The following is a 60,948-nucleotide window of genomic DNA, read 5'->3' as shown; positions in this document are numbered from 1 at the left end:
AGTACAAAAAAATCGACTGGTTTGCTCATCAGTTCTACTTATTCGAAATTGATGTGTTCTTCACTTGGCAATTAACACTGTATTCCTGTGTACAGAATGTTCTGATTCGGATATTCTTGGGTTCGTGCTGAATCAGTGTCATAGTCATTAGTCGTAACTGTCCACTGGATTTTCAGATTAACATTAGGCTCAGGATCCTTGATAAGTAAACGTTTCCCCATTTCTAATTGCAACATAAATCTCTAATCCTTATACTCGCAATCATATTTAAATAAATTGTGAGTTACAGGAGCAAACATGATGAGAAGGTAATTTTGCAAGAAAGTAGTGCATTGACAAAGTACGAAATTGAAGAACATGTAAATATATAGTTGTTAGGGACAAAGCTATTATTATAGAGTACAATGCTCAACATTCCCATTCCATTAAAACATCCGAAAAGACATCAACTTAAAGAAAGGGAAAATAACAAAAAAGTGTTTTCAACAAGAAATAAAACATTGAGGTCTAACTACACTTGATCAACAAAATAATGCACAAACTTTCTTGATTTAAATTTTGTAGCCTGCAACATGATCAATCATTGATCATAGCCTTCTGGCTTGTAGGCAATGAAACTGATGCATTGCACTTGACGGAAGCTGTCGAATCCAATGATACGGATGAAGGCGTTGGGGTACGCCTTCTTGGCCTCCTCGAGCTCGTTCACAACCTGAGCTGGGTCAGTGCATCCGAACATAGGCAGCTTCCACATGGTCCAGTATCGGCCATCATAGTACCCTGGTGAGTTGTTGTGCTCACGGTACACAAATCCGTGCTATAACAACAGGTGAAAAACACATGATGAGTTACTGAAAATTCTACAATAGTCATCTTTAAAATGACTACCACTATACTTAATTTTCATTGACCGATTTAATAACATTTATTATCATATCATTTTTATATTAGTTTTGGTAAATAAAACAGATTTTATTGAACTAGCACCTCTTAATTAAAGATATAGGGCTTACCTCGGTCTCGAATTCTAAGCAAGGAACCCATCCCTTGTTAAGAAGGTATTGGACTTCACTGAGCAAAGACTCAGTGGTAAGTGGTGGAAGGTAAGACAAGGTCTCGAACTTCTTCTTGCCAACTGGTGGCCATACCTGCAATATATTCAACAATTCCAATTAATTTCATGAATTTGTAATTTCTTGTTATTACATTTATTTTTAATTATTTATAAATGAAAAAAGTCAAGGTATTTTAATGTGTTAGTCTTTTCACATAGTAATTTAATCCTATCATGATCTTTCGTCTCTAATTGCAATTCAAATGAATAACATTAATTTCATAATACTCCAATTTCACCTAATATCATAAATCATTTACAAAGTAACTTACTTTTATTTTTAAAATTATAGATCCCAAAAAAATAACTAATTTATACTTTGTACTCTATATCAAATAAACATAATGTCAAGAGAAAATATACACTGTAATCATAGGTAAGCGAATTTATCTTAAAATTGCCAATCTATATATCCAAATCAACTAATTTTCGAAATACTGATGTATGAAATAATGTATGGCAATTAAAATACCTAATACATTGTACGTGACTTATAACTTAGAATAAAAAAGTAATATAATGTTTCTAACAACTCCGTAATTTTTAACCCTAACAAAATAACAAACAATTTCTTAATCTATACTTTATATTAGTAGTAGTAGTATACCTGCATGCATTGGACTCTTCCACCGTTGCTAGCAAGGGAGGTAATGTCATCATTCTTCTTGGTGACGGGGAAGGCAACGGTTGACTTCAAGCCGTTGAATGGAGCCACCATGCTGGCTTGAGCCGGGGCACGGACGGCGGCGACTGCGGTGGATGAGATCACGGAGGAAGCCATTTTGTAACACTAATTCACTACTCTTTTACTTACTACTATTACAATGTTTTTTTCTTGTTACAATTTTCTATGTTACAACCTTACTATATATAAAGGTCTTAAACTTCTTTAATGTGTTATTTTTAACAAGTGGATATGATTTTAGGATGATTTAATCTTGACCGTTGATTCCGTTAGGTGTTGATATTACACTTTAGCTACCACATACAAGGGAGTAATTTCATTTCTTTTTTATTTTAATTTTTTGAATTTTGATTTTTAATTACTTGTTATTGATTACTAAGCACCATGGATTGATGCCACGTGGCAAACCCCAAATCTTATCTCATCTTTTCAAAAATAGATGATAAGAAAAAAAATGTGTGATGGTTGTGAATCCATGAGATCCTAACTCTATCTTTAATTTGTTGATATGTGGTATGATGACATAATATATGGTTTACTTCTACCCATTTTAGCAAGGGATTTTAGACCATACCTTTTTTCAGAAAATTTATTGGATTTTTCCTATGTGTAAACATCACCTTTTCCATTGATGTTTATGATGACTTTTGAAAAATTAATATGATTGGTTATTTATGCCTAATGTGGGACATTATTAATCATATCGATGCTAATTTGACGATTACTCAATGTTATTTTCAGTTATTTTAGAAAAATCAAGTTTGAATAAGGATTGATAAGATCCTATTTAAGAAAAACACTTTAGAAATTAAAATTTAGGACCATTAAAGTCTATTTACGACTAAAATAAATTTACATAAGTAAAAATTGAATGAATAAAGCACACTGCTATCATATGTTATGTATGCGGAATATACATGTTTTACTCAAGTGTATGCTACAATAACAAGAACTTATGAAAGCATCTTTGTCCAACAACTAATTACCGCGATCATTGTGAACCTTTTTATTTTGAGATTAACCTAAGTATTCTAGCTAAGACATTGTAATATTAACAATGTATGTATAGTAGCAAAACAAAAGGTGTCATATTAGTGTAGAGAAGTTAATTAACAATGTATAGTAGCAAAAAAAAAAAGGGGGGGGAGTAGAAGAGAAGAGTGAGCAAGTACTATAGTGACTAGTGAGTAGACTAGTCTGACTACATTAACAGTAAAGATTCAAGTTTTATGAAATTCAATTATGATAACAATCATTGGTTTGTCAGCAAAAAATTTTACTGTATGAATTTGTTCCATGGTACGGAAAGAATTTCTTGAATCCATTTCATTAATTAGCTTAATTTAGATTAATCTATAGAAAATTTTAGGTCATTTCTAATTTTTCTATAAATTTCGACTCTTGCTAATCCGTGTGATTTTAATCTAACTAATAATATGTCAAGCGAATTACATGTTGTACAGTGGTCTACTTGTTCCTTGTCCAAACTTGTATGATTTGTTAATTCGTTTCCTAATATTTGTTTTCTTTTTGTAAGTTGTATTTCATCAAAATTGTCCCATTATTATAGATGTCATGATCACTAATTATAAAAGATATTTAACATCTCCTCTACAATTACTTTTCTAAGTCCAATCAGCATAAAATCCTAATACGAGTATGAATTTTGATGTAAATTCGAAATTTTAAATGATAAGAATTTATTTGAGGCTAGAAAATAAAGAGGCTTAATAGCTACAAACGAAACAATTAAAGCAAAATATTTAAATTTCTCCTCATTCGCCCAAAAATAAAATATCTGTAATTCCTTTATGCAATAATAATTGACAAAACAAGAACAACGGTCCAATAAAAAAATCAAACAAATGAATAAATACAAGTCATTTTCTCCAACACCAACAAGTGTAAATTGGTGGTCTTACAATTGAAGAAAAGATGTGACCAGTATGTTTCAACATTGTACCAACTTACTAAGGGTCACATGCAATAAGAATTAAGAAGGAAGTTTCTTAAAGAGTCATTTGGGCTCATCAAGCCCAAAATGCAAAGGCCCAATTTATTGGAATATGCCTATTTCAAGAAAACCTTTATTGTGCTACTTTGGAATTTATATTTTGGTGGACTTATATCTTAGTTTTGGGCTTACCATCTACCAATCTACCATTATGTCACATTAGAGAAATCAAAAGAAACAACATACTGTATTACGGGTAAATGAAGTATTTTTGTTTTCAAATAATACTTTGGAGTAGACAATGTAATATGTTCAACGTTGCAAGGACAACATATGGAGTATACAATTAGACAAAGGATGAAGAACGTTGGATACAAGGACATTGCTTGAGGGATAACCTCGGGCTAGTCACCAATTCATTGACTTATACTACCTTCGTTTTATATTATTTGTAACGATTAGACATTTTTTCTCTCTACTTTATGTTAAATCGGTGTAACTAATATGAAACAGAGGTAGTATGTTGGTTGTGAGCCGGAGATGGGGAGGTGATGTCTCAATTCTAGGGGTGGAAAGTCACCAAGTGAAACTCAAACTACTACACCAAGTCCTTCTTAGTTTTATTATACAAGGAGAAGTACATAATATTTATAAGAACATTTACATTCAAATTACATGTGTACATGGATACCTTACACCTCAAAATGTCATCAAGATATTGAATACTATGATTGTAGGTTAAAAATTTCAACTCCCTTAAAATTAATATAACCACTTTGAAAAAAAGACAGATTTATAGTTCAATTCCAACGCATATAACTTGTAGCTTGTTAATATTGTAGTAAAGTCGTGATGAGAATTTAGTCTTGTTTTGTTAAAATAAGCTAGATATTTAATTAAGCTGAAGAAAAATGGTGATATTGACAATTGAGTATAATATGGTGATTTTTTATATTTCAAGTGTATTGCTACTATATGATCTTCCCTATTAGGCTATTACTCTATATTTCATGATAATCCTACGATATTCCACGATAATTTTATAAACTTAACTAAGGTTTGTTGTAATTAAATTTATAATCCATGTGTAATTGAAATATAGAATGAATTGATCGAGCAAGTTACCAACTTTTGTGGAACTACTATATTCAATCTATCATAACTACATAGAGTATTAACTATTAAATTTACTAGGATTGTAGGATAGATACTCCACGCGCCATGAAAGTGCGTGAAGATAGGATATCATAAATACTTGATATAATGGTATATGCGGCTGCTGAGAATTTGGAGAGACAACGAATTAGGTCTTTCCACTCAACCAAGAAGAGCCATATTTGCATTTGCTTCTTTATTTTAATCTTTCTTCCCTATTTATTTATACAAACAAAAAATAATAGTAATAACCTTTCAATCTTTGATTCTTTGATCCCTTTTCAAACTTTAATAATGAGTGAACTTTAATTATAACAAAGACATTTTTGTAAAGATGAAAGTAAAGACATATTGAACAATCGTGGAAATAATGAAATAATTAACTCAATCAAATTAAAATCAAAAACCTATTACAAAGTACAATACTTTAAATATCTGTTCATTCCGAGTTATAATTCAAAAACTCATAACATTAATTGATTAACGTGTGATCCTTTTCTCATACAATTCCATTTTATATTAAATTTTATTCTTAACAAAAACAAATGTATTTTAATTTCTGTATACAACCCTTATATTTTAAATTTTGTATACAACCCTTAGTACATATCATACTAAGCTAAGTTTGGTCTAGTGGTAAGGATTGTACCTTCCAACTCGAGGCACTTTGAGGGTGAGGATCCCTTACCCTTTCCCCCTCACTCTCAAAATGTCTGACCTGCAAATATCGAACCAAAAAACCTTGAGGGTTGAGGTTCGGTTAGGATCTTTTGCCTTACCGTAGTACATATCATAGTGTAGTGAATGTTGATAGGCTAATTAGCCAAATTGGTATAAAAGTTAGCACCCTTGTGACATGTTGGTATAAAAGTTATCGCCGGCGACATATTGGTATTAAAGTTAGCAAGTTGTGACAAATTGGTATTAAAGTTAGCTACCGGCGACATATTAGTATAAAAGTTAACAAATTGCGACAAATTGGTATAAAATTTAACAAGTTGTGACATTATTTCACCCTTTTTTTCTTGCCAAAGGAGTTTTTTTTTTAAATATTAATTTATTTGTTGTTAATTCTCATTTTATGCCAAATAATTCTCTCCTCCATGCTCATGCACCTAAGATAACGACAAAATAAATAAATAAATAAAATAAAAATTAAAAATTGTGAGTTAAAAAATAATCTCAAAAAAGTGAATGAAAAGAGAAAATTTCATGATTTAATGTCTCAAAAGTTAAAATTGGCATGTAATAAGTTGTAATAAATATTTAAGAAGTTAGGGAGCAAATATATTTATATAAAATTGAATATTGGGAAAAAAAAAAAGCTCGATACAATCTTGAAAATATTTAATCAAAGAGCTTGATCTTGTAATAATTCTTGATTAATTCTTATGTATAATCTTGAATATTTCTCTATATTTTTCTATTTTTCCCTTTTTTATTCTTTAACTTCTTTTGGACTTTTAATAGCGTCCAAGAAATTTACAATATATTTTTGAAGCAAAAAAAAAATAAAGAAAAAAATAAAGAAAAACAATAGATTTGAGCTACAAGAATAAGAATAATTATTTGTACAATATACACTTATTATTCTAACAAGAAAGAGGGTTAAATGTCATCACTAGCAAATTTTTATACCAATATGTCATCACATGGTAACTATTATACCAATATGTCGCCAGTGATTAACTTTTATACCAATATATCGCAACTTGCTAACTTTTATACCAATATGTCGCCGGTAATAACTTTTATACCAATATGTCACAAGGGTGCTAACTTTTATACCAAATTGGCTAATTGGCCAATGTTGATAGAGACATTGAACTATTTTTGCCATTCAATTAAGTGTCTGTATGGCCTTAAAGTTTTGGTATGGTATTTCCATATAATTTACTCATTCAATTAAGTCAAAAACTACGAGTTTCCAACAACCTAGCTAACTGCATGTCGATTATGCATAGCCAAGCCAACAGTCATAACTCATATGATCTCAATCTGTGGGTTTCATGCATATGCTACCTACTGTAATATATTTACTCATGTTTAGTTGTTTACATAAAGTATATCAATTCCTATTGAGCCGGAAATAATACAAGTAGAAAGTAAATGTGTAGTGTATGTGTATCGTTACATTTTCTCATGTTTTTATTATACATTTTCTTGTAAAAAAATATAATCATTAATTGTACCCCGTTGCATATTGTTCAAATTATATGTCGTGTTTTGTTTTTTTTGGGTGATGAGGTATGTAAGAATGAATTCTATCTCTTAACTTCTTTTCAGTTTTATTATAACTAATGATATTATTAGCTAAAGCTCAGTGTTGTTAAGTAGAGTATATAATTCTAATTACTACCACCATTACATATTATTTGCAACGATTTGACATAAAGTAGAGAAGGAAAATGTCTAATCATTGCAAATAATATATAACAGAGGTGATAACTAAGTTTAGCATTGTCGTAAAAGAAACGGAACGGAACGGAACGAAAATAATGTTACACGTATTGTAAAATTAAAATTAAAATACAATGGTTAGTGATAAGGTAATACCACTTGGACACTCAAAAAATGCGGAGGGTAGGGCTGTATAGAAGAATAAAATTAAAAAAAGTTTAGAGTAATGGCAAAATCTAACATGTCAAACCGAAATCCAAGGTGATGGAACCATTATTAGATCACATTATACCTATTTCTTTCACAAATTGATAAAGTTTGGATTATTTAAATACTCCCTTTACAAAACCAGGTATGTCTCCTTCTTAACCCAAAGTATTCATTAAATTAATTTTGAAACAATCAATTTGTTTCCTACAATAAAGTCAAGTTGATTTTATTTTATTTTATTATGGGTCCCAATCTTGTAGGATTAACTCATAATCACCAAATTTAGACGACCGCCCTACTAATTAAACAGAATATAATTAATCAAATTTAAATACCTCTAATTGGGCGCCCACAGTCCACACTCCTCTAAAACCAGAAACCAGAAACCGGAAACCAGTCGCCGGTTTTGTAAGGTTGGTTTACCAGAAATATTGGAAAATTTAATTTTATGGTTTCCCGAAAACCAGGAGCTAGAGATGTGGAATCGTGGGCCCTCACCAGTTTTCCCACCTTTATGTGGCGATTCGACCGCACTCTGACATTTACACGTGTTGTTCACGCGCTGTCTCGTGATTATTTGGATTTATTTGCATGGCTCGACTGCCATTTTACCAAATGGCTATTTCTTTCTTCTTTTGCTACGTGTCTTCCATGCCATTCCCATTTTTTTACCTTTTTCTGTTTCGTTTTGTATTTTTTAACATATACTTTAAAAAATACGAGAGTGAAGAATAGCTCAAGTGGTTAGAGCCCCCTCCCGATTTCAAGAGATTTTGGGATCGATTCTCACCGAAGTATGTAAAGTCTGTTCTAATTTACTAAACTGAGCTGAACTGAACTGAACTGAACAGAGTTGAAATGAATTGTTTGTAAGAGAAGGAAATTAGGATTTAAACTGAACTGAATTGATTGAAGTTGAAGTGAAATTAAGCTGAAGAGAACAGATCTGTAGTAATATTTTTTTTTTTGGTAAAGTTTTGGGTGAGACAGACTCACGTGAGTCCACTATCATGTTTTTGGTGTTGCGGGCCTTGCGATCGGGTTTAGTTAGCCCGCACCTTTTTATTGGACTTTTGTTATTGAGCCCGGTCTCACGTGAGTCCGGTGTCACACAAAACCTTTTGTTTTTTTTTTTTGGTAATCTAAGGATCGAGTACTTAGTAGTTGGAGGAAAGAATGATTCAGTGATAATTAGCGTGAATATAAATACTTTCTCTATTTTTTTATTGCAACGTTTGAGATTTTGTACTACTTTGCATTTTATTGAGGATATATTTAGGAAATATTAGATTATATTGTGTGACCATATTTTTGGCTAGAATATATTTTGGATATATTCTTGTTAGTTTCCTAATTCTATCCTATGTGGGTAATCTTGTATTATATATTGGCCATTAGTGTCATCAATGAGGATGAAGCTTTTTGAGGTTTTACACAATTTAACATGGTATCAAGAGCGGGTTGAATTCTCTTCGTTTTTTTTTTTTTTTTTTTTTTTCTGACAATTTTCGAATATGCCTGGAGAGGATGTTCCTCCGCCTCCCCTGCCACCACCACAAACTGAAATTAAACCCAATTCTCCTTTTTACCTTGGTTCTTGCAACTATTGCAAGAAACGAGGCCATATCGAGGCAAAGTGCTTTGATCTTCACGGCAGACCTCCCCCGAAGGATGGCAGTCAGGGGGGGAAATTTTCGAGTGGTCGAGGCCAAAGTTCAGTAAGGGCTAATGCTGTTTTAGGTTCCAATTCTTCTCAAGGTGGAGTGTTCTCTAGTGAACAATGGAAGGCTATCACGGGTTTGTTTGGTAACTCAAATATTCCTGAAAATCGCTTGAATGGTAAGTTTGATGTTTCTTCATGGATTATAGATACCGGAGCAACTCATCATGTTACTGGAGAAAAGTCTTGGTTGATTGATTCTAAAATTTTTGAATGTCCTGTTGGTTTACCTAATGGTGATAATGTCGTGGCTTCTTTAATTGGTTCGGTTCGTTTATCGAACAAAATTACTCTTAAGGGAGTTCTTTATGTTCCTCACTTAAGTTGTAATCTTATTTCTGTATCTCAACTTGCGGATGAGCTTAATTGTACTGTCCAATTTAATCCTTTTATGTGTGCTATTCAGGACCAAACGAAGGAGCTGATTGGAACGGGAGCTAGGAGAGACGGATTATATTATTTTAGCAATACGGATTTGGTGCATCATGTTGGCGTGGGAGAAGCAACCTCAACTTTGGAGTTGTGGCATCGTCGAATGGGGCACCCTTCCGAGAAAGTAGTTAAGTTACTTCCTCACGTTAGTAGTAATAAAGCTTGTCTAGATAAGGGGTGCGAAGTATGTATGCGTGCTAAACATCCTAGAGACAAATTTCCTTCTAGTAATAATCGAGCTTCTAGAATTTTTGAGAAAATACATTGTGATTTGTGGGGTCCATATCGACATGTTTCGTCGTGTGGAGCTCGTTATTTTTTGACTATAGTTGATGATTATTCTCGAGCTGTGTGGATTTATTTGTTGGTTGATAAAACTGAGGTTTTTCGAATGTTTTTGGCCTTTGTTGCTATGGTTGACAGACAATTTTCTCAAACCATTAAGATTGTGCAAAGTGATAATGGTACTGAGTTTAATTGTTTGCATGATTATTTTGTTGCTTCTGGAATAATTTTTCAAACTTCTTGTGTCGGAACTCCACAACAAAATGGGAGAGTTGAGCGAAAACATAAACACATTCTTAATGTTGGGAGAGCTTTGAGATTTCAAGCCCATCTACCGATTTATTTTTGGGGTGAGTGTGTCCTTGCAGCTGCTCATCTTATTAACCGTACACCCACACCCTTACTTCAAAATAAAACTCCCTTCGAAATACTTTTTAATAAACCTCCCTCCTTTGATGCTATTCGTACTTTTGGGTGCTTGTGTTTTGCCCATAATCAGAAAACTAATGGTGACAAGTTTGCGAGTCGGAGTAGGAAGTGTGTTTTTGTGGGATATCCTTTTGGGAAGAAGGGTTGGAGAGTGTATGACCTTGAGTCAAAAGTTTTTTTTGTCTCTCGTGATGTAAAATTTATTGAGGAAGTATTTCCTTTTGCAACCCCGGATGATGTTAATATTGTGTCGGCTTCATTTGATAATGGTGATATTCATGATGATTTTATGGAATGTGTGACATTCGATGAGAGTGAAGTGTGTAATCATGATGGTGGGGTTGATTTTGGTGATACTAGTAGTGTTGATGAAGTTGTGCAGCAATCACCGCAGAACGAAGCTCCTGGCAGCCCACACCATAGCACGACCATGGCTGCCAGCGAGCAGGAAGCTGCTGCCCAGTCACGGCTGCCTGCACAGCAGCAGCAGCGTGACCAGGCAGAGCACTCCGCAGGCTCCCCGCGGCAGTCTGCCACAGACCGCAGGGGGGCTGCGGAGGGGCCTGTTTTGAGGCCTCCGCCAGCAGCAACCACTGCCACCCCGCGGCACACTGCCACAGACCACGGGGGGGACGTGGCAGCCCCTGTTTTGCAGCAGCAGCAGCTGGAAACAGGGCAGAGTACAGAGCAACAGGCCATGGGTAAAGGGCATCGAGAAAAATATACTTCGGTTAAACTTCGTGACTACGTGACTCACTCCGTTTTTGCTAATAATCCGTCTCCGTCCTCTCCGTCATCCAACACTCCTTCAGGTACGCCTTATCCTTTAGCACACTATATAAATTGTGACATGTTTTCTGTAAATTATCGGAAATTTCTTGCAGCAGTGGTTCAGGACAAGGAACCAAAATCTTTTAAGGAGGCAATGAAATCAGAAGGTTGGCGATGTTCTATGCAAGAAGAGATACGGGCTTTGGAAGATAATGGGACTTGGACATTAGAGCGTCTTCCTCCTGGCAAGACAGCTTTAGGTAGTCAATGGGTGTACAAGACAAAATTTTTGGCTAACGGTGGAATTGAACGTCTCAAGTCTCGTTTGGTTGTCTATGGTAATCATCAACAAGAAGGTATCGATTATGGTGAGACTTTTGCTCCGGTGGCAAAAATGACTACAGTTCGTACTTTCCTTGCTATAGCAACTTCTAAGAATTGGGAAATTCAGCAGATGGATGTTCATAACGCGTTTCTTCATGGAGATCTAGATGAGGAGGTGTACATGAAACTACCTCCTGGTTTTGAGAGTTCTGATCCGAACTTGGTGTGTCGATTGAGAAAGGCTTTATATGGGTTGAAACAGGCTCCGAGGTGTTGGTTTGCAAAACTGACCACGGCTTTGAAAGGGTATGGTTTTCTTCAGTCCTACTCTGATTATTCTCTTTTCACATATACTAATGGCAATGTTCAGATTAATGTCTTAGTGTATGTTGATGACCTTATTATTTCTGGCAATGATTCCGCTGCGTTGGTCGTGTTCAAGGCTTATCTTTGTGATTGCTTCAAAATGAAGGATCTTGGTTCTTTGAAATATTTTTTGGGTATCGAAGTTGCTCGTAGCAAATCAGGTTTGTTTTTGTGTCAACGAAAATACACACTTGATATTATTTCTGAGGCAGGTTTATTGGGAGCAAAGCCAAGTGGTTTCCCGATTGAGCAAAATCACAAACTTAGTCTTGCTAGTGGTGAATTGCTTGCGAATCCTGAGTCTTATCGAAGACTTGTAGGAAGGTTGATTTATCTTACAGTGACAAGGCCAGATTTGGCATATTCGATCCATATTCTTTCCCAGTTTATGCATGAGCCTCGAATTGAGCACTGGGAAGCTGCTCTAAGGGTGGTTCGTTATTTAAAGGGTACCCCGGGACAGGGTATTTTGTTGAGTGCAGATAGTGACCTTACTTTGGAGGGTTGGTGTGATTCAGATTGGGCAGCATGTCCTATTACACGTCGTTCGCTGACAGGTTGGCTTGTGTTTCTTGGTAAATCCCCTATTTCTTGGAAGACTAAGAAACAACCTACTGTTTCTACTTCTTCTTCTGAGGCGGAGTATCGATCTATGGCTTTGACTACAAATGAGTTGAAATGGTTAAAGGCCTTACTTTTGAGTATGGGGATTGAACATCCAAAGGCCATCAAGTTGTTTTGTGATAATCAATCTGCGCTACATATTGCTAGAAATCCAGTTTTTCATGAACGCACGAAACACATTTATTGCTAGTTTCCTAATTCTATCCTATGTGGGTAATCTTGTATTATATATTGGCCATTAGTGTCATCAATGAGGATGAAGCTTTTTGAGGTTTTACACAATTTAACACATTTACATATACTTTTTTTAATCGTTTTCTGTGAATTATTTGTTCTAAAACATAACACCTGAGAACTTGTTAGATTTATTTCGATTTATAATTGCATAATATTAACTCAATTGATTATAGAGACATAACACCAGGGTATGGTTTTTATTCCCATCCCGCTCCACCACCCGCCAAATCAAAACCCAAATCCGCCACACTAATATTCCTAAGTACAGAGACAGAGTACTCCATATGTGCTAAGATGGAGATATGAAATGGATGCGGAGAAGTGGGGAATTGATTTTGGCACACCCTAAATTGATTTAGGCACAGCCCTATGTGAGAAGAGCATAGAAAACTGTGCTCTCACATAGGGGTGTGCCAAAATCACTTTAGGGTGTGCCAAAATCATTTCCCGAAGAAGTGGGGTATGAGTTTCCAAAGTTCCAGGCCAAGTATAGCTGGATGGATTGCAATCCGTTTAAAGTTTAGTGCATTTAGACTATGAAGGCTGCAGAAATTGGAACTGGTACCCCTTTTCCTATTTTCTATGTACTCTCTATTTTTGTTTTTGTACTCTTTGTTTAATTTAATTTGTTCAAAACTACTACGACAAATAATTCGAGTATATCTGATCTATATGTATTTACTCGTATATTGAATTTCAAAAAGATATGTCCAAGCTCCTACCTTCCAACCCTTATCTCGCTGAACAAGCATATATTATCCATAGTAGAATGTGCATGGAAGTTGTTTTGTAAGCAAGTTTTGCTAACTCTAATCGTTGATTAATCGTCGATAACACTTTCAATCAATTTAACATGAACAATTGCAATAGAATGAAAATCACATTTTTGTTACATAAAGAACTTAAAGATAATTAATATATAGGTTTTTTTTTTTTTTTAATTATTTACAATTTAGGTTACACGTCACGTGACACTTTCTTTATTTAATCGAGTTTTTTACTCTATATATTTATAACTATGTATCTTATACGAGTATATTATAAGAATTGAATTTAATTCAACGTCCTAGATCTTAAGTTAGTTCAATGTGGTTATGGAGGGCTCGCAATTCCAGCACCTACCTCTTTCTCACTTGGCTGTTGATCACTTTGGCAAATGGTAAGTACATGGGAGTAACATATGAAATATGAAGTACGCCGTATATAACCTTAACAAATGCATTTTTTCTATGTACAATGAGTAATAACATATACGACAACTTGTGAAAGGAGAATTTAATACTTTGTACCACATAATTGGAATACATTCTCTACCCTTGCGACAACATATAAATATTATTTATATCGTACTTCATAATTAAGAAACGTTTTTCATTTGAGTATAAAAATTCAGGGGTATGTACTAGTTAACAAAACCATTAAATCATTAAAGACTAATCTCCTAGCACTCAATTAATTAATCAAATAGTTTTCGCCCACAGCTTTGTAAGCCAACAGGCTTTTAAAAAATGACTAATTATAATTACAGTACAAACAATACACGCAAACGTAATTAATTAAAATTAAACTCCCCCAAAAGAGTTGGAATTTGGAAATAGGAAAGTGTATTTACTCTCTTTCTTTAGAGAGTGACACAAATTAATATCGTACCATTTTTTTTTATTTATATATTCGTATGACAAATATGACAAAATAGGTTCATCTCCCTTCTTCCCATTTTCTGGAAACTTTTAATTTTATTTTTTAAAAAATAATAATAAAATAATACTCCCCTAAAAAAGGCAAAGACCACACTCCCTCTATTTTACCAGTTTTTGGGAAACAGCTGCGCCTCCTGAACCCAGCAACTACTTTTTTCTATTTTCTCTCTCCTCTTTCCCTACATTTTTTATTTTCCTCTTCTTCTTCATTCATTTATATATCTTCATTCATTCTCCTCTCTTCCTCCCCTTCCCCCCCAAACAACACTTCTCAATCCATTCTCTCTTTTAATCTCTCTATTTCAAGTTGATCGATATCGTGCCATCGAACTGTATTTGTAAGTCTCGTGAAAATGCGGATGAGTTGTAACGGATGTCGAGTGCTGCGGAAAGGTTGCAGCGAGGATTGTAGCATTAGACCTTGTCTTCAGTGGATTAAGTCACCTGAGTCTCAAGCTAATGCCACTGTTTTTCTGGCTAAGTTTTATGGTCGTGCTGGTCTCATGAACCTCATCAACGCTGGTCCTGAACACCTTCGTCCTGGTTAGTAATCTTTAAGTCTTTTGTTTTAATTCTTTCGGAAAAAAGTCAAAGTAGGAACAACATTTAGAGACGAGGAAATATCATTATAAGATTGATGATTTTATTTTTATTATTCTTTATCAATGCATCATGCAATTAGTCATCTACCCATTGCATGTACTAATTGAATAGTTTATGATGTGTGTGATACAATTTCAAATTATTGGATTAGTTTTAATTAATTTGATTAATTAAAATGAATAGAACAAAAATATCTAGTGGTATTCTAATAGTGGAAAGTGGTATAGTCCCTAGATTTTAGGTGGATAGTTGGTTTTGGTTGCCACGTTTCTATTTTTGTTCAAGTGGGTCAAGCTGTTGTTGGAAGGATGTGCTTTAACTGATTAAACTTCTTTCTCAAGTTAATTCAATTATTAATCAATTAATTAATTTTTAATTAATTACTAATTAATTACCTATATGCTGATTAAATGTTTTGTTTATTTCAGCAATATTTAGGTCACTCTTATACGAAGCATGTGGTCGAATGGTGAACCCGATCTATGGTTCAGTTGGGTTACTTTGGTCAGGTCAATGGCAGCTTTGTCAAACAGCCATTGAAGCCGTTTTAAAAGGCGCGCCGATCACGCCGATTCCTACTGAAGCCGCGGCTAATTCCCCGCCTATCCAAGGGGCTTACGATATCCGCCACGTGTCGAAAGATGAGCATGCCCAATCCAACAACAGCTCGGCTGCGGCTGGGTTGCACCGAGTCAAGCCGACTCGGACTCGGTTCAAGCGTGTCGGCTCCAAGTCCAAGCCGGCTTCCAAAGCCGAGTCTGCAGCTCGTGGTGCTGCTACCTCGGCTCTTCAGATGATGGCGGTGGCTGCAGTGGCTGAGTCAACTCGGCCTGACTCGGCCGAGTTGAACGGGTCAAGCACGAGTCATGACTCCACCGTGAGCCACCCGGATGAGCCCGGGAGTACCACTCACACGAGCTTGGTATCGACCGATGTGACGGTCGATGCTGCCGAGGAGGTGGTGGTGGAGAGGGAGAGTGTCAGACGTGGTGGTGACGATAATGGTGAGGTGGAACTCGAGCTAACGCTCGGGTTCGGGTGTGACTCGGCTGTGAAAGCCGAGTCAATGAGTCGGAAGGTTAAAGATGATCAAATAGTATGTGGAATGGGATTAGGACTTGTTTAATTAAGGGTTAGATTAGATGTTAATTGAGGTTTTTGGAAATATTTTCCCTTGTTAACCGTTTTGGTTTTTGAATGTACAAAACAAAGTTGACTACATATTAAAAATTTAGCTAGTCAGAGATGGTACATGTGTTATATACAAAGTACTTTTGAAATGTGAATTTTGGGAAAATTGTATTCAATGGAGATTAGGAAAACAAAATCCTTTATTCTACAATAATGAATTAACGATTCTTAATTTCTGTTTATTGTGATACTTATTTTTACTGATTAAATTGGGAAGTCTTTGTGTTCAATAGTTTAGGAATGTCACTTTATTTATTTATTTTTTATTTTTTTTAACACAGGAATTTCACTTCATATAGTCAAAAGATATCTCTCGGAATGTTTTGTACGAAAATTATTAAATTGTGATACAGAATACTCGCAATTGAAACATAAATATTTGGAGGAATCTAACAAGATTTATACATTTTAAATTGTGTGAAAAGTTTACAAATTTAAAATGGAGTATTCAAACCGATTCTTAATTTTTATGTGATATTTGTATATGAAAATTATTGATTTATTGTAGTTAAAAAGTCAAGTATATAGAAAATGAGTTTAGAACGAAGTAAATTACTTGTACTTTGGAAGTGGTCGACAAACGTTTTGTTGGCACGAGAGCTTCACATGAATGTGCCCAAAAATGTGGTACTAGCCACATGATTAGATGGTTTTTATGGTTTCTTTTCACATGCAATTAAGAGGATTCGTGTGAACGGCCATCTAAAATTGTTAAGTTGGTCTATCCACTGGTACTGGTTTGGACTATTATTTTCATATTTTGGATGCTCAATTGGGCTTGGGACTAAGGTTTGAGTTAGAATGTTGTTTCGTGCTATTATATTACCATAATGGTGGAGCTCTCTTGATTTGTGCTATTTTTTTTTCTGAATGAAACTTGAAATTTTGGTAGATCGTAGTTGGAATTTGCTGTTGCGGTCTTTGGCCTTGTTCTTGCTTGTGGAGTCGAAGTCCTACAATAGGGTAGTTATGACTTATGATGAGGTTCTTGTTACATTTCGATTGATTATTTACATGACACATTTTATACTGTATGCATTATTTTCGTATGATAAACCCATAATACAATTAATTAATAGAGTACATTGATATTTTAATGATTAAGAGTTTAAGTCTAATTAAATTATAGCTCAATATAGCAGCAAACATGATGAAAATTTTGTTTGTACACCTTTATTTCAATTTTGCACCAGTGGCACATTATGGTATACTGGTTTTAATGAAATCATGAGGCCCTTGATCTTATAATGGTTAGTTAACCACTAACAAAAAAGAGTCACCTCTAAAATGCAACAACACATCTAGTACACCTTAGAAGGAAAAAAAGAAAAAAAATTCTAGAAGCTATTTTAGGCTTCTTGATAATGTATTTTTTTTTTTTATTGAAAATCACTTATTTGGTCCAGCTTTTATTTATTAAATTGAGAAACACTTTTGAAGCCAAAAACTACCTTACTATAATAATTCTTTCAAAGAACCATGGTTTAAGGATTGTCTACTTTGTATTATGTTTATTGCTCTTTGAAAAGAAAAAAAAAAATACATACGATACGCTATACTTAGCTCACCTTATATTTGCTTATGTGATCGATATGAAAGTATTTCTAATTCGATTTCTTAACTAGGAAATATCTATAAAGAAACAATGTATAAAATAAGGTCCTATGTATTAGAATTGCATATAAAATGAAGTGTATTTAGAACTTATTTTATCTAATCTGATCTGACATAAGTAACAAGATCGTGAATTAAAGACAAAGCCCTAGTTACCCAATTCATTTGTACACAAAGTAATAGATTTTTTTTTTTGGTGTTTAGAGAGCCACAAGGGCGGGGGTGAGAATCGATCCCAAGATCTCTTGGAACTGGAAGGGAAACTCTAACCACTTGAGCTATCCCTCACTCTCTACACAAGTAATAGATGGATGTACAGTAGCATGACAGCGGTGAGCAAAAGAGGGTGAATTATGCCTATGGGACAATGCGAGTTAAACTTCACCCAATCCGAACCCAATGAAAGGTCATCCTTCCTTAAGTGTAACCAGGTCGAAGGCCATTTACCAAGCCCATACTATTATTAGCCCTGTATATGAGTTTAACCCTTTCAAAGAAAAACGTACGGACTAAATAAATAAAGAAACAAGAAAACCAAATACAACGAAGAATTGAAGAAAATAAAGTAATTGCAGAAAAATTAAAGAAGGAAAGAAATAGGCTGAAAAATAAAGAGGAAGAAACGAAAAAGAGAAGAACCCTAATTTTCGTACCGAAGCGAAATTGGTTCGCATCGAATTCTTTGAAGATGAAGATCTTTTACGAGTAGCAGTTAATTGATTTAGGGATTCACTCAATCATTTCCCCCTTTATTCACACTTTCTCTCTCCTCAGCTTCTCACTCCGGTAACACTTTCTTCACCGCTTAAACCCTAATTTTCTATTTGTATTTTTTTGAATTATAATGTTCGTTTGTTTGGGTGAATTCATGCTTTATTGTGTTAATTACAAATGTTTGTTGATTCTGTGGGAAATTTTTTTGCTGGAATTTGTTTAATGTGATGATAGATTAGGGTTAAAATCAACAAATTGGAAGTAATTTTTTTGGTTGTGTGATTGCATTGATGCATTTGGGAGCTGGATGAAATTAGCTTCATGTTTAATTGAGGTGGATGAAATTGTTGTGATTTATATGTTATGGAAATCCTGTTGGAAGTAATGTACTTTGTGTTTGGTGATTTATGTGAAATTTGCAATTCTGTAGGGTTTTGTGACTAATTAGATTTTGGGTAGTCGGACGGATGGAAGGGGACAGAAAGGGTGCTCTTAAAGGACGGCAAGGCACCTCATTTAAGAAGAAAGGGGCGAATAAGAAAGGAAGATGGAATAATTCTAGGCCGGAACATATTGAGAATACTCAAGTTCCTAACCCTACTGACACTGTTTACCGGATTCTCTGCCCATCTAAAAAAATTGGGAGTGTTATTGGCAAAGGTGGTGGCATAATTAAAGTCTTGAGAGAAGAAACAAAGTCAAAAATAACTGTTTCTGACTCAATTCCTGGATCGGATGAGCGGGTGATAATGATTTATAGTCCTCCTGAAAAAAGCTCAAATAAAGAGGCGGATGAGGGGAATGAGATCATGCCATCACTTTGTCCTGCTCAAGAAGCTCTCATGCGAGTTCATGATAGGATTATTGAGGAAGACTTGTCAGCTGGGAAGGAAGGCGTTGAAGATGAGAACTGCATGGTCACTGCTCGTCTTCTTGTTCCGAATAACATGGTAGGATGCCTTATTGGCAAAGGTGGAGATGTTATTCAGAGATTGAGGAGTGAGACTGGTGCTAGCATTCGTGTGCTTCCATCTGAGCATCTTCCGTCATGTGCCCTAAGTACCGATGAACTTGTGCAGGTATTGCCTTTTTTTTTTATTTTGTTGTTGATGACATGAATCAACATCTTGACATTAAAGATCTTTGGGATCAATAAGGTGAAAATGGCTTAATTTTTACTAGTGTCTGGCTTCTTAACTGAAATATGTTGTTGATCAAGTTTAACATTATAGAACAGAGTGATTGTATTGGATTCACACATATATTGATCTATATTTTTTAATGCGTGTGGATGTGTGATGTCTTCTGAAGAAGTGTGGGCTCTTTGTTTCTGTTATAAACTAGCTAAGGTTAAATTTTTAGTATTATCATATTATTGGGAGTGTTTAGTACTAATTAGGCAGCAAATCTACTTGACATTGGCCTCTTTCTGGATTTTAATATCTTGAAGGCTTGTAGCCAACCAGGCATAAGCTTCCAGAACGCTTATGATTCTAAAGATACATTGTAACTCTCTCTGTTGTCTAGGGCTCTAGGCAAGACCCTGGCTATATCTCCTCAATTTCCGTTGCTTCATCTTGTGGGATGCTGAAAAATTAGATTACAACTGATCATATGAGATTTAATTTTCTTTCTTAATTAATTTAGTTTAATGTCATGTCCTTGTCTGGCTAGGAATTTATGATAAGCTCTTTCTTGGATTATCAACATGATTGGTGTTAGAATAATGCTGTAGATTCTTAAAGCCAACTAGGTACTTGAGAATCGGGCAATGTGTCCTTTATAATAAATTAGGAGTTCTGATCTCTTTATTCATGCAAGCAGCACAGATGTTTATTATTTATCGATGGTCTCCCAGTGACACTAACCTCACTAGAGCATGTGACAACAACTGCTATAACTATATTTAGTTATTAGATTTGATGGTTGTTTATTCTGCCGTGTTTTAGGAACTTTGAGATGATCCTTTTATGTGAAAAATTTGCTTGATTTTTTTTTTTTTTTAATAATAAATTTGGGTTGCGTTTTATCTCTATGTTATCTTTTTCCTACTCATAAGCCATAACTATTATCTGAAGTACTTATCTGATAAGACTCTAAACTTGAAATGTTTTATTTTTTTTTTGGTGCTATAGTTTGGAGTTAGTTGATTAAAAAATCTATGTAACTAAGGGAATAGAGGACAGTCAAAATTTTTTTTGCTGGATTTCCAGCCTCTCCACTAATAATCTTGGTTTCACTAATCACCCACATCTCAGTCTCCTTTAATACTCATAGTTTCAGGCCAGCCCTAGATTCTAATGTGAATAGATTTTGGTTGTGAACCTTTAGTCCGGTTTATATGGATCTTTTGCATGCACTTTTGTGGGTTGTTTCTTCCTTTTGCGTGCACTTTTTCCATATTGCTCCTTTTGCTCTATTATAATAAGTAATTAAAGGATCACTTCTAAAACGACTTTATATTCACTGTATCAAATGTACTATCTACTATATCCCTGGTTTCTTTGCATCATACTTCCTCCTTTGGGAAGCGAGAAACGAAATAAGTTTTGTTGATACTTAGGAGAGTTTCCTTTTCAAGCATTTATCATAAGCAAATTGGAGGGATTAGATTACATTGTAGATATATGGCCTTTTCTTTTTATCATCAAAAAAACAAGCAATAGATAAAGGGATATATTTTGAGATAAGAGGTTTATTAAGGTGAAAAGAATATAGGTGTCAGTGAACCTCTCAGGAATATAATTAAGATTGTGATAAATGGGATCTGTGAACCATGTTTTTTTTGGTCTACGGTGTTATATTATTGTTATTGCACATTTATATTATGTCAGCATTAGGAATAAGGGTGTAGCGGTAGATGTCTTTCTAGGTATGAATATACTTTCAGAGGTTAAAACTTATTTGTCAATCTATCATCAATTGTTGTTCATTCTCTTAATTTATGTATTTTTTGGCTTAAACAGATGCAAGGAAAACCATCTGTTCTGAAGAGAGCACTCTATGATGTTTCAACGTTGTTGCATCAGAACCCACGCAAAGAGAAAGCATTAAATTATTCCCTGCCGTCCCGTGGCCCTGGTTTTCAAGCTGTGGGTCCTCCTTTAACAAATTTGCCTCCACCTCGTGGAGGTGACCCAATGTGGTCTCCACGAGATCCTGCTCGACACATGCCACCACCACCATGGATGGAGGACTTTGGGCGCCATCCTGGACACAACCCTGGCGCTTTTGATGATGATTTGACCAGGCCTGGTGTTGAACCTTCAGGTGAATATTCCTTGAAAATTTTATGTTCAGTCAGCAAGATTGGAGGAGTGATTGGCAAAGGAGGCATGAATGTGCGACAGTTACAACAGGAAACTGGTACAAGTATTCATGTTGAAGATGCATCCACCCAGTCAGAGGAGCGTGTTATTCGTGTTTCGGCTTTTGAGGTAAATCTCTGTTCTTCTAACAGCTGCTGTTGTAAAGAATAACGTGTAGGCCACACTGTTATGCCATCTGATTATCCTTAATTTGGATGTGATCATTTCTAATTTTCTATCATAGCAACTTCTGCTGAAACTGAAATACTGGCTGCTATTCTGTACCATTGATAACTGTATTTGATTTGTTTCAGACTTTGCGAAACCAAAGATCACAGACAATTGATGCAATTCTCATGCTTCAAAATAAAGTAAGCGATGTTTCTGAGAAGGGTATAATTACTTCAAGGCTGCTGGTTCCCTCAAATAAGGTTGGGTGCCTCCTCGGACAAGGAGGCACAGTTATCAATGAAATGAGAAGGAGAACACAGGCAGACATTCGTGTTTATTCTAAGGATGAAAAGCCCGAGTGTGCTTCAGAAGATGAAGAGCTCGTGCAGGTAATAAGATTAATGGTTGATTTTGGTATGTTTTTATCAATGTAGTCCATGTACTGGTGATTTTTGGAATGTGCTCATGTCAATTGTAAATAATCTTTTCAGGTGTCCGGAAGTTTTGCAGTAGCCAAAGATGCTCTGGCAGAGATAGCATCAAGGCTAAGGGCTAGATGCTTGAGGGATGCTACTGCCACTGCAGAACCAGCTCCACCTCCACCTAGACCTGTTCATGGATATGGTCCCACTGGAGGTTATCCACGAGGAGGACCCTTGGGACCTGATCCAGCAAGAATGGGATCCGCTGGTAGCTACAATGCTGTCAAGGTAAATCCTCTCCTGCTAGAAAGTTGCTTGTTATTAAGACTTTCTTGGTGTTGCTCTTGTGGTCTGCATTGCAGAGGATAGCTCTTGTCCTCATGGTGTGAAGTGTACAGAAAGGAAAAAATAATGATTATGAATTTGCCTTAACCATCTACCTATAAATAAAGATGATGTTTTGTTTTACATGCCTCATCCATCTAACGATGCATTGTATTATATCAGCGGTGTCCTTTCTACAATTCATTTTTGTAAGGCTACCGTGTTATCTGGCATATTTGTGCCACCAAACTGCCACAATAATTGCAATTAGAAGTTTACGTCTGACATGATCACCACTTAATTAAATTAAAATAAAAGCCAAGGAGTTGGGCAAAACACCTAGTAATCAACAAACAGGTTTCTGCCGTCAAATTATAGTGGTTGAAATTGCAGTATCTTTTATGTGATTTCCTCTATCCCCTCCTCTCACCTCTGGCCTAACTGCTGAAATCACCTAAAAACAGACTACCAATGAGCTTAGTGATTAGTTAACCAATGGCATGTTTCTCTGGCTATTTGTTTGCAGCAACATTTGAAGTAGCTTTTTCGCTTCTTTCACTTACTCTGGTCACCATCCTTATATCCTCTGCCAATTCTACACCACAAGCAGGATTGTGACCTGTTGTCTGTCTCCTCATTTGGTCAAATTCTTTAAACCTCCTAGATTCTTGCTAAATGTTGATTTGTTGAGATGCTTGCCTCTGGATTCAAATCCAATTCTATCAGGTGGTGACAAGTATGAAAATCATCTTAAATGAGAGAGAAGTCAAGTTTGCAATGAAACCCAGGTATTTGTAATCCATCAATTTTGCATTGTGCTGGTGCTGGAAATAGGCATGCAATCACGTATTGAATGCTGATTTGGGAATGTTGTCTGAAAAGTAAACCAGTGTATGCAATGACGATCATGAAGGTGGCCTGGATGGTTGCAGCTGGATAGAGAGAAGGAGGGGGGTGGGGGGGGGGGGGGGGGGACAAGATAGGATGTAATGCATAAGAAACTAAAGCAGCATATGGAAAAAGGCTAATTCCAGGGACTGCCTAAGTGCCTATGGGGCACCTCATGACGTTATAGATTCAGAGGCACGAATCAGGATTTAAATTGTGAATGATCATTTGGTTTTCAGAAAATGATTATTGTGAACCTGTGATTTTTTTATACATTTTTTTTACATGAATACATGGTGCCTTACATGGTTACACCCTTAACATTGTGGTGTTTTTATATTTGTATAGCTTATCTTATAATTTGTGATTTTTATTGTTATTAGTCACGTCGACAAGATGACACTTTTGCATTTCACATTTTGTGTTTTGGTTAATGGACAATTGGTCCAAGCTTTGTTTTTTCAGATCAAATTTTCACTTTTGTTTCATACATTCTAATAGTACTCCCTGCTTTTTTCTTTTTCAGCTGTTTTGCTAATCTATGATCCAATGTTCAACTGATTTTTTTTTTTTTTTTTCTTTTTTTTATTTAATTTAATTTAATTTAATTTTTTTAAATTATTATTTAGCAAATAATTTTTGTATGCCCCCTGATTTAATGAGATCTAACCCTTTTATTTGCTTTTCCTTAGGGTGGAAAGCATGACTATGAGCCTCCTAGTTACCCAGTCCCGCCAAGTGCATCTAGGTACTGATAATTATGACTTATCCTTGTGCAAAATTATTAAACATTCATTCTCATTTGCCATCAAGCTGTTTTTGAATTTTTTTTAATTATTTGCGAAAATCATATTATTATAATCTTGTTAAATATTTTGTTGCTTCTATAGGTATCCAAATCCAAACAGTTCCATGGAGCCTCATAGGTACTCAAATCCTAACAGTTCCATGGAGTCTCATAGGTACTCGAATCCTAACAGTACCATGGAGTCTCACAGGTACTCGAATCCTAACAGTACCATGGAGTCTCACAGGTACTCAAATCCTAACAATTCTATGGAGTCTCACTACCTCAATAGTGGGATCAGTTCTGCTCCCGGAGCAGGAGGAAGCTTCTATGCCAAAACTCCTGAGGTACGTTCCCGCTATACCCCTTGTTACTTTATCTTCCTGCACTGTCAAAAGCGCTATATTCATCAACAAAACATGAACAGACGCAATGCCTGAGATTTCTGGTTTCTTCTTAAAAATTTGGAAGTTATGGGTCCCTGTAAATTTTAAAAATGTCTTGAAATTCGTGAATATTAATCTACATATGGGTATATGAGTCTTACTTTGATAATGGGAAGTTGGAATTCTCATGAATTTTGATTGACCGGGGTGGGGGGTGGGGGGGTGGGGGCTAGGTAATTTACTTCCTAATTTCCTACGAAGTATGTTTTGTGGGGAGTAGGAATTCCCATGATTTCCAACTTCCCCTATTTTTTGCTTTTTTGTGTCAACCAAACAACTACCCAAATTACAAAATCCCATGAATTTTCACTTCCCCCATTTTATTTTGTCAACCAAACAAGCCCTTAGAGTAAGGCTTTGTATGTGTGTAGAGATTTTGATTTTAGGACTTAGGTGCAGCAGCTGGAAATGAAGTTATTATTATCCCTCTTGTATTTATCTGAGGAGATCTGAATATACAAATGTGTTATTGTTGGTCAGTGTTGGGTTACAATGGCTACTATGCAATTGTAGGTGGGGTTGAGTGAGTTCTGGATGGATACAAGCTTATCTCTTCTTGAGAAGGGTTGGGTGATTTCTCTTGTGAGATTTGTGAACAAACTTAAAAAGAAATTAATAATGTGGAAAGTGCTAACAAGCATAGTGGAGATAAAAGGGTCTGTATTGCCTGGCACATAGGTACTAGGATAAAATCAATTACTGAGTTCTTTGCATACAACTGTCTACCATACTTATTTAAATTGGGCTAATCTCATGTAATAAGTAGTGGTTTACTTTTGAGGTCAGGAGTAATAAATCTGGATTGGGTAGGGGTACACTTTGGTTAGTTTGCACTCTGAGCCTTCTTTAATCAAACATTAAAGTAGAAATCTGAAACCAACTGGGTTTAGTGAAGCTCTGGCTTCTAATGACTGGAATGCTTTGTTAGAGTGTCTTTAGTTTCAGTCGTTACTCTCAGTTGACATGATGCAGCACAGTGGAAATGTGGACTGTAATTTGACCGTAGGATATCCAGTTTTATCCAACTGTGTGGCTGCATTGCATTTTGGCACTGCCAAGGGTTACCCTTGATTTGAATCCAAACAATCACTTGCTTTTACATGGTCTTTGTATGTGCTTTATCAGAGACGTGTAAAGAAAAAACTGTGTATAATGCTGTTCTATTTCTCTCATCCAGGCTCCTGGAATGAGAATGAAGCTTCATGATCCTTACCATGGTGGCTCCGATCCCGTGGCTGACATTCGTGGTGCTTCTGATCGTTATCCTCCTGCACCAGCTAATTACACCAATTATAGTGGGCCCAATAATACTCATCAGGGCTCTTATCCAGATCCGAAAGGACAAAGCTCTTATCACAGCATGGCTCCACAAACTGCTTATCAGAGTTCTTATCAGAACCACAATCAAATTTCTTTTCAACAGAACAATGCACAACAGAGCCCCTATAGAAACATGAATGCCCAGCATAGTGCTTATAGTGTCCCTGCGCACGGTTCCTACCAATATTAACTTCCATTTCTGAGCATTTTTGTACCATATAGCTAAAATTAATTAGTTTGATGATACTATCAATGGCAAGTTCAAAATGCAATCATGGTGGTTTAGAGTTCATTTTTGAATTTTCTTCTCTTTTCCCTGTAATGTTTTTGTGTATTGATTATCATGATCGTGCCGGTTCTGCCAAGGGAAATTGTAAGCATATTGTAATATTAGGAGCCCAAAATGAATGATCTGCATTCTTAGGCTCTTAGCTTAATTATTGACAGATCATTGGAGGTTTTGTTAGCACTGAGGCAAAAAGATGTCGAGATTGGCTTAGGTTCGGATTAATTATATCAATAGTACTCAAAAGCCTTGATTAACAATAGATGGCCTGATGGCTCTATTTTTTTTTTTTTTTTTCCTTTCGCTGATGAATTCTTTATTAAGGGCCGTTATCTGATTATGGATTAGAACTAGAATATTAAACGGCTTCAAGATACTGCAAATTTACCTTACTGTTAGGTTGATTTCTCTTAAATGACCTGAAAATTCTTGTCCATTGAGCCTGTAACAATTCTAGGAGAAAATTTACAAAAAATGATACAAAGTGCATCTTTATTTGGTTTTCTAAGAACTTGTCATTGATTCTTGTTCAAATTGTAATCAACCAAAACCACAAAAATTTAAATCGTACCTTCACAAGAGTAGTGCTTATCCAACCCTAATGATGCATTTATATTCAACGTACAAAACGTTGAAAAGTCTCGTTACCGATGCATTTATATTCAACATACAAAACGTTGAAAAGTCTCTTTACTGACAACAAAAACGTAAATCGTACCATCAGTTAATATACGAAACGTTGAAAAGTCTCGTTACTGACAATAAAAACGTAAATTGTACCTTCAATACTACTTTTCCAGCTCTAATTACGCATTTCGTTAACATATGAAACATTGAAACGTCTCGTTACTAGCAACAAAAACATAAATCGTACGATCATACGAGTAGTGCTTTTCCAACTCTCTAATGATGCATTTATAGTTAACATATGAAACATTGAAACGTCTGCTTAACAACAAAAAAGTTCATGCTATTTGTATTATGAACCTTTCACTCTTTGTGGCTGTCTTTCTTCGATTCGATCGATGTACGTACCATTTGGAAGAGATGTTGTCGAGCTTTGATTTGAGTCTCTGCACATTCAAAAACACATAAATTTAACAATCAAGACCACGTAAAAAAAAAAAAAAAAAAAAGAAGATAACTTTCAAAAATCAAATTGAGTGGTACACCTGAATATCAACAGTTAAAATATGATTGAGATATATACTTTTGCCAATAAAGTTTGGTGTTTGACTAGATGATGTGTTTATAAATGAGAAGATTGATATACTTCACTACTACTGTATAAATCAAGTACTATTACTGTACTACAGTTTGCTTCTTATTTGTCCTTTTGAGTACGAATAGTTGTTTTTACACTTTGTGTGTTATTTTGTGGTTAGGGATTGTTCTTTATGAGTTTTGTGATTAAGTTGCTCTCTTTGTTATACTAGTAGTTTCTATCATCAGTCCTCTATCTCTTTCACATAAGTATCACTATCACACCAAGATAAAACAAAGAACTTCTTCTCCGGGAATCGTCTTAGAGAGTTTGTGTCAAGTTGATATTACGTTTGAGATTGGAGATATAGACGAAAAAATAAGTTGAGAGGAAAGACATATCAAAAATAGTATGAAACATGTCAAGATGATTCTTGTCAACTTAAGGAGACGGATAAAGTAATGGATACTAGTAGTCTATTGTGAATGACCTGAATGTGTCAAAAGTTAAAGCTATTTTATACTTCGTATGTAGTTAAAGCTAACTCATATGCGACCACAACAAGTTGAGTTGAAATGATGTGATACTCATAAATAATTTAAAAATATTATGTTAATAATTTATTTATTTATTTATTTTTATTGTGTTGGTTTTTGTTCTTTATATAACTAAAAGCGAGGTGAAATTTTTAAATTTAAAAAGTTTGTAAAGAACTTATTTTTCTTTAATTAAAGCCTTAAAGGTACCAAACTTGCAATATCATTTCTTTCCCTCAAATTATGTCACATCTCTTATCATTGATTTTAAATCATTATATAAATGATTAAAGAAAATGTGAGATGGTACATCACCAAAGACATCAAAAAATGTACTATTTCGAGAGTAATGGTGATACCACAAACAATAATTCAATTGCTTTGCTATAGAGAGCAAGTACTAAAATCAGCAGGGCAAATCAATAAGATTGAGCTACTAACTTGACAAATGACAATTGACACTATGCGCACTACCACTAGTGTCTAGTGAACATGACAACCCTAGAGTAAACCTAGACTCTTAGATCAAGCTGCCTTGAAGCACTAACAACAACGCCTTTGAATTTTACTACTCCCTCCGTTCCCTAATGTTTTTTACGTTTAGAATTATGCACGGTAATTAAGAAATTGTGTAAAGTTGAGGTATATTGGAATATTTCAATGATTGAAAGTACAAATTTATTGAAAAATACAATGTTGAGCATGTGGGGTGGAGAAATTAGAGGAGAGAGGAGAGAGAAAGTAATAATAAGTGTTGAAAAACTATTAAAATAGTACAAAAAGTACAATAGCACATGGAAAAGTAAGGACTTTTGAGTAAAAAAATTGTAAAATAAGGGTAATTTAGTCCAAAATTTATGACCAAAATAGGAAAGATACTAAATGTAAAGAATAAAAAGGAACACCCTAAATGGAAACGTAAAAAACATTTAGGAACAGAGGGAGTAGTTGGGTATTTCGGATATAGACAGACACAAAAAAAAAAAAAAAAAAAAAAAAAAAGAGGAAGAAAGTATATGAGGTTAGCGTTTTTGTTCTTATCTTTTTGATTGGCAATTAAAGTTAACATCTTGGCTTGTCGTAGGGATCAAAGCAAGGCACGACAAGAGAAGACATCTTAAGACATGACGATAAAGGGTAACAGTCATGATTTTCATTAATGAGATAATTCTGGGCATTAAGTAAGCCTCCCGACGAGGTCCTTTGGGAACTCTATAAAACATTTTGATGCATAATAAAAAAAGGTGTACCGAAGCCAAATGTGCGCCAAATGTGCACGCTATAATAAACAAAAATGGAACCAATTTAGGATGTTTTGAGACTTGGGTTTAGAAAATTATAAAATTGTAGGAAACACATACCGAAGTCATATGATATTGTTTCGAACCATATACAATCATTTGTTAGTCATATACAAATTGTACAAAGACTACAAACTACGGATTACATTTTTTTTTTTTTTTTTTTACTAAAGGCTACCAAATATTATAGGGACTACTCTCGTAGAGCATAACAATATTGACAGGTTAGGAGCTCTTAGGACATTGAACTGCCTTAGATTTTTAAGGATAAGAAGTTCAACTATTACACTTGCATGTTGCATCTATATACATTATCACCAATTCACCTTATTGTCATCCTAGCAAAGGCAAGACCAACAGAACACAGATAGAAACTCAACACAAGGAGAAGATAAATTCCTCTAAATTTAAAGCACATGCATGTTAAATTAGAATTTACAATAAGGCTATGTTCGGATTACCTTATAAAAAAACAAAGAAACCCGAAAATGAGAAGAAAAAAAAAAAAAGGGAGCATACTAGCATAGTAATTTCAATTTCCAAGTTATAAAATTGGCGGCTGTGCGTAATGTAGTATTGATGTGATTATGTAATATTGCTAAGTAACTGGTAGTAATGGTAGCACGAGTAACAGAAATTACTCAATTAGATATGCAATCTTCTTACTAAAAGATTACAAATCTAACACAATAAAAAACTATGGGACAATCCATTATAAGCATTATAATTGCAAGCGCATGAATTGCTCATTGGAGTGGGTCCAAAAGACATTGTTTGTAGATCTAGTAAAACTAGTATACGTTACACTCGAAAAATAGGTGAAATTAAGTTATTTAAATGCTAAGGACTTGTTTGACACCTTTTTTTTTGTTTTTAGTTTTTTGTTTTTTTAAAAACTAAAAACCAAAAATAGGAAACAAGAAAAAAATGTTTCCACTTTTTTGTTTTCAGTTTTCAAAATTATCATGATTTTAATAAGTTTGACTAATTTTTAATTTATTATATGACATATATCATATGATTTAAAAAAAACAAAAATCCAAAAAACTGAAAACCACAATGATGCCAAACGAACTCTTAAATTATTAGATCGGAATAAAGTTAATTCAGTTTCAACTAAATTGACTAGTAAATTAATAAAAGAGTGCTCCAAATAAAAATCAATAATATAGAATTCTAACAGTATCTACTTAGTTGCTTGATTGGCCTCTTGCTACATATAGATAGCTTAAAAATGTATGCATTGTGAAATTGACTATGAAGAAGTCACCATTCATAAACTAGGGCTTCTTACCAATTGGATGTTTGTGTAGTGGTGATTGGAACTACACTTGGTAGGGAGGACCCGTGTTCAACCCTAACCACCTAGAACTGATTTTCGAATCCGAATTAGCCTAAAGGGTGAAGCGGGTGAAACACCAAAAAAAAAAAAAAAAAAAAAAAACAAACCTAGGGGTTCTTTGTCTTGTAGCAACCAACGAACAGGGATTTCCAATTATGGAAGGCAATAAGAGGACAATGCGGAGATATATCATATATGGTCTTGAATTGACCCATTATGACTACCCTTTAAAGACAAATTACATACAAGGAAAATTGAGTGAATGACAAATAATGTAAATATATAAAAGATTATCTCTAGTTGAATATAAGCCGAAGAAGGAATAGTAAAATGTCAATTACACAAGCCTAGTGATTTAAAGCTTTACTTGTAGTAGTTTGATCAGCTTGAAGAAAAGTACTTCTCTTGTTCTCTTTTTAATGACAATGCTTAAAATTTAATCACACATAAGTAATTCATAAGGTTGGGTGACGAGAATTGATCCCAGGATGGCAGGATCCCTTGAAACCAGAAGGGAAGCTTTAACCACCTAAGCTATTCACATGCACCACCATATATGTAAGGGTGTGCTATGTCTCTTGAAAAACTATACTTCAAATATGTAAGGGTGTGCTATGTGTCTTGCAAAACTATACTTCAATTTTTTCATTTCTCATTCTTCTTAAGTTTATGACCAATTTTTGTTTCTTCAAGTTAGAATTATCATTATTCTTGTCATTTCTTGTGGAAATAGTTGAAAAGAGACATAATAGTTGAATTAGAGTATTCAAAGCAATAATTTTAGAAACAAACAATTTAAAGTTGTTCCACCATTTTAAAGTGAAAAGATAAACTTGACTTTTGGCTTTATTATATTGTTTGGAACAATTTAGACTTAGGGCTTGTTCTGATTGATTGAACTGAACTGAACTGAGCTGAACTGAACTGAATATATTTTATGAGAGAAGAAAATTAAGAACTGAACTGAACTGAAAATAATCTGAAAAGAACAGACCCTTAGCTCTCTTCATCTTATTTTTATTGCTTATTATTGTTATTAAATCATAGTAAAAAAATTATGCATAGACTAAATAAGATTATAAAAGTAACAATTTAAGCAACAATTTAGAGCAGGAAAAAAATCAGACTACACAAAATTAAATCACAAACTATTCAAAGCAGAACAAATTAGCCGGGAGCAATTAGGGTGAGCCTATTCTTAGTCTTGGTAACTCTTTAACACTACTTTTTTTTTTTTTTTTAAATAAATTAACTCACGTGTCAAAAGTGTGGGTAATCAAGTACTTAATAGCTCATCATAAGTTCACTAAGTTAAAAATTGTAAAGAAGAGTGAGTGTGACTTAGCTTGATAAAGCACCTTCGGTAGTTATCATTCTGGTAAATAATGACAATTCAACTATGAACGAAGTTTAAGCTTGACTTTCCCCTTTTTTAATTGTAGAAAAAATAATCTCAAACTTCATGCTAGTGCACTCATTGAATTTGAATAATAGGTCATATATCTTAGTATCTTACTTAATACATTAATTAAGTTAAATGACATCGACTTTGATTAATAATATTCTTTATTGATTCGATAAGAATATCACTTATTTTTAGAATATGCCTTGAATCGATTTGCCCATTATGAATGACACGAGTTTCCACTTATATCTACTTTCAAGGCCTATTTTGTTTCCGTTTTGGAAGCAATATATAAGATCTTCTAACCTAGGCTAATTGAGAAATCTATAATTATTTTTACCTCCCCCCCCCCCCCCCCCCCTTTTTTTTTTCCGGTCTTACCTTAATCATTTTAGCATCCGTCAATACAGTTTAAATCGATCACGATCACACATACATGAGACAACAAATTTTTTATTTTAACAAATAAAATCTACAATTAGTCATTTGAAAATTTGATGTTGTTTAGGCAGCGAATCAAACCTGTATGGCACTGAATAAAATCCGCAGACATGAACACTAAATAAGAGGCTTACATGCAGCACAGTACTACAGTTGTGTTAATTGGAACATTGGTCCCCTAGTCCTAACATATACAAGTATATATAAATATGATGATATGGTGAAATTAAAGGTAGTTGCTTTACTTTCTTCTTTCCAACATTGTGGCTTACTATAGATATTATACTAAACTATAATAATCTACTTCGATTCATTTTGATAATCTACTTTGTATATTAAAAGTTTTGTCACTTTGAACCTTTTTTTAGATATAATCTTTCATGCTTATCAGCTGTAGTTGTTGTCCCTTTCAATTACTAATTTTTTATTCAAGAAACTAAAATTAAAGTTTTTACTTAGTTTTTAATTGTTTTTCATCTATAGATAGCCACAACATGTTGTCACGGTTAAGTATTAGCTAGTATCACCATCTAAGGTTTTACTAAATAAACTAAGTGATTTGTCATCGGTATATAATTGAGAAATAACCTTATTATTTTTTCCCCTTCTAACTTTATTTTTTAGTAGGTAAGGAAGAAGATCGACCAAACTAAGGGCCTGTTCACATTTACTGAACAGAGCTGGACTGAACTGAGCTGAATTGAACTGAACTGAGCTGAAATGAATATTTTATGAGAGAAGGAAATTAGGAGCTGAACTGAACTGAACTGATTGAACCTGAAATGAACTGAACTGAAATTAAGTAAATGTGAACTCACCCTTAAGATCGAGTTTTTCTCTTAGTGTGTGGTGTATTATGCACATGCTCATGGATGTGATTAATGCCTGGAGTGTTATTGTTGGATATGCGAACTCTCTTTGTTGTTGTGCATATTTAATTTTTGACAACTGACTCGATCATTATCAAAAGTTGTTTCATAATCATGTAATTCAAGAGTTATCAATCAATGAAAGAACTAAACATTTTTGTGATAGCTAATAGCTATACAAAGTTACAACAACTACTTGTCATGGAGATCGGATCCATATGCTTTAGCTTGCTTGAGTGCCTGTCATTTTGGGCACTAAAGATTGGAGTAAGATAAATGCTTAGTAATTAACTAGTGAAGACACCTTATTATTATTATTATTATTATTACTAAAAATTAAAAAAGCAACCTCTCGTAACATCAGTCGACAAGTGTCTCAAGGACAATAGGTAGAGACATGTTGTTTAATTTAATCATCATTACAAAACAATTGCACGAGCGAGGCTTTCTTAAACACACTTTAACTAAAATGCGCAGCACTCCTTAAGTAATAATAATCCTTAAAATTACTTAATATTGTGCGGGCCATCATACTATGATTGACTGATTGTTTTTTTGCTACTTTCAATTAAAACTAGAAAGATTTACCCAAAGTTATAGTGCATGAAAATTATACGTATTTCCTAAATTAAAAATTCTTTTATTGAGTACAAACAAAAAGCATTATTTTCCCTAAAATTTCTTCTTTTAATGTTCATTTTTTAAATTACTATGTTAGGTCTCGTGCCATGCACGGTGATCTACAATTATATATACTACCTCCGTTACATGTTATGTGCAACGATTAGACATTTTCCCTCTCTACTTTATGTCAAATCGTTGCACATAACCTGTAACGGAGGTAGTAGCTATATATTATTGATTGATAAGAATTATAATCATTAATTAGTTGATGAATAATAAAAGTATGTCATATGTTGATTTTTTTAATTGTAGCTTCTACTACACAACGAAAACAAAAGTAGGCAAAAAAAAAAAAAAAAATGAGTCATATTTTTTCTTGTTGTAAAACAGGTCTCAAATTATTTTAAAATATGATCTTTGATTTATAGTTGTCCAAATTTTTCTAGAAAGATTTGTAAAATCTTTTTATTTTAAAAATAATAATTACTCCGTACTATGTATGAATATGGAATATGTATATAAAAAATTATTATTTTTGTAAGTAGTAGTTTCCTTAATCAATATATTTTTTTTGAAAGAAAAATATAACTAAGGACACACCAGGAGATGACACATGTCATTGCTGGTGTGTCTTTTAGTATATAAAAAATAAATTATTGACCTTGTAATCTGTATTCATTACTTTGTATATATCTTCAAATATATGCAAACTTCGTATTTGTGTAAATATAAGAGCACATTACCTTTATTTATACACAAACATATTAATTTTACTTATTGATTTGTACATGATATTTCAAATTTACTAATACAATAATGCAAGTATATTTCAATGGTTATTTTACATACAACTAGCCAATATTTCAATGTTTTGTTAACTACAATTTTTTATCTTTTTAATCATCTTGATATAGGATAATAACTATATAAATAGAGCATATAAAGAAATCTAAGGGTGAAATAAACTTTCTTTCTTTTTATTTTTTTTATTTTAATGGATGGTAGTGAAATGAGTTTCTACATACTCGGTATCGTTAAATTAATCTGTATCTGATTTGATACTATTACAACACATGATACTTCAAAATTTGAATAGGATTTCAGATTCTAAAGTAGTTTTCTATTTAGGTGTTTTACGTTCGTTTAAACTGAATATTGAAATATATAGATCATAGGATCTTCAAATAGTTTAATGTAGTTTGAACACACTAATACTTATAATTTTTTTCTCCATTGCCGATGAAAGTGTACTTTTGTAATGATGAATGTTATAATTAAACACACATTATGGTGTTCTAATCAAGTTTGGGGAGGAGATTATGATGGTTAAGAGTGGTGGTGGGGAGCTTGTGATCATAGTAATTAGTGGCACATAGTTAGTTCCCATCACACATTTAGAGTTGGGGGATTTTAGTTTTAAGTCTTAATTAATGCTATCAAAGAATCAATTATAAATGATTAGTTAGTGGAAGATGTTTAATTATATTATAATAATGGTCTATAAGTTTGACCCAAAATCTGATTTTCATGTGGAGAGGGACCCACCTTGGCCATAGCCTTAGCCAAGGGTCTTGAAGTTGATCTTAGGCGGCACAAATTATAAGGTTGATCATGTAGGTATACTTTTCACCCACTTAAAAGTAAAACCCACTCGTGCAACCGGAGGAAAAAGGATTAATAGGAGGGAATTAGCCATTATCATGCTTATAATTAGTTTAATATTTGTAAGATCTTAGGATAATGTTTTTATTTGAGTGGGGGGTTCTCCATGAAGTACCATGTGCTGACTATATGATTAATAATAATTTTAAATTTTTTGGTTACGATGTAAGGCTGTGTTCTCCTCAGTTTATTTCAATAAATTTCAATAAATATGAGTAAGATATAAACTAAAACAAGCGCGGGACGGCGGGAGGGGGGGTGGGGGGGGGATTTTATCATTAAACATCACCAAGACTCACCCAATATGACCACCCCTTTAGCTTGTTTACTATTTATATACTATTATCGACAATATACTATATAATATACAAAAACTAAAGTTTTAACAACTCAATATTAGTTAGTGAACCTTAACAATTACAATAACACTTCAAAGCTAAAGAGTGGCAAAATTGTACACTAATTCTCAATTAGAAGCTAGTTTGGTCGATGCTAGCAATTGCTATAATTAGTAGCATGTGAAACCCTAAGATATCTACCTAAAATATGATCGAAACAATTCTTTAACTGCTAATTGCAAATTCAGTGTGCTTATTGCCTAATTGTACGATTCAGAACCTAACTACTAAACTACCTACCTGTCCTACCATATTGTCGTCGTTGAATCTAACATTATTCAAAGCTTTTTACTTAAATTAATCCATTGATCCGATTGAAAGGGTATGCTAAACATTTAATATACTTGTACATTTATGATTGATACTTAAGCCCTGTTCTTTTCACCTTAAAAAAATAATATTAAGTAAAAATAATTTCATTTCAGTAAAAATAAGTTCAGTTCAGCAAAATTAATTTCAGTTCAGTAAAAATAAGTTCAGTTCAGTAAAATTCAGTTTTCTTAAAGAAGAATTATAATAGAAAATCAGTAAAAATAATTTCAGTTCAGTAAAAATAATTTAATTTCAGTAAAAATAATTTCAGTTCAGTAAAATTAAGTTCAGTTCAGTAAAAATAAGTTCAGTTCAGTAAAAATAATTTCAGTTCAGCAAAATTAAGGTGAATCAAACAGGGCCTTACTTAGAAATGGAAGGCTAAATTACGAGTAACTAATGTTAGATATTATTTTAATATTTTCACTTTTCACACCTTATATGAAACTCTTAGGGTTGTCTTTATTATTATCTAACTTAAATGTCATACTTCCCTACAATTAAATTATGATTGATGTATATATTTTATTTTGGATGCGAATAATATGGCAATATAAATTACAAATGGTGGTAGGGGGATTTGAATGTATGACCTATCGTACACATGTCCTTAGTCTTAACCATTAAATCAATATCTCAATTGGTACGGTTGATGTATATAAATATATTTTATCTAAGAAACATGACTGACAAAATGTGTCATTGTAATAAAACGGATTAGAATGTTTCAAAAAAAAAAGGATGAATTTCAAAGTAGTATTTAGGTAAATAAAAATCCATATTTGAAAGGAAGCAAGTGAAAAAAAAAAAAAAAAGCCAACAACAAAGAAAGTGGCAAGCAGCTAATTAAGTTAAAAGGAACTGTAGCAATCAATAAGTATGCCATTATAAAACTTGACCCCACGCATTTGTGGATTTGGTGACTTTTCAAATTGAAAGATAGAGCACTTCTATATTGTCTTTGAGGTCATAGAGCACAATCGAGAGAAAAAAAATGACAACAGGGAAAGAATCAATGAAGGAGGAGATCGAGGATAGAAAACGGTTTTCCAGTAATAACGGAAATGAATTTTGATCACATGCCTTAAATACCAGCCATGACTATTGAATACGGGTCTAGGCTGTACTCGTAAAGAGAGTTCATTTCACAAGAATAGGGAGATTACATCCTAAAATCATATGACAATCACAGGAGCTGAGGAGTAGCCCCTTAATCTTATAAAGTGTAACTCTCTCTCGATTTGTGACACTTACAAATGTTGTTTGAGAATTTTACATTTCAACAAAGACTTTTACCAACTGAAAATTAGGCCAAAAAAAAAAAAAAAAAAATCATGTACTTGTGACTTCGATTAGTACTAAGATATACTTGTATATAATCTTGAAGATCTGGTGCTATACAAAGATGAAAAAGAGATAACATTCCAAAGAATATATATTGGTGGTTTATAATCTTGAATATAATATTGATTATTGCATGTATCCCTCTTTGATACAAATTGAGCTACTGTTCTAGGCAATATAAACCTGCAAAACTTTAGAGGTATAGTGCAAAATAAGGCATGCACCAATAACCTCAATCCCAAAATTCCCACCCAAAAAATTTATATTGAAAAAATGTAACAATTGTCTAAGCTCATCTATGTAAGGGCTCCAAGCAAACTTGAACACCATGCTTCGGCTTTATGGTAAGAACTACCACGGGGGAGTGACGATAACTACTTGAGATTTTGAACCTAAATTGTGAAACTAACATAGCTAGTATGATCTTGGCTTCCATAATAGCAAATGTTTGCCCTATACAATTTCGAGGGCCAGCACCAAATGGAAGGAAACGACTTGAAATAGAGGATTTGGAAGCAAAACGTTCTGGATTAAACTCATTTGCGTCATCACCCCATAGTTCTTTGTCGTGATGAATGGCTAGGACCGGAATCCATATGGACAACCCTTTTGGAATGAGTAGATCGCCTAGCTTGATATCTTCAAATGCCATTCTAGGTAGAAGTGTGGCAGGCGGGTACAACCTCAATGATTCGTTAATTATCATGCTTAACTGTAAAGATAATTAACACTATGTGTAAGTTAAATGAAGTACGGTATTCAATACGAATAGAAGAGCATATTAAGGAAGTCATTGTATTGTATTATAAAATGCATGGACATACATGAATTTTGGTACAATGTACATGCTTGTACATAGCATAATGTAACGAATCTTAAAAATGGGAAATCCATGAACAGACAATTACTGACAGTGATTCTTGGAAGACAAACAATTAATTATGCGCAAACTAATGACCTTATTTTTCAGTGTAGTTCTAAAACCCAGCGAAAGTTCATTTACCAAAGAAGTCAACGCTTAGCCGTCAAAACTTAGATATGGGGGTCAAACTTTTTTTTTTTTTTTCCTTTTTTAATTTTTATAGTCGATTTCATATGATTGTAGGTTTCTATAATTGAATTGTTTTGAGTATTTGACCATAACTACTATGGAGTATTTATCATAAAAAGGTTAGTTTTGGCCTACCAATCTTAGACTCACTTTTTATTTTTTTTCCTCGGTAAGATAAGGACCTTATATAACCAATATTTCTCGCTGGCTATGGTAGTCCACATTTGAGGGTAGAGGGGCGGTAAGGAAGTCCCCTACTTACAAGCAAACGTAATGTGTGAGGTTTGGATTTGTGAACTGTGATCTCAAAGTTACAAGGTATGTTATTCATCAACTTCACTAAGCTTACTTGGTTATTTGTTAGTATGGGTTGGATTCAAAAAGTAACCTGAAACATATAATCATATACTAGTACATAAACTTGTATTGTTGTAAAAAATAAAAAAAAATAAAAATTGTACCTAAAAACCTCGTCCTTTTGGTAGTTTTAAATGTCCCCCCTCCGAGCTCCAACACTCATTAAAGTAATGACAATTTTATTTTATTAGTTATTGCAATTTTTAACGAAATATTTAATCATGAGATACTCCCTTTGTTATAAAAAAATACTTAACAGTCCATTTGATGCACGACTCGTATATGGAAACTCTAGGAGTTGTACGTAAATGAAAATGCATCAAATTAGAATTGTAAATGATTGCGTGCTTACCATGCGAAGCTTAGGCAAATGATCAATGGTAGGAGTTTCACCATTGCAAACTTGCTCAATTTCTTCCCTCAATTTCTCTTGCCATTCAGGGTTACTTGCTAACAACATTATAGTCCAAGTGAGCAAAAGTGCCGTGGTCTCATGCCCCGCGAAAAAGAAAGTCTTGATTTCGTCCATTATAAGTTGCCAATTCAAATTAAATCCGTCTCTTTTTTTATTTTGCAATTCATTCATTAGAATCCCTAATAAGTCTTTCCCGTACGAGTCAGTTCTACCCATCGTAACACAATCTTTTCTACTATCGATTATCTCCATTAGTAGTCCCTCTACTTCGGATTTTAAAGCCTTTATGTCTTTATTGTACTTGCTTGGGAAAAACCTGCGAATTTTTGTTACAAATAATTTTGAGTCAAATGTTGATGCAAAGTTGCAATGGAATACTCGTAATAGTAATGGAAAAGACTAAACGTTGCATTGACTAAAATCGGAGCATCTAAGAACACAATAACAAAGAATCATATCATGCGTGAAATAATTAGTATAATAAAATTTTGCAATCCTATAGTAGTGAACATCGTTGGTGCTACTTTTTTTTTATATATTTTTTATCGTAGATTTAAACATAACAACGAAAACAGAATTATACGTATGATAATAATTATATGTTAGGTTCAATTTGGTATCAATGTCATTTTTCTTATTATTTAACGGTAATTTAAATGACATTTATCGACAACGGACAAGCCCTTAGTTGTATGGAACGTAAAAGCTTACCGGCTTCCGGGTAAGCAGAGATGCCTACTAGCTTGTGCACAACGATTCTGTAAAAGGTTGAGGAGATGGAAAATTTTCCTTCCTTTCTCAAAATTACTCCCAAATTCAATTCTTGATATAATATCAGCAGTCAGATTAGTCATTAAATCTCCAATTTCCACCTCATTTTTACTCGACTCGAACGTGTCTCCAAGCGATTGGAGCATGTTTTTAGTGCAATCCACCACATACCCTGCATAACTCTGCATCAAACAATCAAATATCAAACTAAATAAAAATTTACTATAATCCAAAACATAAAAGAATACAAAAGATAAGATAATGGGGCATATTACAATTAAAGAAACCAATCATAACATAATCAAACTTTGTATTATAAAATACCTTAAGCTTATCACTCATAAAAGCAGGGGAAACAATGTGCCTTTGATGATGCCAAGCATCACCATTGGCCATAAGTAGGCCATTTCCTATGAAATTTTTTGACCCTTGTTGTTGAAGCCATGATTTTCCGGACAAAGGGTTGTATTTTGTTAGCAATTCTTTGATCATACCGGGGTCCGTTAGACACATCCTCGGCTCGAATCCATTCCAATATATGTACCTCTTTCCTACATACATAACAAAAAAATAATGCATCAATATAAGTTTTTTATTATTTTTTTTTAAAAACACTTAGTAGTGTTAGGTATGTACGTGACCAGATTAGATCAGATCAGATACCGTATTTTCTTGACCAGAGGAGGTAATGTGGGAGTAGACGAGCAACGATGTCGTGAGAGATTGTAGGCATGTCATTGGAGGTGGAGGAAGACACAAGGGTGGCCATGTCTAGGATGTTACCTATAAGAGGGCGAGGTTTAGGGCCACGCACTCCTTGTTTTTCCATGATTTTTTTGATGCGTCTAGGACTTAGCCAATAAAATGAGAGGGTTTCATAGGTTACTCTTACGAACCAACTTAAGAAAATGAATACGAAAGCTATGAATATGAAAGCCATTGTTTTTTCGAAGAGGAGAAATGAGGAGAGGGAGAAAGGAAGGAGAAGTGAATTAACTTGCAAAAACAAAACTAATTAGCCAATATATATAGTAGTCAAGCACTAAGGAGTGTAGGGTCTTTTTATAATAAACAATGCTCCCCTCGTTTCTTTTTACTCCATATTTGTTATAATTTGATTTTTATAGTCTAAAATATAATGTACATCTTTGATCATAAATATGTTAAGATAGATTCATGTATATAAAGATTAACAATAAATGAAAATTTTAATAATTCATTTTGAGACTAATATAACAGTATCCCACATAATATGATTATTCAGCACATTGACAATCTTTTTAATTAAATTAGGTACCATCAAAATCATATGTTACCATTTTGACTGAACTTAATTTCACATGATTCACCGAATTTGAATTTAGAGGGTGTTTGACAAATGGCTATGGGTGGCTTTTTCATTAGCTTTAAGCTTTTTATTTTGGTCAAACAGAAAGGAAATAAAAAAATAAAAAAATAAAAAAGTGAATGGAATAAGGCTTATTTTTGCTAATAAGCTGGGTTTTCCACCAAAAGTTCATATTTATACTAATCAAAAATTATTTTAACGATTCTCTATACATTATTTTTATCACTCAAAAAAAATATTCACGATTTCCTTTCTTTTTATTCTCTTTATGGAGATTTGAGTATTCAGCTTCTATTTTTTACATATCTTAGCTTTTGACTTCTTTCTTTCTTTCTTTCTTTTTTTTTTTTTTTTTTGGAAAAAAAGCTTTTGACTTTTTTCTTGTAAGGGGGTATCAAGATTCATGGTGGAATTTTTATTGGTCGAAATCTCTCTAACTTTAATGCTTTATTAATAAAACTTAGTACATTAATATTCATAATATTAAATTAAAGAAACACAAAAGTTATACTTAATAATTAAAAAAAATGAGTATACTATATGCTACGTATTATTTGTCTTTTTCCTGCCTCCATTGAATGTGCAATCATAGATTCATAATTAGTATTTTATGGTTAAAATCTAGTAGGGGGCACTTAAAAATATAATGTGTAAATAATTAGCACCAAAAATGCTATGTGTGAGAGCATGTTGTATTGTTGTTTGAGCTAAGAAAAATAAACTTTTTGAGGTATTATGAGTTGTGATGGTTATTCTTATTATTCTATCTAGCTATATCGTTTCCAAAGTGGTGTGGCCCGACGATCCTAAATGTGCTTCCACTTTTATCGCGTGATTATAGTGGAAAATTTCTGTATTCATAAAGCTAATAAAATGGCAAATTCATTTGCATCAACCAAATCAACAAGTACTACTTGATGTTGTTGATTCTTAATTGATAGTCATTTTACTTACAACCTTTAAATTATAAGTTCGATAACTACCTGTTTCTGTCTGATCCTAACCCCTCCAAGAACTCGGACTTGAGATTCTGATACTCCTATCGGCAAGCTGAGAACCTACACAATGAGAAGAAGTTAGCTAACCCCGGGGTGGTCCGGGGATAACCACTCCGATGATAAAGTCAGAAAGTGTTTGAGAAAAGAAGATAAGTAAGAGAGAGAAAGTAGAGAGAAAGAAGAGAGAGAGAGAGAATCTTTCATCCCCTAATTAATGAGGTCTTACCTACTTATTTATAGTAATCTATCTTGACAGGTGGCTCTCACCCATGCACAACCTTTTGTGCCAAGTGTCGAGATTCTGTTGCCACGTGTTAAATTGCGGCAGGCCGACATGTCCTCTTTCTGCAACATATCAGCATCTTCTTGTGATTATTAAAATCTGGTTGTGCTTTCGCAAGATATCGGTCATGCCCAGATATCATCCCATACAATTAGCCCCCCAAGTGAGGACGTATGATCATTCATCATCGTGCTCAGTTTATATGAGTAACAAGCTGAACTTAACAAAACAAACTTTGGGTTTCCACATCTCATTCTACAGATTCTTCTTTAACTTGGAAATTTTATTGTAACAACGTTTCTTGTACTCTGTCAAGTACTGCTTACTAACAAAGTTTCATTACTAATCTTGCCGTTGTCATAATTCATTTTAATCGCTCGTCCTGTATCCAGGCAAATTAGCTTCTACATATTCATATATTTTTAAGCTCTATGTTCTTTTGCTGAGAAGTGTCATTTTAATTTGCTACTTTTAGTACTTTTTATTATTATTATTCACACAAGAGGATAATTTTTGTGCTGTAACGCCGTGTTCTTCATCAGTTCTATGAACTCATCACCTTTATTAACTCCTCTCCAAACTCCGTTTTCCTCCCCAAGTGACCTTGTATGCCGATAGCTTACAAGGTCAATTTATCACAACAAACCTGGGAGTGAAAAAACTCCGTTTTCCTCCCCAAGTGACCTTGTATGCCGATAGGTTACAAGGTCAATTTATCACAACAAACCTGGGAGCGAAAAAACTCCGTTTTCCTCCCCAAGTGACCTTGTATGCCGATAGCGTACAAGGTCAATTTATCACAACAAACCTGGGAGCGAAAAAACTCCGTTTTCCTTCCCAAGTGACCTTGTATGCCGATAGCTTACAAGGTCAATTTATCACAACAAACCTGGGAGCGAAAAAAAAACTCCGTTTTCCTCCCCAAGTGACCTTGTATGCCGATAGCGTACAAGGTCAATTTATCACAACAAACCTGGGAGCGAAAAACTCCGTTTTCCTCCCCAAGTGACCTTGTATGCCGATAGGTTACAAGGTCAATTTATCACAACAAACCTGGGAGCGAAAAAACTCCGTTTTCCTCCTCAAGTGACCTTGTATGCCGATAGCGTACAAGGTCAATTTATCACAACAAACCTGGGAGCGAAAAAACTCCGTTTTCCTTCCCAAGTGACCTTGTATGCCGATAGCTTACAAGGTCAATTTATCACAACAAACCTGGGAGCGAAAAAAAAAACTCCGTTTTCCTCCCCAAGTGACCTTGTATGCCGATAGCTTACAAGGTCAATTTATTACAAAGTGTACGTTATGGTAGTGTAACCGTTTTTCTTCTTTTCCCTTTTTTTTTTGTTTGGGCGGGAAAATTTTTACACGTGTCACAAATCCTGCCGCTGCTTTTTGAAAAAGTTTGTCAATTAACAGCCGTCGGATCTCTGAACCGCCTTTCACTTCAATTGGCCATTCAGCTTCCCCTTTTTAGATCAAAATTCCGCCATTTTCTTACTACTTTGCATTCCTTCCTAGTTTTCTCTCGAAAAAGTTTAAGTTGCTGACCACAGTTCTGTCATTTCTTATCCCCCTCGCGTTCGGTTTGTGCATTCCGTCTCCTCGGGCGTACCTTCTCTTTCTTCGTCGTTTCTGTGTCAGTTAGAGGCGTTAAATCCGCGATTTTCATCGAAGGTATTTTCGTACCCTAACCCCTGATTTTTCATGCTATTTTTATTTTCTTATATTCAATTAAATGTCTGAAGATAGTGTCGAAGAGAATTTTCCTAACCTTAGTACTGCTAGGCGTCGTTTAATTAGACAATCTTTAGGCAAAGAAACCGGTAGTAATCAGGGTAATTCGTCTTCCCTTTCTGATAATATTGACTACCCTTTTGAGACGTTAACTTCTGAAGAAGAAAAACGCGCTTTTATGATACATAGGACCATTGCCCACCGTGAAAGTGCCCTTCACCCTACTAACCCTGATATCCCTGCCGATACTGAAATTCTTGACGTTGAGCCTGTTAGTGTCCGTTATCACTTACGCAGCTTTACTGGGAGACGATATTTTAATCAATACGGCACTAACGTTGGCAATATAGGTATAAACACTATGCCAAGGGTAAAGAGTACCAGTTATCAACCCCGAGCCGCCGCCCGTGAAGCCGCTGAGGCCGCCAAGGCAGCGGAATCTAGCAAAAAACCTGGACAAGGTCAGGTTGTAAGTTCTTCTGAAGAAGAACTTGAGGACGACATCCCTTTGACCCCTGAAGAAGGTCCGTCATCTCCTGTTCATGATTCTGCCGTCAACTCAGTTTTAAGAGATGACGACGCTCAGGAAGACAGTGTAAATAATGAGAGTAGGGATAACATTGTTGATTTAACGGCTGAGGTTATTCAGGAAGAGAATTTGGACGAGGGGTATAGTTCTGAGACTGATAGGGCTGAGTTCCGACAACTATAGTTCTTGCCAACGACGGAAAAGTTGCAAAAGAAAAGATAAGTGAAGCTTTTAGGAAAACGGCAATTACAAAAGACTATTGTCGTCGTGCGAAAAAGTTCTTTAACTTACCTGATGGGTACGAGTTGTCTCTCCCTCCATCTGGAGCTTCAGTGTTGGATTGTCCAGCTGGTTCCGTGGCTGTTTACATGAAACACTTGGATTTTGGCCTCCGTTTTCCTCTACATCCCTTTGTTGCTAAAATCTTGAAGGCTTGGAACGTTTGCCTGGTTCAGTTAACCCCTCAAACCATTCGTGCCGTTATTGCTACAGTTTGGGTTATGCTATATCGGAACTTCCCTCTAACCCTTAATGTATTCAGGCGGCTTATTACCCTAAAGAGAGATGGTCAATCAGATGGGTGGTGGTCTTTATATACCCAACCTCACAAATATACCGTCCATCCTAAACTATCTAGCTGCAAAGGTTGGAAGGATAAGTTTTTCTTTATGTCAGTCCCAGAGGATTTTCCTTTGAGGAGAACTTTTTTCAAGCCTCATCCCCATTTTGATTCAATCCCTGAGAGGGATCTTGGGAAGCATGAGGAGAGAGCTGTTAATCATTTTGACATCTCTGAGGTTGATGAAGTTGACGGCAAGGTCCGTCTAATTCCCGCGGTGTGGGTGCCGAATGTGAGTTACATTCTGGGCAACACGCCGCTATCTCGTGTCGGTCTTTGTTGGACTGACCAGCATGGTATAGCTTATCTTTCCTAGTTTTATTATTCTTATTCTCTAATTATTCATTTTCTTACTTTCATAATGAAAACGGCGTAGTTTACTGGTTTAATGTTACCTTCCTTACCCTTTTATTGTTTTTTTTTTATATATTCGCATTTAACTGATTGAATTTACATTCCTTTTTACCAGGTATTGATAAGTTGGATAACAGACAACTCGGCCTATCTTCTGACGGGACAAGGGTTATCAGGCGCTGCCCCAAAGCTTCCGACCCCTACGATACTCTTGCTTCCGTTTGCGGGCGTGCTCCAGCTATTAGTGCCAAGAGAAGAGCTGAGATCATGGCCGATGAAAATGCCAAGAAAAGAAAACTAACACCTCTAGCCAATCGGCGAGGTGGCATTGTGATCTCCAGCCCCAGGCAACCTGAAGGGCGGGCCGAAAAGAAAAAGGATCAATCGGCGCCCGAGAAGAAGAAAGACCAGTCGGTGTCTGAAAAGACCCCGACTGCCAACAAAGCTAAAAGCCCTGAGGCCGTTGTGAAGAAGGTTATTCAGGGTATTGAGATCGAAGATCTCACTTCTGCTGAATCTCCCCGTCAACCTCAGATAACCACCGTAATTGCTCCTACAACGGTTGGGTCGGATTCCAGCATCCCAGCCCTGACTTATCGGTCCAACCAATGGATTGAGCGTGTCTCTGGAAGGTTTCCAGACGAAGTTTTGAAGGGGTTCGCCGTCCCTCCTGGCCATTCCGGTGACCGTTGGCAACCTGCTCTGGATGTCGGCCGGAATGAATCTATGATAACCGATGACCCAATGCAAGGTGGGAATCTCGGTTATCGGCTGTTGAGCAACCTGACGCTGCCGATGGACAGACCTGCTGGTCCAATCGGCCCCCTTGCTGCTGCCCATATGCATAACATGATGAAGGTATAGATATATATATTTATTATTATTTTTTATATTTTTATGTTGCGTTCTTGGTTTCCCTATTTTTACGATATATCTATTTTTGTAGGCCGTCATGTCTGGCACAGAGCTGGTTGAGATGTACCGTTACTATCAGGAGAAACATCATCAAGCCTCCGCCAACGAAAGTGCCATGCAGGAAGTCATCAAAAATGCTGAAAAAGCTTTGGATGACTTGAAGAAAATAAAAGAGAAAGACGACAAAGAGATGTCGGAGCTGAAGATCAAGGCGGGGAGGGTCACCAATCTCGAGCTAGAGGTGCAGAGTTTAAAGACTCAGATCACTGAGAAAAATAAGGCCATTGAGCGGCTTCCCTCAATTGAAAAAGATCTTCAGGATGCCAGAGCTAAAATTAAAAGCCTTGAAGAAAAGGTTCAAAAAATGGAAGCCGAGAAACCTGGTATCCGGCGAAGAGCGGTTGGCCGTTATCTAGCCTCCGACGAGTTCTGCTCCAAACTCCAAGATCGTTTTGATGGAGGTTGGACTGCTGCTCAGAGATGTATTGCTCACGCCACTGGTTGGAAAAAGGACGATTGGGCAAAAGTTGAGAAGGCTTTCGGCGAGGAAGCCTACAAGATCCCTTCCGGTTTCGAGGCGCAGCAATTTTCTGACGAGGACTTGTATAACCTGGCGCCAACTGTTGATGACGGCCCCAGCAACCCCAGCATTTTAGATTCCCCAGTGCCTGAGAATGCACAATCCTGAAGGGGCGGGCAGTCATCACCGACATCCTCTTGTGGGTCTTGTATCATTGGGCCTTACCAGCTGTAACTCTTTTATTGTCTTTTGTATGTATGAACATGTTTTTTGACAATGCTGTTTTATCGGCATATACCCCTTTTTTGTGGTGATGCCTGTCGATTGTCAATTTTATCCGCTGTGTAAACTTATTTTTGTTTTCGTTGTCTGCCAACTATCTACAAATTTCTACACTTTTTATCATAACTGTGTTGTTCTTTGCTTATTATTTTATAATCTACTCGTACTTACAACGTTATGATAACTATATTGTCAACTTATTTCAACAATATAAAAGAACTTGCAAGAAATAAAAGTTTACCTGATGGTTCTTAACAAACATCAGCTTTTGAAGATATCTGATTTCAGGACCTCGGCTTTGGAAGACATAAGATCTTTACCAGAGTATGACAGATATCATTACGTATTAAAAATCACCAACGCACTACGGATACCTATAAATACCATACCACTCTCTGCTCCCCTCAGTGTACATAGCTCGTTCTAGATCTATGTATACTGAGTCATAACCGGTTGTTGGTGATTCAGATTATAACATCGGTCACCTACTGCTTTGTTGTTTCAGCCAGTTAGGTACCCTCTCGGCGATCACATTCTGAGCTACGCCTCATATCGGCGTATACCCGAATTGATTTGGGCGGTATTATACTTTGAACCAGCAACCTCATGAGTTAATGTATACAACTGATCAGGTTGTATAGCCTTTAACTTCATGGAAGCGGTTTTGAGCTGTCCGTCCCATTTAACGATGTTCTGTTAAATGGAGGATGCCTATTTCATTGCGCATTGTCTGAATATTTCTTCATTCATCACTGACATCTTTCTTGATATCAGCTTCACTTTAAAAATGTTTGTTACACATAATATTTCTTTAGTATAGCTGAATTCCATACATTTTTTAGAGGTGTTCCATCCATAGTTTCCAGGTAAAATGACCCTTGGACGACGACATCTCTAACCCGATAAGGTCCTTCCCAGTTTGCAGTCAGCTTCCCGTCTTCATTTCCCTTACCGGTTGCTGCGGTTCTTCGTAATACTAGATCTCCTTTACTTAACGGCCTATGTGATACTCTTCTGTTGTAGGCCCGTGACATTCTTTCTTTAAAGACAGCTGACTTAACTGCTGCTTTTTCTCTTAGCTCTGGCAAGAAATCTAACTGTTGCCGTAGGAGTAAATCATTTTGATCTGCACAGTAATGCTGAATCCGGAATGTCGGCAACCGACTTCTGCTGGTATGACTGCCTCCGTTCCAAAAACCAGAGTATAAGGGGATTCACCTGTGGCTTCTCTCATCGTTGTCCTGTTGGCCCATAATATTTCTGGTATCAAATCTTCCCATAAACCTTTTGCGTCTTCGATCTTTTTCTTAATTGCCGTTATTATCTGCTTATTTGCTGCTTCTGCCTGGCCGTTAGACTGTGGGTGGCATACTGCTGCATAAGCAAATTTTACCTTATACATCATTAAGAGATCTTTGACTGGTTTACAGTCAAATTGAGTTCCATGATCAAAAACCATCGCCATCGGCAACCCGAACCTCGTGAAGATGTTTTTCCATATAAACTTTTTCACCTCCGATGCCGTTATCTTCGTTACTGGTTCTGCCTCTATCCACTTGGTGAAGTAATCAATTCCCACTATCAGATATTTTCTTCCACCTGTGGCTGATGGGAACGGGCCTACTATATCCATTCCCCATTGGGCAAAAGGGATTGGATTCAATATCGGAGTCAGATCATTTGGGGGTAAGTTGATAACTGGGGCAAACTTTTGACACTTCTCACATTTTTTAACATAAGCCACTGCATCTGCGTTCATTGTCGGCCAGTAATATCCCCTTCTCATTGCCTCTCTGGACAAAGCTCTTGCTCCAAGGTGATTACTGCAACTCCCCTCGTGCAATTCTTCTATTAGTCTTGCGGATTCAAAATCCGTTATGCACCTTTGCAACGGCAGTGAAAACCCCCTTTTGTATAACTGGCCTTGGTACATAACGAACCACACACTGTCCTTCTGTAACCTTCTCAGCTCCCCTTTATCTGTTGGGCCCACACCATGAACGATGTATGCCAGTATTTTGTCATACCATTGGTCCCTTACTTCAACATAACAGACATCCACCGACATCTCATCTATGCTTCTTTGCTTTAAAATCTCAACCATAACTGTTCTTTCCAAGTCATTGAAGCTTGAACTTGCCAACCTTGCCAGTGCATCTGCTTGAGCATTTTTCAATCTCGGAACCAATTTGATCTCAAAGTATTGCAACTGAGCTGCCAACTGCTTCATCTTCTCCAAATACTTCACCATTGCTGGCTCTCGAGTTTCATACTCCCCACTAAACTGGCTTGATACCAGCTGAGAATCAGTTGTCAAAACTAGCCGTTTTGCCTCTGCCGCTATTGACAGCTGCATTCCAGCTACTGCAGCTTCATACTCGGCCTCATTATTTGTTGCCTTGAACTTAAATTTCATGGCGTATTCAAACATTTTTCCATCTGGAGCCGTTATCACAATTCCAGCCCCTGCCCCCGTTGTTGTGGCTGATCCATCAACTGATACCTGCCATGTTCCCAACTCCTCTTCTTCATCTGTATATGTGGTCTCAACAATAAAGTCTGACAATGCTTGAGCCTTGATTGATGTTCGGGGCTTGTAACTTATTTCGTACTCCGATAACTCTACTGCCCATGTCAGTAGTCTACCAGATGTATCCATTTTTCGCAGTGACTTCTCCAAGGGATGATTAGTGAGTACCTCTATCGGATGTGCATCAAAGTAAGGCCTCAATTTCCTGGCTGCCACTATTACAGCTAACGCCATTTTCTCTATAACTGGATATCTGCGTTCTGCCGCATTCAAGACATGGCTGACAAAGTAAATCGGTTGTTGTTGTCTCTTCCTTTCCACCAACAAAACGGCCGCTACTGTTTTTGGTGATGCCGAGATGTACAACTGCAACACTTCTCCTTTTTCAGGCCTGACAATTGTGGGCAGAGATCTGAGATGATTCCTTACTACTTCTAAGGCATCACTTTGATCTTTTCCCCACTCAAATGTCTTGTTCTTTCTTAGCACCATAAAGAACGGAAGAGCCTTATCAGCTGATTTGCTGATAAATCTGGTTAACCCTGCCATCCTCCCCGTTAACCTCTGTATATCACGAATGGTTTTTGGTTGTTTCATTTGAAGCACCGCATTCACCTTATCTGGATTCGCATCTATCCCCCGTTCACTGACCATGAAGCCTAAAAACTTCCCTGATCTCACCCCAAAAACACATTTCTCCGGATTCAACTTCATTTGGTATTTTCTCAAGGTTTCAAATGTTTCCTTCAAATCGGCTATATGGTCTTCTCTGTTCTTACTCTTTACTATTGTATCATCCACATACACCTCAACATTCCGCCCTTTCTGTTTTTCGAAAATCTTATCCACCAACTTCTGGTAGGTTGCCCCTGCATTTTTCAACCCAAACGGCATTGCCTTATAACAGTACACACCTACATCTGTTATAAAGGCCGTTTTATTTCTATCAGCCCTATGCATGCTGACCTGATGATATCCTGAAAATGCATCCAGGAAACTAAGCATAGCATGACCAGAGGTCGAATCTACCAGCCTATCTATCCGAGGTAATGGGTAGCAATCCTTTGGGCAAGCTTTATTCAAATCTGTAAAATCCACACACATTCGCCACTTCCCTGTCGGCTTCCTCAACATTACTACATTCGCCAACCACTCAGGGTATGTACAGGGCTCTATAAACCCTGCTGCTAAGAGCTTATTCACCTCGGCCTGGATTGCTTCTATCTTCTCAGTTGAGAAATTACGCTTCTTCTGCCTTATCGGCCTGAACTTTCTATCAACGTTTAACTTATGCTCCATTACCTCAGAATGTATGCCTGGCATCTCACTGGCCGAGAACGCAAAGACGTCGGCGTTCTCTCGTAACAAGCTTATCAGGTTACACCTGGTATCCACATCCATATCAGCCCCAACTTTCACTGTTCTACTGGGGTTGCCTGGCTGCAATTCAACTTGGACAGTTTCCCCGCCCGGCAACGGCCTTGGTGTTTCCTCAGGTCTTGCATCAAAGTTTTTCATTGTCAAATCTTGCACCGTCGGCTCACCCTCCCTTGTCGGGTTGCATGGAACTGTGGCATTACCAACGGGGTTCTTCAAAGCTGTAACATAACAGGCTTTTGACATAACCTGACCTCCATACACCTTTTCCACAGCTCCCAAGTTTGACACATAGGCTATTGCCAGATGGTAGGTTGACACGACAGCCTGCATGTCATGAATTATCGGTCTGCCGATAATTGCATTATACGCCGACTTAACATCCACCACCAAAAACTCCGCCATCACATCTCTAGCCTGCGGTCCATCACCCATTCTTAACGGCAACACAATACTCCCTTCTGGCCTCACTGTTGACCCATTAAACCCGATCACAGGGTATGACACCGGCTTCAGGTATTGCCTTCCTATATTCATTTCAACAAAAGCCTGCATAAACAACACGTTCGCCGAACTGCCTCCATCCACCAGCACTCTTTTGATGTCAGCCCCATTGATCTTGGTTATCAGGACTAACGGATCATCATGTGGGAACACTACACCCCGCGCATCTTCTTCTGTAAATACTACTTGTGGTATTGATGCCGGCCGAGGACGATTATCTACATCTAAAGCACAAACCAGATGTCGGTGCTCCGCTAAATGCTTCTTTGCCCCACTAATCGTTCCTCCATGAATCGGTCCCCCTGTTATCACATCCACCCTTCCTGTAGATAACGGTGGTATTCCTGCGTCCCCTTGTCGGACTATCCTTCCTTGTGTCCTTTCGGGTCTTGCTTCTATCTGCTGCCTCTCAATTGCTTGTGTCGGTTGCTGGTTTCTGCCAGCATTCAACCGGTATTGTGTTAGGTGCCCTTTCCTGATCAACTCTTCAATGTTGTCCTTCAACTGCGTACACTCCTCCTTATAATGCCCCACATCCCTATGAAACATACAGTATTTCTTTACATCCCTCGACCTTGCTTTCATGGGAATCGGCCTTGACCAATCTTCTCTATTCTGATTCACTGAGTAGATTGCGGCCCTTGGCGTATTCAGGGGGGTGTAGGTGCTGTATCTCATTGGCAGCCTTGTCGGTCTGGTATCTTGCCGACTTCCCCCTCCCCTTCCTGGGGCAGGAGTTCTCGGCCTGCTCCCTCCAGACGAGGTCCCCTCATTCTGACTTTGCCCCTTTCCAGCCACCACATGCCTGCTACTCGTCTTCAACAGCTCCTCACTCTTTATGTAATCGTGAGCTTTGCTGAACGCCGCCGCCAATGTCGGCAGACTCTTCCTTGTAAGATACCTTTTGAAATCCGAATCAACTAACCCATTCATCAAAGCCATCACGGCTATCTCCTGTTGTAACTTCGGAATGGTGTTTGCTTCATTGTTAAATCTCCTGATGTAATCCCTCAAAGATTCATCCAATTTCTGCTCCACAGCCATCAATTCTCCAGAAGTTCTCTGCCTCACGCTATTACTGACATATTGCCCTACAAACATCTCAGTCAGTCTTTCAAAGCTATCTACTGATCCAACTTCAAGGTTGTTAAACCAATCGGCTGCAGCCCCAATCAAAGTTGTCGGAAAGACCTTACACCAAACTGCATCTGAGTTTGTGTATAGCATCATGTGTCCCTCATAAGACGTTATGAACCTTGCCGGATCCCCTCTTCCATCATATCTACAAGTCGGCATTTTCACCTTCTCCATCGGTTGATCTAAGATGTGCTGGGCAAATGGGGATGCCCTTAACTGCACTACCGTGCGTACTGCTTGACCTGCTACTTGCGAGCTTCTTTGCTGCTGAGTTCTGGTATCCACAACACGACTCGAGGATTGCTCATCCTGCCGTGATGTTGTATGCGTCCTTTCTGACGACTCATGTCGGGGTCTCCTTGACGAGTTCTCCAGCTGATTGTGTTGTTCCTCCTGGTGACGGTGCGATGTTCCTCTATCGGCCTGGGCAGCTTCTCTTTCAGCCCGTGCCGCCTCAGCCTCCTTTCTCTTCTTACTCATTGCACTCATCACCCTGGCGGCTGTTTCCAATTCATCTGGAGTGAATGCCGCCATAGGATCCTCTGCCTCCCCTCCTCCTGTAGGGGGGGTTATCGGCATATGGAACTGATTACCCTCTAGGGTATGGGTTTCATCTACTATCTCCACCTGGGGTTGTCCTACTGGTATTCCATTGTTAAAATTGTTTCCGGCCATGATTATTGTTGTTGTATATATATTTTGTGTGAGGTTCTTAGGCGATAGAAGTGATCAACTGTCCCCTCCTTCTAGCGCCAAATTGTTTCTGTCTGATCCTAACCCCTCCAAGAACTCGGACTTGAGATTCTGATACTCCTATCGGCAAGCTGAGAACCTACACAATGAGAAGAAGTTAGCTAACCCCGGGGTGGTCCGGGGATAACCACTCCGATGATAAAGTCAGAAAGTGTTTGAGAAAAGAAGATAAGTAAGAGAGAGAAAGTAGAGAGAAAGAAGAGAGAGAGAGAGAATCTTTCATCCCCTAATTAATGAGGTCTTACCTACTTATTTATAGTAATCTATCTTGACAGGTGGCTCTCACCCATGCACAACCTTTTGTGCCAAGTGTCGAGATTCTGTTGCCACGTGTTAAATTGCGGCAGGCCGACATGTCCTCTTTCTGCAACATATCAGCATCTTCTTGTGATTATTAAAATCTGGTTGTGCTTTCGCAAGATATCGGTCATGCCCAGATATCATCCCATACACTACCAATTGCAATTCTTGGGGATGGAGATTCTAATATGTTTGATTATTTGATGATCCAAATCAGTAAAGATAAGTATTGATCAGTAAAAGTAATTTAATAAGATGAAATGAATGAAATTTTATGTGAAGAGCGAGTATGTAGTATGTATTGATTATTTCGAAAGTTAAGGACTACTTCATAATATAATTTCAATTTAGGGCCTGTTCTCTTTTGATTATTTTCAGTTCAGTTTTTAATTTCCTTCTCTCATAAAGTTCAGTTCAGCTTAGTTCAGTCAATCAGAACAGGCTCTTATAATTAGTACAAATATTTAAATCTCACGATAAATTATTTGACTCCAGATGATTATTTTATATTTTAATGTATTTCATATTAAATATTTAATACAATGACTAAGGTGTGTATGTGTTAAAATGGGTGTAGCTACTTGCTATAAACCTGTGTGCTGGTCGATGGCTATAATCCCATATGTACAAATATCATATATCAATGATTATTGGACCGTGATAAGTTCCGTATAATAAAAGGATATATCGTCCACTTCCTAAACCAGTGTGAATGTGTGATGCTACTCGTACATTTTTGCCCAATTATATGCGCGAGAATGATTGCTGGCTGGCACTTCATAAATCTATAAAGCTATAACCTAACTACTTGATCAATTAAGTGGGAAACTCATATCCCCATTTGAATTCAATCAATAGCTTTGCTTCAAAATGATGTATACCTAATATCTACTTCGTATATCTCTACGTCGCATCGCAATTGTACTGTTTGTCTCATTTGATTCAAAAAGTTTGAGTAAAAGGGGCATTGCAAGTGAGACAAAGAGAGTATGATACTAGTTAGTCCAAAATTAATACTCGTACTTCTTATATAGTTAATGTCCCTCTTCGCACTATAATTGCCTATTTAATCTAAAAAGTTTTTATAAAAAATGTTTATATGGGGTAGTTCAAGTAGGACTGAGGGAGTATAAAAAGTGTTGGTGGTCCAAAATATACCTACTAATCTACTATCCCTTCATCGCACTTTAATTGTCCCATTTGATTCAAATTATCGTTCTTTGTGCTTTAACTGCTTATCAGTTATCACTTATGTTAAATCTTTAGCCTTAATTACTTTACATCACATGTATCCCACAACGATAAATAAGAGATCGATATCACATGTGACGGAGATTAGAATGCTATATATGACACTTTTATTTTATTTTTTTTTAAAAAAGAAAGCTATATATGACACCTCGAAACAACCCCCATTAGTCTTGTGAAGTGGACTTTTTATTCTCCTAAAGGGTATGGCTCATACCCATACTTACCATTGTACCTTTTCATCATTACGTAAACGTTTTTCCGACACTGACACAATTCTTCCTCAGCTCAGAGAATTATGAAATCCGTAATTACAATGCGGAGTACATAGTACCAAGAACAAATATGAAATATCAAATATGCCTATACGATATAATGAAAGGTCGTTATTTCAGAAAATGTACATCTAATTTCAGAAAACAGAAAGAACTTTGTCTTCGGCTTCTGCTATATTCAAGTACGTCCAGCATGAATAATATTTAGATCTAAATCCGAAAAATTAAAAGTAATAATGTTCTTTAACGCAACTTGTAACTTTTAGCCCAAATCTTGATTAACATAAGTACGATAATACTGGTAATGATATAATTAATTCAGTTTAATAAGCTGTTAATGACTCTGATTAGTCCCAAAGTAATTAGGCTAATCTTGGCGTATTCTCTAATCTTGTACTTAAACACTTTTGTAGGCTTGCCTGGCCTATATATGATTCTAAAAATTGTCATCAAATTGCTCTTTGTGCCTTTTCCAAATTAGGCAACTTGGTATTTTCTTAATACAGATATGTTTTTATAGACAAAAGATTGATAAAAAAAACCTAGACAATTTATAGTATTAAATAGATGGGCACTATAGTCAGATTGACTAAAAATATTCGGGGCTTTTGACAATTTGGTGTACAAAAAAGTCGATCTCTAGCAACAATTTGGCAAAATAATAATAGGGCTCTTTGATGGAGTGGTACGATCAAGAAATGTTGCCGCTGTTTGAACCTAAATTTTTTGCCCGATTGAATTTTCCTTTTGTTGGACTGAGCTTAAATTCGCTTGTTTGAAATTAAATTAGTTGACATCCACTAATATTTAAAAATTAATAAATAACCATTTATCGCTAGGCTTTTTGGACTATTGCAACCAACGTGTCCAGTCAAACTAGTTAGCCGAGGCACTTAAATAAAAACAGAGGGAGTATTTATCAGTATAAGTGCTAAGTATTATCAAAGTATTGCAGCAGAAATCTAAATGCAGTAATAGAAATGACACAGAGGATTTATAGCCTTCATCGCTCTATCCGTAGATTCCGAGCTTAGGCAAAACTAGAACTACTCCATTGAAGAAGCTGAAGAAAGCTTCAATGTTTAGAGAGAGAAACTCTTACAGAGAATTTTAGGAAAGAGAAAGAGAAAGAGCAAAATGTGTGAATGAACTAACAGAAGGCTTTAGGAGCCTATTTATTACATCAATTAAAGCTCAACTAATTAGAAGTTTGTTATAACAGAAAAATGTTGACAGCTGTAGAATTTGTTATGCATGTGCTGACGTGTCCTGTGACTCATCTTCAATACTCTCAACAGTCCCCCTCAAACTTGGCATGGTGTTGATCATACCAAGTTTGGATAACAATTCATTGAACTGATGTGAAGGCAGAACCTTTGTAAACACATCTGCAATTTGAGAAGTTGTTGGAAGATAGGTGATTTGCAGCAGGCCTTCTAAGACTTTGTCTCTTGTAAAATGCACATCAATTTCAATGTGCTCAGTCCTTTCATGATGCACAGGGTTCTTAGCAATGTGAATAGCACTCTGATTATCACAGTGCAAAGTAACTGGCTTAAGGTTTTCAACACCCAATTCTTCAAGTAATCTGACTAGCCAAACCACTTCCCCTGATGCTGATGACATTACTCTGTACTCTGCTTCTGAAGAGCTCTTTGAGACAGTGCTTTGTTTCTTTGACTTCCAACTTATTGGAGATTTTCCAAGTAACATAACATACCCAGAGATGGATCTTCTACTATCCATACATGCACCCCAGTCTGAGTCAGAATATGCTTGGAGAATTAACTTTTCTGCACCATTTAACAAAATACCTTGCCCAACTGTTGCCTAAACATATCTCAGAGTATGAGTTAGAGCTTTGTAATGTGGCACTATTGGTTCCTGCAGAAATTGACTCAAATGCTGCACAGTATAGGATAGGTCTGGTCTTGTATGAGTTAGAAAGTTTAACTTCCCAATTAAGCACCTGTACTTACTAGGATCTTCATACAACTCTCCCTGATCTGCCTGTAACTTCAGATTTACAGGTAATGGAGTTAATGTTCCTTTACCACTCTGCAAATCTGCATCCTTTAATAATTCTCCAGTAAACTTCCTTTGTGTCATGCATATCCCTTGATCAAGATATTCTATCTCAATCCCAAGAAAATAACTCAGCCTTCGCAAATCTTTGATGCTGAATACAGAATCCAGATGAAGCTTCAAGGAAATTATCTCTTGTTCATCATTCCCAGTGAGCACAATATCATCCACATACACAGCAAGGATAGTAACCAGATTACCTTTGTTTTTAATAAACAAAGAGTAATCATTCTTGGACTGAACATAGTGCTTACCCTTTTAACTCCCCCACTAACTTGGCATACCATTGTCTAGAGGCTTGTTTCAAGCCATACAATGATTTGACAAGTTTGCAAACCTTGTTGTGGGGATTAGAATAACCCTCAGGAGGCAACATATATACATCTTCATTGAGGTCACCATGCAAGGAAGCATTGTTGATGTCCAATTGGTGTAATTTCCAACCCTTATTTGCAGCAATAGCCAATAAAGATCTAATAGTAGCCATTTTCACCACTGGAGAAAAAGTCTCATCATAGTCAATCCCCCACTTTTGATTATACCCTTTAGCCACTAATCTGGCCTTAAATCTTTCTATAGTGCCATCAGCTCTCAACTTGATTCTAAAAACCCATTTACTGCCTATAAGTTTCTTTCCAGCTGGTAAATTCACCATAATCCATGTACCAGTCTTTTCCAGAGCAGAAAGCTCTTTATTCATAGCCTCTATCCATCTAGGATCCTTAACAGCCTCAGAATAAGAAACAGGTTCAGTGAGGTTATGAACAGTAGCAGTAAAACCATTATGAGAAGAAGGAAGACAATCAAATTTCACTAAGCCACACCAGTGATTAAAAGATTCTGAAGTGTCAACCATGTTACAGATGAAATTGTCAAATTTGGAAGGAAATTTTACAGGTCTTGTGCTTTTTCTGGTGGTAGAAATATCAAATAGATTGGATGAAGAAGAAGAATGTGAATCAGAAGGAGAAGAAGGAAGTGACTGTGAAATTGATGGATGACTGACAAGGGAATTTGAAGAATCACTAGGGATAGAAATATCTGGTTGTCTAAAAATAGGTGGTACAGACTCATAATTGAAGGGAGGTAAATCAGTAGCTTCAGGTAAGAAAAATCTATGATGCTCAGTTTGTGTGTCAGAAACATGAAAGGGAAAGTGTTGTTCATGAAAGTCTACATCCCTAGAAACATGAATTCTGAAATTATCCATGTTCAAAACCTTATATCCCTTTTGACCAGTAGAGTACCCAAGGAAAACATGAGGAGTTGCTCTTGGTTCAAATTTGGTTCTGTTTTGCTTGGGAGTGGATACATAACATAGGCAACCAAATACCCTAAGATGAGAAAGATTAGGTGGCTTTTGAAAAAGTTTCTCATAAGGAGATGTATTTCTAAGAACATGAAGAGGCATTCTATTAATTAAATGAGTAGCACAAAGCACACATTCACCCCAAAATTGAATAGGTAACTTGGCTTGAAAAAACAATGCCCTAGCAGTTTCCAAAAGGTGTTTATGCTTTCTCTCAACTACCCCATTTTGCTGGGGTGTATCAACACAACTTCTTTGATGCAAAATTCCTTTACTTGCATAGAAAATTTTTAACTCTCCTTCACACAATTCAAGAGCATCATCACTTCTCACACCCTTAACTACAGTCCCAAATTGTGTTTCAACAAATTTCACAAAATTCACAAAGATAGGAACAACATCAGACTTAAGATGCATTAAAAATATCCATGTCATTCTGCTGTAATCATCAACTATAGTAAGGAAAAATTTACAGCCATTATGATTAGGGTCAGGATTAGGGCCCCATACATCCAAATGTAACAACTCAAAAGGACTAGTAGTCTTAATGAAACTGACAGGGAAAGAATTTCTAGTTTGTCTGGCAGCAGGACTGATTTGACAAAAACTATCTAGACTACAATCTTTATTACATATATCATCAACTATGTAATGTAACCTATTGACAGGAATGTGCCCCAGTCTAAGATGCCAAAGCTTGACTTTATTTTGATCCTTGGAAGGTGTAGAACTCCCATTTGCATTAGCTACAAGAGAGCTGGAAGTAGACTTAGGATGTATAACTGTGTCATCTAGGCAGTAAAGACCATGCTTAAGTTTACCAAGAAGCAGTGGCTTCATTGAAGAGCCCTGAATATAACACTCATCATCAGTAAAGACTGCATGACAAGACAAATCCTTACACAATTTAGGTATAGAGATCAGATTATACCTAAAGTCTAGTACATGCAAAACATTCCTCAAAATTAAATGTTCATTTAAGCATATTGTACCAAAGTGTGTGACCTTAACCTTCTTGCCATTAGGTATGGTTATGTAATTATCAACACCATTATAGACTTCTAAAGAATCAAATAATGTGTTATCAAAGCACATATGATCAGTAGCACCACTGTCAAGCACCCATTGCACATTATTAAAAGAAGTGAAACAGAATTTACCTGACACATGAGCAGATTTGCTTCCTTGAGCACCATCAGAAGATCCAGAACTCTGACCATTAGCCTTTTGATTCAATTGATACTGCAAGAACTCTTGATATTGATCAGCAGGGAGAGAGATAGTGTTCTGATCATCCTCAGATTCTTCATAAGAATCGAACTCAACATTAGCT

At 35.9% G+C, this 60,948-nt stretch overlaps 4 protein-coding genes across 5 annotated transcripts; 2 read left to right on the top strand and 2 right to left on the bottom strand.

Annotated features, from left to right (window-relative positions):
* Positions 1-348: 348 nt before the first annotated feature.
* LOC145595243 (ribulose bisphosphate carboxylase small subunit, chloroplastic 1-like) lies at positions 349-1,975 on the bottom strand. The gene is made up of 3 exons (XM_081651624.1): positions 1,722-1,975; positions 1,014-1,148; positions 349-817 (listed from the first exon to the last, which is right to left on the bottom strand). Exons 1-3 carry the CDS (start codon positions 1,893-1,895, stop codon positions 581-583), a joined length of 546 nt encoding a protein of 181 aa, XP_081507750.1. The 5' UTR covers positions 1,896-1,975; the 3' UTR covers positions 349-580.
* A 12,767-nt stretch (positions 1,976-14,742) lies between these two features.
* LOC145594896 (LOB domain-containing protein 41-like) lies at positions 14,743-16,230 on the top strand. The gene is made up of 2 exons (XM_081651244.1): positions 14,743-14,949; positions 15,438-16,230. The coding sequence occupies exons 1-2, from the start codon at positions 14,760-14,762 to the stop codon at positions 16,133-16,135; spliced, it is 888 nt and encodes a 295-aa protein (XP_081507370.1). The 5' UTR covers positions 14,743-14,759; the 3' UTR covers positions 16,136-16,230.
* A 2,129-nt stretch (positions 16,231-18,359) lies between these two features.
* Positions 18,360-26,812, top strand: LOC145594530 (KH domain-containing protein At4g18375-like). 2 transcript variants are annotated; one of them, XM_081650844.1, is made up of 8 exons: positions 18,360-18,600; positions 18,959-19,607; positions 21,495-21,965; positions 22,151-22,396; positions 22,499-22,717; positions 24,334-24,389; positions 24,568-24,775; positions 26,052-26,812. In XM_081650844.1, the coding sequence occupies exons 2-8, from the start codon at positions 18,996-18,998 to the stop codon at positions 26,382-26,384; spliced, it is 2,145 nt and encodes a 714-aa protein (XP_081506970.1). In that variant the 5' UTR covers positions 18,360-18,600; positions 18,959-18,995; the 3' UTR covers positions 26,385-26,812. The 2 variants fall into 2 exon arrangements, with proteins under 2 accessions (XP_081506970.1, XP_081506969.1); XM_081650843.1 differs by having other exon boundaries at positions 24,532-24,775.
* An 11,398-nt stretch (positions 26,813-38,210) lies between these two features.
* Positions 38,211-41,471, bottom strand: LOC145595426 (cytokinin hydroxylase-like). The gene is made up of 5 exons (XM_081651837.1): positions 41,176-41,471; positions 40,837-41,063; positions 40,453-40,694; positions 39,679-40,057; positions 38,211-38,630 (listed from the first exon to the last, which is right to left on the bottom strand). The coding sequence occupies exons 1-5, from the start codon at positions 41,450-41,452 to the stop codon at positions 38,211-38,213; spliced, it is 1,545 nt and encodes a 514-aa protein (XP_081507963.1). The 5' UTR covers positions 41,453-41,471.
* Positions 41,472-60,948: the final 19,477 nt, after the last annotated feature.

This window comes from Chenopodium album, chromosome 19 (assembly GCF_948465745.1).
Source record: "Chenopodium album chromosome 19, dcCheAlbu1.1, whole genome shotgun sequence".
NCBI lineage: Eukaryota > Viridiplantae > Streptophyta > Magnoliopsida > Caryophyllales > Amaranthaceae > Chenopodium > Chenopodium album.
The sequence above is the reverse complement of the archived record's forward strand: the minus strand, read 5'-3'. Positions and strand labels throughout refer to the sequence as shown.

What these genes read in the sequence shown, in the direction of transcription:
- LOC145595243 (XM_081651624.1), bottom strand. Translation starts at nt 1,895, where the DNA reads ATGGCTTCCTCCGTGATCTCATCCACCGCAGTCGCCGCCGTCCGTGCC. An exon ending in GAAGAGTCCAATGCATGCAG is followed by an intron (nt 1,149 to 1,721) that starts GTATACTACTAC and finishes AATATATTGCAG; the next exon opens with GTATGGCCACCAGTTGGCAA. An exon ending in GCTTAGAATTCGAGACCGAG is followed by an intron (nt 818 to 1,013) that starts GTAAGCCCTATA and finishes CTGTTGTTATAG; the next exon opens with CACGGATTTGTGTACCGTGA.
- LOC145595426 (XM_081651837.1), bottom strand. Translation starts at nt 41,452, where the DNA reads ATGGCTTTCATATTCATAGCTTTCGTATTCATTTTCTTAAGTTGGTTC. An exon ending in CCTCTGGTCAAGAAAATACG is followed by an intron (nt 41,064 to 41,175) that starts GTATCTGATCTG and finishes TTATGTATGTAG; the next exon opens with GAAAGAGGTACATATATTGG. An exon ending in CTCTGCTTACCCGGAAGCCG is followed by an intron (nt 40,058 to 40,452) that starts GTAAGCTTTTAC and finishes AAAAATTCGCAG; the next exon opens with GTTTTTCCCAAGCAAGTACA.
- LOC145594896 (XM_081651244.1), top strand. Translation starts at nt 14,760, where the DNA reads ATGCGGATGAGTTGTAACGGATGTCGAGTGCTGCGGAAAGGTTGCAGC. An exon ending in TCCTGAACACCTTCGTCCTG is followed by an intron (nt 14,950 to 15,437) that starts GTTAGTAATCTT and finishes TGTTTATTTCAG; the next exon opens with CAATATTTAGGTCACTCTTA.
- LOC145594530 (XM_081650843.1), top strand. Translation starts at nt 18,996, where the DNA reads ATGGAAGGGGACAGAAAGGGTGCTCTTAAAGGACGGCAAGGCACCTCA. An exon ending in AAGATGAAGAGCTCGTGCAG is followed by an intron (nt 22,397 to 22,498) that starts GTAATAAGATTA and finishes TAATCTTTTCAG; the next exon opens with GTGTCCGGAAGTTTTGCAGT. An exon ending in GTAGCTACAATGCTGTCAAG is followed by an intron (nt 22,718 to 24,333) that starts GTAAATCCTCTC and finishes GCTTTTCCTTAG; the next exon opens with GGTGGAAAGCATGACTATGA.